The following is a 61904-nucleotide window of genomic DNA, read 5'->3' as shown; positions in this document are numbered from 1 at the left end:
TTAGGGAACGTTTATGATTCTCCATACGCCTCATTCTACATGTTTATCAGTAATTTGACTCGGAATACGCTTAGCCTAGTTTCTTGAATAGTTGTATAACTGCATCTTCTAGGGTTATAGCTTCATAATTCGTTCATGGTGATCACTTTGAATATCATGAACTCAGTCGTAATCATATAGACTGTGTATTGACATCACATGAGTCTCGGTCGTATTTAATCGCTATTTGCTTAAGTTCCATAATCGAAACGATTATCATGCTATCACCATAGCCAATCTCACTCTTGTAAATTGTTTAATGTTGAACACTTGTATCCGTATTTTTGGGCCCTAGGCCACAGTCTATGCATACATATTGCTTAGGCCTAAGGCCATAATTTTCATGCACATTATTTGGGCCCTAGGCCACAGTTATATTTACAGTTTTACAGGTGATTCTTTATTCAGAACAGGAAGTACTTCAGATTCTTGTCTTCCTGTTTAGTTCTTTCGATACTTATATTTCTTCTTTCGGTTGCTTTACATACCCGGTACAATTTAAATGTCCGATGTCCCCTTTATCGGTTGGGGCACCGCATCTCGTAATGCGTGTAACGATATACATGTTGACGATCTAGCTAGCTAGGACTAGCTCGTATCAACTATTGGTGAGCCCCAGTTCCTCCGGGGCGTTATCCTGCTTCAGTCTTCCCAGCATGTAGACAGTTATCTTTAGAGGCTTCATAAATATAGTCTAGTCAGTTAGATATTCGCAAACTTTTATGTTATAGCCTTGTTGGCTATTTATTCAGATATTTCAGACTTAATCCAGTAATTCCGCATTTAATATATTTTCAGTCAGACTTTTTTGTAGATTAACATGTGTTAGTTTTAATTCCTTATTATTTCATGTTTGATATCACATGTTGATTCAGCCAGCCTATGGGTTCGCTCGGTCACATGCAGTTAGGCACCGAGTGCCGTGTTACGCCTAGGCCATGGTTCGGGGCGTGACAATGCTATAAGAACTTTTCGCTTCAATAGCTATGACCCATGAGGGACCCGCAGTGTCTATGTATAAGACACTCCGGAACAGACCTCGAATCGTGACTCTACTACTATACATCCGGTACAGACCTCAGACTATAGCAATAACAATGTTACTTTTCTTTTTCTCTTTCTTTCCATTTTAAAATATGTTCCCATAACTCTTTCATCGTGTATTAATGTATAAATGTAAGAAATGAGGAATCACATGTAACCAATGCCAATTAATATTCGATGGAATTCATAAGCACCACAATGAAAATACAAACCTTGCACGAATTATCAAGACTATCATGGGAACATATCAGATACTCAATCCCAATCACAACAAATAGAACTAGCATAACCCACATAACCACAACCACGTTGTCAAGTACAACACATGTCAATAATTGCATAAATACGGCGGCAAGCCCAAATAATCAGAAATCATACCAAACTAATTGATTTAACACCACAACCATGCTCGAAGGCATATCATGCTTTCCCCATCAATAACTACATAACACATGTGATTCTCTAGTCAAAGTCTAAGAAAGATAAGCCATAATCTACCTTAAAGCCAAACACGAGCCTCGAACTCTCTTCGAGCACGAGCCTTTCCTTCCGATTGCCTCTGAACGCTCAAATTCTAGCAAATAATTGATCTAAGTTAGATTACAAATCTAATGATATACATATTGCTATGCTTTCAAAAAAAAAAAAAACCAAAAATAACCCTAAAAAGTGATCCAGGGCCCACAAGGGTAAAATGGGGAGTTTCAAGTTGAAAAATGTCAACCCTAAGCTCAAGAAGTCCAAATACTAAGCATTAACACCAACTAGTCCCCAATTAGCATTAATTTCATCATTAATTGAAAACCCCCAAATTTAGAGAAAACCCCCAATTTTCCATATTCAACACCCTAGAATTAAGGAGAGATTCAACTTAGTAACTGAAATTCCCCAATGTTTAGAATCTTGAAATCAATAGACGTTCCCACAAAACTCATTATAATTGGAAAAAAAAATCTTAAAACATTTTAGGGTTTTAACCTTTCTTCCCCAACTTAAAAGATGAACGCTATCATGGATTTCAATCTAAGCGAAAAATAAATCACAAGGAAGTACAAAGGAACTTACCCCAAGATGAAATCACCCACAAGCTTTCCGAATTCGTCCACAACACTCTCTATGTTAAGATTTTGATGAGTGGAAAGAATGGGTTTGAAATTGGGAATTAAATGGGAATTCTGCTCAGCGATTTTCGCATCCGCGAACACCTTGTCCGCAGATGCAGACTTGCCTCAGTGAAGTGGCTTTCGCATATGCGGAGCCACTTAACACCTTACCCTTTTGCGTCAGTGGGCTAACTCCTGCGTAGGCGAGCTGGCAGAAGAGAGCGCACACCCACGGAAGCGGGACACCAGAAACCAACAAAATCTGTTTTTTCGCTAAGTCCAGCCTGAAACCCGACATCCATGCGAGACCTCCTGAATACAAACCGAATATGCATATTGACGTAAAAACACACTAAAAACTCACCCGTGCCCTTGGAATTCCCAATAGAGATCATCTTGACCCAGTCAACCCTCACAACCTCAAAAATCAAGTTTCCAACCAAGTGACGAAAATGCTCCCGAGCACCTCGGGAACTAAACTAACCACCCTACCAAGTTATAACCGACTCTCCGGATCTCATGGAACCGATGAAATTCCCAAAATGGTTCGTATACACAAAAGTTAACTTTTGGTCAATCATTTTTCACTATTTCAACTTAAGGGCTTCTAAAATCCCCAATTTTCATTACGACTCTTCCGACTCCCTCGGGAACCGTACCACCCATTCTCGTGGGTCAAAATTATTCTAAGGGAGCTACGGAAAGGGTCAGTAGGGGTAAAAGGGTCAAAAATCCTAAACAACTAAACGAGTCACTACATTAAATACTAATTAAATAATCGTTCGTCCTCGAACGGGAAAGGAATGAAGAGTACGAATATCGACGAGAAACCCAAGAACCTCCATTAAAACCTCATAGAAGCCTCCACAGGCAAGAAGTATGCCGATAGTACTGCTTGTTCACTTTATCAGTCAAACTACCTTTAACTTAGCTCAACGACCCAAATTTCCATTTCTTCGTACCCGACTTTCTTTCACAATTGATCCTTGAGTGTAAGAACTAGCTCCACTTGAATTCCAAATTGATTATAACCATACCTTTATACTTGTTCGATTGAATCCACAATTATCACCTTGATCACCACCATCCCTTAGTTGTAGCCACAAACCACTGTCCAACTGTATCAATAAAATATTCTGATTCTACCAATCCTTCTCTCTCACCATCTCAAGCCGTCCTTCGCACCAAGATTCCTTAAAACCACATAGACACACATCATAAGCCCAAATCATGACTTCCTTTCACCAGAAAAGAATCCTTAGTTTACCAGAGAAAATTCTAAAGCGATTCCATCCAAAAATTGTTCTTATCCAAGGCCGATTGTGCTAATTTCAATTTCGTTAGTTCTGTATCACAAATTTGAAATCACTTAGTCAGAACCCATTGCTCAATTCTTATTAAATCTCCAAATCACCATACTATAAGCATACCTATTGATTACCTTGCGGCCCAAATCAGTAGAAAATCAACTGATCACTCTAAAGAATTCTCGTATCCATTTGTACCTCCTCGAAACATCACCAGTATCCACACAGACTATTTGAAATTCCCGTTAGACTATCATCAACAAAATATTATCAAACCTCTCTTCAAACTCCGATAACACCCGGTAAACCTGCCATAACACTATCCCGAATCGAAATTCGTCAAATCTTAGATATGGGTTACTCAACTAGCCATAAAGTTCCTGGTAATATATCCATAAACTACCTGACATTAATTGCGCAAACCCGATCCATTTTAATGCACCTTTCTCTAAATGTCCACAACAATCACCCGAACTGTTTTGAAATCTTCATAAACTGGACAGTAAGTCTTCCATCAGTCTGTGGTGACCTAGTCTAATCCGTTATTCTTGGATACTCACCCTCGTGCTGTAGTTCCCAACCTTAAAAGTTGGATTTTTCCCGAGTCGTCAACCGAGTACTGATGAACTTTATCTTATGACTTAAAACCTTCATGTTCCTCGACTCGCACTAGCCACCCAATTACTATAAACTCCATGGAATCTAATTACATCGAACTCTCTTCCTTGAACTTTTATTAAACTCATTCGTAACCCCTAACATTCCAATGTAAGGCCTATGGTCCCGAACTTCATCCTTCACAACCATATTATACTTTTAGCAAAATTCAAAATCATCAATTTTTACAGTCCATGTGTCTTACCAAGCCCAATTACTCTCAAGTCATTCGTATTCGAAATACTCAACTATACTATGTAATCGTCATTTCGACACAATCCACTACCACTGACATGGTCCTGCCTCGAATTATACGCTCAACTTTCCATTGTAGAGATTTCTTCTTATCAGTCAACTTTAGCTCATCTATCCAAGGATGCCCTAAAATTACCCATCTTGGTACCGTACAATTCACCTTCTCATCTGCCACACACGTCATCCAAGATATGCATCTCTTCCATAATCGTCTGAAGGTCCTATAGCACTTTCCATATCCCATGTCGAATTGTCCATAGACTTCTTTCCTCAATCATACTTATCACTTTTACACCTTATCTAAAAGATATAATATAACCATAATCAGTACATGATTCAAGTAGTCACGCTGATATAAGTTCGAGTTCTTTCCTTTTCTGAAGATGTACCTTGCTCCCTCCGGTTCAAGATCACCTATGCTTTACCTTAATTCCTCACTTTCCGTATTCCATTTCAAAGTTACAATCACTGTAACCGACTGAACGTCACTCAAACCGACTCAAGAGTGTTTCGCAATATCATAAGTCTTGCAAAATAGCTGAGTCAATCCTGGAGATAGTAGTATGCCACATACCCGAACAACCGAGAGTTCCCTTATCTTACCTAACTTCAAAACTGATTTCTCCTCTAAACTCGTCACACCATATATATAATTCTTCATGAAGCCTCTCTACTAGAAAAATACCAACCAGCTCTAGCTATCCAAACAAGAATCCATCATTGTCGATGCAATACCTCAAACCACTACTGAACTGATCTAAAATCCTTAATTACTGTAGACATAATCCTCTAACGTCCTCATATAGCTTCATCAAAGTACCCTTGCCAAAATCTATTAACTGAAGAACCCTTCTTTTAAATTGGTTCATGAGTTTACAGACCCAACATCGATACCGAACATTCAATAGTGAACTCGCCTTTCCTTGTACCAACCAATACCGCTGATCCTTAACTTAATTTCCGAAATGCTCTTCGCAACTTGAATTTGCTCAAAACCATCATTGATCTATAAAATGTCCTTACTGACCGACTCCTCACTCAAGGGTCCTTGAACGATGCTTGCCCCTTGCCTTACTTTGCTGAACCCGAACACCTCTAACAATAGTGCATTATTCCTCTCATTCGGTCAACTCCACAAAGTCATGACATCAGTAATTGTAGAACTCTTCTTGCATTAACCTTTATATAATATGCCCACAAATCTTATCCAATACTAGATGCAACACCTGGTAATTCCTCAGAAATAAAAACTTTACCCCTGTCTAGCACTCAAGCTCTCCCCATTAGCCTATGACTTAATCGAACATACCATTCATCTATGAACCCTTACATCCACTCTACATCGAAAAACTGCAACAAAATTCTCAAATCAATAAGCTCTTAGTTCAAACGAACCCCTTTTTCTCTAACCTCGAAACACCACGACCATACAAACACACCTTTTATTGAAGAATCACCGCTGTCTATTTCCTTAAGTTTACACGTCATAAGTATCCTTGCAACCTGACCTGAAACGGATAGCCAATTCTTGCAGGAACCCCCAAACCACTAATCATTACTCCACCACTACAATTCTGTCATCACGAAGCCCAACTTAACTTTTCATACGCTTATACGACGTCCACCCTTGCATATCTTGCAACCATATCCTGACAAGAACTTCAGATACCAATTGTTTCCTTCATATTGCGGAGATTGATCTATTCAAGTTCTTTTCCTTGTGCGCCTGTCCCATAGAACAACGAAGTGATCTTACAATTGTACCCCGAGAAATCTTACTTCCTCACGCCTTATCACTCAAGTAGCCTTTCCATTCCTTATCCTCAACTTCTACTCAATGTCTTAACACGGTTACTATCCGTTTGTCAATTCCGATGGTACTCCCCAAGCTTACACTTGTTTCCATATATTAACATCTATACTCTGTCACTACCGAATCATTGACTTGCCATTGATACACTTGTGCCAACAAAACTATCATACTAACCTTGACGATGCTGAACTTCCCCCAACCAATCACAAACAAATCATTCTGGATAAACCATAATTGCACTTCTGCGTCTTCCGAGCAACTAATCGCTGAAGACATAAAGATCATGCGGTCCTCTATATCATCACTCCACTTTCTCATACCGAACCCAAAAGTTTCGATTATAGGTAAAGACTGTACTTGGTCACGCCGCCATATTAGAATAGCACATCTCGAACCATATCGTGCCATGTCATGTCAACCACCCGTTTATGAATTCAAGAACGTGTTCTCACCATCAGTGAGAGAATAGAAAGTGAAGTCAGATACCAATTTGAATCATCTAGATACCAATTTGAATCGTTTAAATACTAATTTGAATCGTCTAGATACCAATTTGATTAAAGTAAAACGAAAAGAGTGAACGAATGAAAGTTTCCTAAATGCCCAATAGCCTCTTGAGGATGAGTTGCGGAGCTTTTCATACCGATTTGCAAGACTCAACTAGACATTGTTCTGCATGGTGAGATCGGTGAACCTAAGGCTCTGATACCAAATTGTCACAACCCAACTCGTGAATCGTGCGGGACCCACTCTAACCCCGCCGGTGGGCGAACCTTTCCCTCATAACCAAACATTAAATCAACGCGGAAGTGAAAATAGAAATATACTAAGTCTCAATAGATATATAAAATAATAATGTAGGTGCGGGATGAGAAATATTACACCCCAAGGATCTAGTCTGAAGCTAGTACAAGAGCTACCAAATAATACATAGTCTGAAAAGAGTACTACAGATCTCATTAGTAAAACTATTGGCTCATGAATATAAAAAGAAGAGACAGATATGTAAAGGAAGAATCTCCAAGATGCAGGTCTAGCAGTAGCTCACCCTGGAGTCTCTATCAAAGGCCTTAGATCGCTAGCGAGGTCTAGAACACAACCTGGATCAAAATCTACGCTCCAAAAGGAGTGTAGCAAGAGTAGTATCAGTACAACACTAGTACTGGTAAGCATCATAGGCCAACTAAGATTAGTTAACACATATGAAACGCATAAATCAACTAGTAGAACAAATGACTCACTCAATAACAATCAACAGTCACAGTATGTCTCAATATTCACCAGTCATAGCCTAGGTTTAAGCTTCTAACCCACAAGTCTGCCAAGTTTCTAATAAAACACTCAATAACACAAGTGCAACATCAATAAGAATCTAATGAGGTAGTATGCGATGCGAAGATAAGAAGTGCAATGCAGATGAGATATAATGATCAGTAGCTCGAACCTGTACACACATGCTAAGTACTTTTCGCTTTAATAGCCATGACCCATGAGGGACCCGCAGTGTCTATGTACGAGCCACTCCGAAACAGACTTCGGATCATGACTCTACTACTATACATCTGGTACAGACCTTAGACTATAGCAATAAGACTGTTACTTTCCTTTTTCTCTTTCTTTCCATTTCAAAATCTGTTCCCAGAACTCTTTCATCATGTATTAATGTATGAATGCAAGAAATGAGAAATCACATGTGACCAATGCCAGTTAATATTAGATGGAATTCATAAGCACCACAATAACAATTCAACCCTTGCAAATAGAACTAGCACAGCCCACATAATTAGACTATCAAGACTATCATGGGAACATATTACTTAATCCCAATCATAACAAATAGAACTAGCACAGCCCACATAACCACAACCACGTTTCAAGTACAACACATGTCAATAATTGCATAAAATACGGCAGCAAGCCCAAATAATTAGAAATCATACCAAACCAAAGGATTTAACACCACAACCATGCTCGAAGGCATATCATGCTTTCCCCGTAATTAACTACATAACACATGTGATTCACTAATCAAAGTCTAAGAAAGGTAAGCCATAACCTACCTCAAAGCCGAACATGAACCTCTAACTCTTCAAACCTGATCCTTTCCCTTCCGAATTGCCTCCAAACGCTCAAAGCCTAACAAATAATTGATCTACATTATATTATGAATCTAATGATATACATATTGCAATGCTTTCGGAAAAACCACAAAAATAACCCTAAAAAGTGACCCTGGGCCCACAAGAGTAAAATGAGAAATTTCAAATTGAAAAAAGTCGACCCTAAGCTCAAGAACTCCAAATACTAATCATCAACACCAACTAGTCCCCCATTAGCATTAATTTCATCATTAATGAAAAACCCCAAATTTAGAGAAAACCCCAATTTTCCATATTCAACACCCTAGAATTAAGGAGAGATTCAACTTAGTAACTAAATTCCCCAATGATTAGAAGCTTGGAATCAATAGACATTCCTACAAAACTCATTAGAATTGAAAACGAATCATAAAACACTTTAGGGTTTTAACGTATCTTCCCTAACTTAAAAGATGAAAGCTATCATGGATTTCAATCTAAGCCATAAACAAATCACAAAGAAGTACAAATGAGCTTACCCAAAGATGAAATCACCCACAAGCTCTCCAAATTCATCCACAACAATCTCTGGGTTAAGATTTTGGTGAATGGAAATAATGGGTTCGAAATTGGGAATTCTGTTTAGCGATTTTTGCATCCACAAACACCTTGTACGCAAATGCGGACTCGCCTACGCGAAGTGGCTCTCGCATATACGGAGCCACTTAACACCTCACCCTCTCGTGTCTTCGGGCCAAGTCCTGTGTAGGTGAGCCCGCATAAGTCCAGCCCGAAACCCAACATCCATCTGAGACTTCCTGAATACAAACTAAATATGCATATCGATGTAAAAAACATGCTACAAAGTCACTCGTGCCCTCGAAATTCCCAACGGAGATCATCTTGACCTGGTTAACCCCCACAATCCTAAAAAATAAGTTTCCAACCAAGTAACTAAAACGCTTCTCTGAACCAACCATCCTACCAAGTTATAATCGACTTTCCAAACCTCATAGAACCGACGAAATTCCCAAAAAGGTTCGTATACACCAAAGTTAACTTTTGTTCAACCATTTATCACTATTTAAACTTAAGGGCTTCTAAAATCCTTAATTTTCAGTACTACTCTTCCGACTTCCTTGGGAATTGTACCACCCATCCCCGCAGGTCAAAATTATTCTAACAAAGCTAGGGAAAGGGTCAACAGGGGTAAAAGGATCAAAAAGCCTAAACGACCAAATGGATCATTACAGACAAGGTGGGAGATGCACAGATGCCCCAGTGCAAAGGTGTGGGAGGTTAGCTATGAATGTTTCAGGACAGACAGGGGTAGGCCGAAGAAGTATTGCGGATAGATGATTAGACAGGACATGGCGTAGGTCCAGCAGCTTACCGAGGATATGACTTTAGATAGGAGGTTATGAAGGACACAGATTAGGGTAGAGCAGTAGCAAGTAGTTGAGTGTTGTCCTACTTATCATTTCATACTAATAGTCATAGTATTATTCTTGTAGTTTCTTGTCGTTTGATTTCTGTTACTATTTGTTATTGCTTGTACTTCGAATAGCATATTATTTTGTGGTAATTACGACTCGTTCAGTCAGCTTTATCTTGCTTCCTATAGTATTTTGTCATGCCTTTTGTACTGCTTTGAATTGTTGGTTCTTGTGCCGAAGGTCTACCGAAATTAGCCTCTCTACCTCCCAAGGTAGAGGTAAGGTCTATGTACACTCAACCCTCATCAGACCCCTCTTTGTGGGACTTCACTGGGTAAGTTGTTTTTGTTTGTTGCAATTAGTGGTGGTAACCTACAATCTATCCTAAAAGAAGGTATGTTGAATTTCACATAATCTCCAAATTTTTTCCTACAATGATACCAAAACGAACTTGCGTGTTTATCTAAGTTATTAAACTCTCTATTGAAGTGAGAGTTAAGTCACATTAAGAGAAGAAAAGTCATAAAACTCTTGAATGAAGTGAAGTTAGAAGTCACATTGTTCACCTATAAAAAGGAGTGACCCAATAACAATCTAGACATCACAAGTAGAGAGTGGAAATCGTTAAGTATAAAAGTGTGTTACAGAAAATTGATAAATTCCACAAATGATCTTGAGAAACCGTGAATGCAACTGGTAATTAATGATAACACACAATCGATCTTAGAAGAAGAAATGTGTAGTTAAGCATGAATCTCCAAGTATTTTATTTTGGTACGAGAGTCAGGTTATATTCTTAGCTGATTATGACTTTCTTGAATGAAGTGGAGCTAAGTCACATTAAAGAAAGAAGAGTTATGAAACTATTGAATCAAGTGATTTTAGAAATCACGTTGTTCACCTGTAATATAAAATAACTTGAGATAATTCTAGATGCTACAAGTTGAGAGTTAATTTTTTTTAGGTTAAATCAAATATTTATAGTGATAGAATCACAGGACTTTATAAGTGATCTTGCAAGAAATTGCTAATGCAATTGGTAGTGGTAAAACACAATGGATCCTACAAGAGTGTATACTTAATTCCACATAAATCTCCATGTTTTTCCTTCATTGATATCAGAGTGAGGGTATGTGTCTATCTAAGTCATGAAATTCTTGAAGGAAAGATGCTCAATATCATTCTATTGAATAGTTGACCCAGGCACCTTTTTATTATTTTTTTTTTTTTTTTTTTTTTTTTTAAGAAACTCTCCACTTCAATTGGCATTTTTTTACAAAAAATTAACAAACATGAGATAAGAAATTGAGTCTCTCACTAAGATTGTGACGGTTCCGAATTCAAGTTGATTCTATTTCGACTCTTCCTCGGAGATGAAGTAGAGTTAGAAGTCACATTGATCACTTATAAAAGGAAGTGAGTTGAGATCATTCTAGACACCACAAGTTGAGAGTGATGGCCTTGAGGTTAAAATAGGTGTTTATTGTGAAAAAATTACAAGACTCCACAAGTAATTTTGTAAGAAATTGTTAATGCAATTGATAATTTTAACACACAATCCGTTAGCATCATCACTTTTCTTCCTCATCATATGTTGAATTACATCACTTCTTTCCTTAATGGGAAAAGGGTCAAATTTACCCTCCAAGTATGGTCTATAGATTAAATTTGCCCTCCATTAGAGTTAGGGGTCAAATTTGCCCCTTCCGTTAATATACTTGTTAAAAGTGCGCTTATTATGGATGCGAGTATGACTAGAACTCCTTATCAGTCTACTTAACCTCCATGTGTGTAAATAAATTTATTTTTCCTTTAAATCTTATTGTAAAAACCATCACTTCCCCTTCTTCTTCTCCGCCACTGTTATCGCCGTCCACCGCCCTCCACCATCACCCGCCGTTGCCGATTAATTTACTAAAAAATAACCCGTTACTTCCCAACTTTTTTACCCCCGCAAAATTGTAAAAACCCCAGCCAATTGGCTCGTCGGTGCTATCAGCAACGAGGACAATATCCCCAGTGATGGGTAGTGGTCTACCAATTACTCTATCAACAGCACCACTGTAAACCGTCGGACTTCCATCCTTAAATAGTTGTGTCTTGCCCTTTTTAAGCACTACTTTTGCAACACCTATTTATTTAATCACATTATTAGAAGCAACAATTGTATAAGTAAGGCACAGGCACATATTGCTCATCTACGGACCTGCAGGGTGGTTAGAGGCAATTGTAGGGCTTGAGGGTGATGACGCAAGAGATAGAGACCTGAGCATGAGGCGGCTACTAAGTACTAACAAGCATCATGCCCGTAGCTCTTCAGTCGAGACTTGAGGACCCTCGCTAGCTGCAGTTGCTATCTCTCTCGCTCTCTTCTCAGGTGTTTTGAGACAAATGGGGGATTTGGGTAAAAAAGTTGGGAAGTAACGGGTTATTTTTTAGTAAATTAATCGGCGGTGGCGGACGACGGTGGAGGGAAGAAGAAGAAGAAGAAGAAGAAGAAGACGAAGAAGGAGGGGAAGTGGTGATTTGATTGAGAAGAATATTAAGTATTGTATTTTTTTATATATAAAAAAAAATACATGATAAAATTTAATTGGTATGATTTTTACACTAAGATTTAAATGAAAAACAAATCTATTTACACACATGCGCGCTTATGGAACCGATCGAAGTCACAGTAATATACTTTCATTCATAATAAGGATAATTTTAATAAGTATATTAACGGCAGGGGCAAATTTGATTCCTAACTCTAACGGAAGGCAAATTTAATCTATAAATCATACTTGGAAGGTAAATTTGGTCATTTTTCCTTCCTTAATTCATTTTTGTTTTTATCCCCTAGACCGGACCGAGGCACTTCCCATAGGTAGATCAATTTAATTTTGCAATGCTCGATGCTATCTACTTCTTTTATCTTTTACATCTTACGCAATTTAATTTAGCATACACTTATTCAGTTGTTTTGTTACAATTTTTGAGCAAGTTGTCAGCCAGTAGAATGTACTAGGTAGAGGAAGGAATGAGGATGATGAATGTTAAAATACCCATAATATTATCCTTTGGTGTAGTTAACTCCGTTAAAATTCTGTCAATAATTTGATTAAAATTACATATTTAGCTTAATTGAAGGTTAAAAGTGTTCAGTTAAATGCATAAAAAGTAAAATCAAAATAAAGCAATAATACAAGGACCGAAACGAGTAATTTCCTTTTTTTTTTTTTTTTAGTTATATCATTTTAGATGGGTACAAATTAATGATCGGTTGTTGCTAGACTTTTCCAATTTATCTACCTCGTGACGCCCTACCAAAAAGAATTACGTCCTATGTACCAAAGGCAACGGTGGAGTTTGAAGTAGAAGTTTAAATGCATATAATTTTGGGTATATGATCGTCTACTAACTTTTCAAAATAAAAATTTGTATATTAAAAAAACAAAATAATAGTACTACACTCGTGGATTAATTTTGAAACATAGTTGTAAAAGAAGTATTTGACTCTACAATAATAATAGTGTCATATAAAATCGGATCTTGAGAGTTAAAAGGTTTTTTTTTTTTTTTTCTTTCCAAAAAACTTCCTAGATTATCAAAGTAGATGCTAAATCTGCGAGATCATTGGAAATAATCAAAACTTGAATAATAGATGTAGATCTATAAGAAAGCACAGAGAAAGAGATAAGATTTTTTATTGATAGTTCATAATATAAGGTTTGGTCCAGGTTAGCCAGTTATGCTTGTCGCAGGCACATGCTAATTTTTTGGTCACAACAATAAAGCACTTTTTGATGATATATATAAAGAAAAATGAATAAAGTAGAATAATTAAAAATAAAAATAAAAAGAATAAACAATTTAGAAAAATATGGACAAATGAGAAAGTCCACATTGAGAAATATTCCAACTTCTCTCCATGCAGGAAGAATAACACTTTGTCTAAGTAGACAGAAATTGACCCAAAGAAACTTCTGTAGGAAAATTGTTCAATAGAAAACTGGAAATTCTGAATAGAAAAAATGATGCTTACATTTTCGAAAATACTAAAGGAGGAGCAGGAATAATGGAATATCAGGAACAAGGAAAAGGAGAAATGTGCATGGGAGAAATCAGAGTAAGGATTGCATTCACTAATAGTACTTCTAATCGGTCGGTTCAGTTCGATTTTATATGCTATCGATTCGATTTATCGGTTACGAATTTGTAAACATGCTAAACCAATAACCATACCAATAAAATATTCATTATTGGTCAAAAAATGTCTTCTAGGGCCAAGCTCTAAGCTAAAACTTATCTGTGTATTTATTTCCTTGTACTCACTATGTCCCAACTTATGTGATACACTTTCCTTTTTAATCTGTCCCAGAAAGAATGATACATTTCTATATTTAGAAATAATTTAACTTGAGACTTCTTCTTTTACTCTTAATGAAATGATTTACCACCACACAAATATCTATGACTTGTTTTAGACCGCAAGTTTAAAAGTCGTCGTTCTTTCTTAAACTGTCTGCATAGTCAAACTATATCACATAAATTGAGCCGGAAAGAGTAACAAATTATAAAATTTCTCTATCTCCAATTAGAAATTCTTCAAAATTTGAGTCTCAAAACTTTGCTCCTACTCTTCAAGTTTCCCTATTTAGGGGTTCTTCTTAGGAGTTTTCTGTTGTACAAGAAAACCATGTAGAGTAAAGAAAAGGTTAATAAACAAATTAATGAATTAGTTAAGGAATATGTATATGGAAAGAAAACAGAGAAAGCATATCAAGAAAGTTCTCTTGAGAATTTTTGTGTGTATATATAAACTACAAACTTAAAAACCTTTCCATCAACAAGAACAAAAGCCTTGAAGCAACAAGATTACACATTAGCAAAAGAAAGAAGAAAAAAATGCAGAAGATGAATTCAAAGGGAGCTGAAGTTGCTACACCCACTCAAATATATGAAGATTTTGTGCCATCTTCAAAGCTGGTTAAGGAAGAACATTCTGACACTCTTCACCTTACTCTTCCAGGTAAGTCATTTTCCATCATTAAATAGATTATATCATATAAATATTGAAGTGACGCGGAGTGGGGATACATATAGCCGACTCCAACTTGCTTGGGAGCCTCGAATTAGCTGCCAAGTTCTTCTATTTGACCCGTCCTCATCAGCCTGCATTCCGTCATGGGAGTCACATACACCCCTGAGATATGCCCTTCCCCGCTGGAGTCCATAAAGGGCAAATATGTGACACTCTAAACAAATCCCACAAGGACATATACGGAAGAGACGCTGTCCCTAGTGATGTGCTTTATAGCTGTGCAGTCCTAGGTCCAAAGCGGACAATATCACTAGTGGGATAGCTGGATGGGCTATTACATATATATGCATTGTATGAGTCCATCTAGTGCATGAGTCCATCTAGTGCATGTGCAACTATTACTTATATAACATTCAACAAAAACATGAAACGTTCATAATCCGATGAGAATGTCACATAATCTCACAATATCTTATTCTCATGCCTTACGTCACCTAAGATATCTGACAAGTCATGTATCCGCTTCATAATTTTCTTACTTTAACCTCAAAGATTGTCTTCTATCTTCAGCAATGTATTGATTTCATATGTACATTGAAATTCCACAGGTTTCAAGACGGAACAGATGAGGGTTCAACTGACCGAAACAGGAATTCTGAAGATCAGTGGACAAAGGCCAATTGGGCAGAATAAATGGCAGAGATTTCAGAAGGAATTTCCAGTTGCAGAAAATTGTGACCAAAGCAAAATCAGTGCAAAGTTTGAAAATGGCACGCTTCATATTAAACAACCAAAACTGATAACTTCATCAGTGAAAAAAGATAAGGAATTGGCAGCCACAGAAGCTGAGAATAGCCCTGCAGCTAAAAGACAGAAGACCTCTTTAAGAGATGAATTTAGTAAGCAGGAAAATGCTGATATTAATACACCTGCTAAAGAAGAATTAAAGAACAGTAGTACTAAAACCAGTGAGCAAACAGAAGCTAAAAATCTTGCAGGAAAAAAATTACCAGCAGATGAAAGTAGTTCAAGTAGTAGTTCTTGCAGTGAATCTGAAAGCGAATCGACTGATGATGAAACGACCGGAAATGCTAGTTGTTTGGCTGCAAGCCTGAAGAAGCCAAGGAAAGTGATGAAAATGACTCTTGTTGCTCTTTCAGTTCTTGGCATTGGGCTCTATGTTGCCAACGTGATGAAGTCTGCAAACGAAGCTGAAAAATGAGAATAGTCTTTCTGTAGACAAAATTGGTTGGGATGGTTTGCATTTCCTCCCAGCTATGATTGTGGATAGAATAACTAGCAAAGGATCCCATTTTCATTTTTAAACTGTAATCAATCAATCTGTTATGAATCTACAAATTTACTATACAAATTCAAGCCATAACATTCTAAGTACTTATTAATATCACTTTCCTGGTCATTTAATTTCCAAATAAAGGAGTTAAACTTCTTCCTGAGTATGGTAATACGATGCTCTATAGTTCCTGAGTGTAATGACAATAACTTGAGGCATGTAGAACTGTAACCAGAAGCTTTAGACCAACCAAATAAGAATAAAATACTTGTCATATGTAGCTGTCCGTATTAATTAGAGAGGTCAAGTACACTCAACTCAAAACAAAAGAAGCAACTGACTTTACATACGCAATGCTGGTAATTTCTTGGTGCTAAAAGTTCATTTCAGCTGGATATCCATGTCAAACCCAAGTTACATTACATTATAAGATTTGGAAAAAGGACAAACTGGTTCTACAAATTCTATTGCTCCTTGAGTATTGTTTTTTCACGCCCCAAATTTTAGGGTGAGGCGTGACACGACATTCGATGCCTCTAACTTTGACTGCATGAACCAATTTAATATAGTTAACCCATGAAAATGCATGTTAAACGTTATGAAAATATTCATGTTTGAAATAACTGTATCATGTAGCTCATTAGCCAAATCATAATCTTATACACTCAAAAGTATGATTCTTACAACATGTGTGCAGAGGTGGAGGTAGAGTAGAAGGTAGGGGTTAAGCAGAACCCTATATTTGTCATAAAGTACAAAATATTAATTTAGTACCCAGTAACTCAAAAGAGCTAGAATCAGAACCCATAAATTTCAAATTCAAGATCTGCCTCCGCATGTGTGCATAATAATAGAAAAACTCACGAACTAGCTAACCTCCCACAATGTATAATAGAATCCTCTAGAGTGGTGGTTGGCTCACCAAGTGTAGACTGGAAATGGGAAGTCACTAAACTCATGGCAACGTCGTCTAATGTGCCTGTAGCTGTAAACTGGCAATATAGCAAAGTAAAGTCTGAGTTCATGGTAGGTACTCAGTGGGCATCATAGACCCCGACTAAAAGGTTGGAATGAGACCTTTTTTTAAAATAATGCAATAATGGTACAAATCATGAAGATCTGTTATGAAAAATCTAACCTTTAAATTAATACTGCAAATGTGCCCTTACGCCTGAAACATAGTATAACTAAACATAGAGTACAGTGAGTGCGGAGTTCCTTTAGACACTAAAATCTTCATCCTCCTCATAACTGGCTCATGTGATGTATCATGACAGACGACCAATACACCCATCGTCAAGGACGTCCCACCACATATAAGAAAATATTTCTTATAGTAGAAAAGCTAAAAATATAAATATTTGGTCTTTTTTTTACCCACGCTCCATAGGAGTGTAAAACACATTTACCATGCCACAAAAGCATAAAAAGGTTATTAATTTTACTTTCAACTGATTTATGGGGATGTTAGGACCCTCCTAAAGTTTCATGTCTTTTTTGGAAGGAAAAAAAAAAAAAAGATCACAGTTCAAAAGGATGCCTATATTTTCTCCCTTCTTTTATATGTTACGTGCATAGAGGGTATCAGATGAGAAAGCATTCACTAGCATAAACAGAGTTCCTTGCCCCGATCCTATATCCCCTCGTTATAAATTATAGACTTTCCATATCCCCAATTAGCAATTCTTGAAAACTTTATTCCTGAACTTCAGGTTTCCTAGTTAGGAGTTCTTCTCATTTACAAGAAAACCCTGAATAGCTGAAAGCAAAGGTTTATAAACAAAGTAATGGAAATTAGTTAAGGAATATGTATCTTGAAAGAAAACAGAGAGAAAGCCTATCAAGAAAGTTCTCTTGAGGATTTTTCTGTGTGTATATAAACTACAAACTTAAATCCTTTATTCCATCAACAAGAAGAAAGCCTAAAATAAAGGATTTCAGATTAGCAAAAGAAAGAAAAGAAACACAGAATATGAATTCAAAGGGAGCTGTAGTTGCTACACCAACTCAAGTATATGAAGATTTTGAGCCACCATCAAAGCTGGTTCATGAGGAAGAACACTCTGACATCCTTCAAATAAATCTTCCAGGTGCTTTGATTCTTCCTGTCATTAATTTTCTGTTATCCTCCTCCTCCCACTAGTGACGGATCTAGACTAAATGCGGATTTGGTAGAATCTGTTGCATCTAACTTGGACTATATATGTGCGTGTGCTAGGAAAAAAATGGCATATATATAAAGATCAGAACCCACCGACTCTAAATCCTGGATTCGCCATTGCCTCTAACCAAAATGGTGCATGCATACACTTGCTTTTTCTGGATGTTAGGATTTAAATGGCAGTGAGCACACCTCTTAATATTTATACTTACCTTTAAAAAACATCTTTAAATGTTATATAAAACATATATTATATAGTATGAGTGCATCTAGTACACATGCAACTAGTGGTTATGTGTTGGATTCTCCACCAGTGATATTAACCTTACAACATGATGAGAAATTACATATTTTCATGCCTTTTGTCACCTGAGATATTTGACAAGTCATGTATCCACACCACGCAGGATTGTTGTTACGTTCATTATAAGTTTCATAGCTAACCTAAAAGATAATCTTCTGTCTTCTGGAACATATTGATTTCATGTACGATTAATTATAAAGAAAATGGATATTGAGCCTAACTCACTACCAAAAAAATTTCTGTTTTCCCACTGAAAAATGTCCAGTGGCCATTTCCCACTAAATGTCAGTGGGAAAAACCTAAACAGTAGAGTTTTCACTCGGAAAAATTAGGAAGTGTCCCAGTGTTTCAATGGGAATCTGTTTACAGCCATGCATTTTTCCATTGAGCTGGTTTGGTGGGAATGAAGTGGAAAAATCATGTTTTATAGCATAAATTTCCCACTGAATGTCGGTGGGAAAAGCCTCTATTTCTAGTAGTGACTCAACCTGAAAAGTTAACTTATGAAATGATACAACTTCTTATTCCCTCAACCGATATGGCACACTCTTAACAATTACATACTAATAAACATTGACAATGCACAGGTTTCAAGAAGGAGCAGCTGAGGGTTCAACTGGCCATAACAGGAATTCTGAAGATCAGCGGACAAAGGCCAATTGGTCAGAATAAGTGGCAGAGGTTTCAGAAGGAATTTCCTGTTGCAGAAAATTGTGACAAAAGCAAAATCACTGCAAAGTTTGAAAATGGAATTCTTCATGTTAAACAACGAAAACTGATAACTTCATCAGTGAAAAAGGATAAGGATTTAGCAGCCACAGGAGCTGATAATAAATCTTCAGCTAAAAGACAGAAGACCACTTTACGAGATGAATTTGCTAAGCAGGATAATACTGAAAATACCGCTGCTAAAAGGCCAGCAAAAGAAGAACCAAAGAACAATAGTCCCAAAATTACCGAGCAAACAGAATCTAAAAGTCCTCCAGAAAAAAAATTACCAGCACATGAACGTAGTTCAAGTAGTAGTTCTGACACTGAATCTGAATGTGAATCGACAGATGACGAGACAGATGATGAAACAGCCGGACATACCAGTTGTTTGGCTGCAAACCTGAAGAAGCCAAAGAAAGTGATGAAAATGAGTCTTGTTGCTCTATTGGTTCTTGGAATCAGCCTTTATGTCGCCAATGTGATGAAGTCCCCCCAGTTATGATTGTCAATAGAATAACTAAAGAACTATCCCTTCATTTCTAAACTGTACTCAGTCAATTTGTTATGAATCTTAAACCATCATTTGAATAAATCAGAAGTGCTAATGAGGTGAAATGGTCTTCATCTAATGGCTCACTAAAGGTCCTCATCATTTGTACGCATTGTCTATAGGCTGCACCGGCCTCTACTTGCACGGTTGAGCAACTACCTACCAGATTATTACTGGTTATCATTTTTCATTGGATTTCTATTCCAAGATTATATGCAAGCATATTATGGAATGATCTACCAGTACGAGTGTAAAGATTAATGACATGAACAAATTTATACTTTTTTCACCTGATCCTGCAGAAAACAGCAACCACAACTAAACAGAATAACAACAACATCTAAGGGCCGGGAAATAGAAAAGAAGAATATGAAGCTAAGTTCATAATAGTACCATTTAACTTCCACAAACACTTTAATGTTTCAGAAAATAAAACATTTATACAAGTACTTTAAATAGATGCTAGCTATAATCATCCTTGATTCAGTTAAGCCTCTGTGTTTAATAGGACGATAAACGTAAGTACTTAACATGCCTCATTAGCCACACTTCTCGTTGGGGAATTCCAAGCTCACAACAGCCCACTTATCTTCAGCAATAGGAAGCACAATAGTACCCCTGGGGAACACCTCATCTGGAATGTATTTGTACACTCTGACCCTGTTGGAAAGGAGGTAACTTTTGGTTTCTGCAGTCGTCCTTGCACTAGAATTTGCATTCGAGAGAGTAGATGATTTGCATGGTGTCATTGCAGCTGATGATATAGTTTTACTACGAAAATTGCGTGATGATTCCACTGAAGAAGATGATTTCTCGTTTACACTGAGCTCTTGCATGCCCAGAGAAATCGAAGATGCATTAACCATATCCTTTTCATCTGCCAAAGCCATGAATACTTAGTTGCATCAGAACTCCAGTAATAATAAGACATTAACAACAGTCTTATAATATGAGACAACCCTCTGAATTTTTCTTGATCAATAGAAATGGACAGTGAATCCATGATAGGTTCAGTTTTGACAATTTCACCTTCAAAGTCCGAGGAAACAGTTGAAGGATTACCAGCAAAGAAGGATTTGCCTGAAATTGAAAAAAAATATAGAAAAGTAAAATTATCATTAATCTTCCAACTGCAATAAAATGTCATTTTTAAGTTGATCTCAAGACAACCAGCTATTAGCCTGAACAAAGTTCACTTATGTCCGATTGGCTCAAGTGCAAAGAAGGCAGAAGAAATACTTGCATTTTGTCAAAGCGGTATAAGCAACCTTGGCAGCATTTTCTTCTGCCTGTTTCTTGGACTTTGCACCATCTCCGCGAAATATTTCTCCTTCAATTTCCACACTTGACAAGAACGTTAAATTGTGAGGCTCACCAACCCCGGTTGTTCTATATTCAGGCAAGCAAATTTCTTCATGTTGTGCCAGTTCTTGCAGGAAACTCTTGTAAATGCTGGCATTACTCTGGGCCAAAAAGAATTTTAAAAAAACAGTAAGGTCACTTATTAGCAGTACAGAAAACATAAGAGTGATGCATGAATGACATTATCAATTGTTAGTTTCCCTGCCAATCACCAAAATGAAACCGAAAACACTAGAAGCAAATAAGACAGGTTGACTACTTAGGTAGAATTTAAGTTACACTGAGAGAGTAAACAATTTTAAACCATTAGCGTAGTTTAACCTATTGTGGTAAGTTAATTACTATTTCTATCAGGTGACCAAGTAATGCTTGTCATAGAGATTTACCATTTACATCAGGTTACTAAGTAATACTTATCATAGAGATTCGCCGTTTCTACCTGGTTACCTTTTCATGCTTATCATAGAGATTTACTTTTAATTACCTTATCAGTGACCTGATTGTGTGAATACTTTTTACATCGTGGAACATAAACTCAGATAGATAACAAGAGGCTATTACCTTTTCAAAGGAAACGGTTAGCAGTGTCATTAATGCAAGCTGTGCAACAGAATCTTCTGCTTCCCCTGCAGACTTGTATGCTCCGGGACTTTTGAACAATTCACCAGCCAGTATCACAGTTGCCTCGAAATAAAGATCTCGAGATGAACTCTTCCTTTTGCTTTGGTACACAGGTACACCAAGATTTTTTCTTTTTGCATAAATCTGCAGCTTTGTCTTGTACTGGTAGTGAGAATCTTCTGTAACAAAAGAACCTTATTTAGACATTCAAGGGGAAGCAGAACTACATGGTATAGAAGATAAAGTTGCAGAAAGTACTTCATACACAACATGGGGGATAACTTTTTACTCAAAAAAAGAATTTGTAAAGTACAACCTTTTGGTTTAAGTAGCAACTAGGAATCTCATATTCTTAACTGTGCTTCAAGTAGTTTAGTTGTAAAAAAAAAAAAAAAAAAGGTGGTGTAACTAGAGATCACAAAAAGTAGAAAAAGCTTTCTGGATACAAGAAAGATCAAACTGCATACATTCAACAAATGCTCAAGCAGCAACAGCATCCACAAGATATTTAAGTGTTTGTTGTTTGCTGATGCTAATACAGAAAATAACAACCGAAGCATCTAGTGCATCAACTGCTTGCAGCAAGGTTTTACAACAGACGAAAAAAAATTATCTTAGAATGAAGGATTCTTAGATGAATAAGAAGAAATAGCAAAGGTAATTACCAAAATCTAAAATAAAAGAAAATTGAAGTGTATTATTTATCAAATGGAATATCAAACCATCTTAACTCTTCACCTTGCTTGATCTCAAAAGGAAATTGGCATGGTTCCTCAGTTTTCGTTATTCCACTACCTTCTACAGTTGGAAGTGAACCACCTACTAAGTAGAGAAAAATATTTACTTAAAATTTTACAAGTTAAGCATCTGGTGCATGAATCTGCTTGCAGCAAGGTTTTACAACAGAAGGGGAAAAAAAGAAAAAAGGATAAAGAAAAATCTTGGATGAATAAGCAGTGTCCACAAAGGTAATAACTAATGACACCAAAAAAAAAAAAAAAAAAAAAAAAAAAAAAAAAAGCTCAGGTATAATCAAATGCAACAGAAAAACCTTCTTAAACTTATCACCTTGCTTGACCTCAGAAGTACTTTTATCCTGCAGACTTAGGCATTCTCCCTCAACTTTTGTCAGTCCAATAGCTTCTGTAGTTGGAATTGAACCACTTACTAATATAAGTAGAGAAACATGTGATTTATGCTTAAAATTTGCTCAAGTACTCCTTGCGAAAAGTTTACTATGCAACTTCAAGCCATATTATTCTACTTATTCCATTTCACTTCTCTGGCCAACTAATTTCAAAAAGAAGTAGTACGAGTAATATATTTTACATATACAATGCTGGTAATTTCTTTTGTTCAATCAATGGCAGAAGCTATTTTTCTATCTAAACATTGGACAAGCTTAAAGCATAAAGCTTGCTATCTATTCTACAACTCCTAAAAATAATGTATCAATAGTCCTAGACAAGCACGAAGAAAGAAACGCAAGGAATGAAATGTTAACGAGCCAATCATTTATTCTTAGTTTATGGACTAGACATTTCAAACACCTGATATTCATACTTAGTTTTACGCGTTAAGAAAGCATCATCATTTTCTTGAAACAATACAAGAAGGGGAAATTCGAGCATATCAAAGCAAACTTCAAGCTAAGTGTCAAATATCAAACAACCAAATCTACTATACCTCAATCATGAACTAATAGGGGTCGATTAATTATATGAATTCTCTGTATCCATTCGGCTCTCCTAATAGATTCAATATTCAAAGGATTCATCATAGTTAAATTATTTTATGTTGAGAACATAACCCCTCTCCTTTATCCGTACTTAGGACCTTCTATGTTTTTAATGCACATACACGGATATAAACATGAAGGGGAGCCTTGGCGTAACAGCTGCCATGTGACCAGGAGGTCACGGGTTCGAGCCGTGGAAATAGCCTCTTGCAGAAATGCAAGGTAAGGCTACGTACAATAGACCCTTGTGGTCCGGCCCTTCCCCGGACCCCGTGCATAGCGGGAGCTTAGTGCACCGGGCTGCCCATACACGGATATAAACAAACTTCAGATGTGAAAATGAGGGAAAAGTAAAAAAGAGCAAAAAATGATTTGTCTATAACAAACTTGAAGAAAAAAAACATCAGACCAGATTTGAGTATTTGAGTTCACAAATTCAAGAAAATAACTCAAGAAGGAAGTCTAAAATCAGAGCTCACATGTGAAACATCATTATATACTACTCATACATAATCAAACAAACACTTCAAAACATGATCATTAAGAGATATATAAAGTTCATGTATACCAGAAGTAAAGTGAAGGAAAGCAAACTTAGCAGCTTCATTATGGGCTTCCTTAGATGATTTGCACAAAGTTGGAGAGTCAAAATTAATGCCATTGACAACCACAGAAGCTTTGAATTTTGGGTCGTGGTCTTCTCCATCTTTCATACAACAGTATTTAGGTAGTGCCCATTTCTTGTTTTGACACACTTCTTGCAGCTTTGACTTGTACATTTTTTTCTCTGCTTTTGGCTACTGTTATTTTCCTCTGATTCAAAAGTATTTTTTTTGTCTTTCCATATATATAGTAGTATTATATTACACAGTCATAAGATGCCCCCCCACCCCACGCCCATACTGCCACACACACAAAATAACAAGTTTCCTTTATGGTTCATGCATTGAGTATATATAGAGTCTTGAACACACCAACCCCACCCCCCCCCCCCCCTTTTCTGCATGTTTCAGTACTACCTACAGAGGCGGAGGAAAAAGTACTATTGCAAAGCTGATATGGTGAATGTACTAGGATGCTTTGTGCTTGTAGCATTTGGCAACATCTTCACTTTTAACATGTGATAATTTCTCGTCTAGTCATTACATTATACACATTGTAATATTAAAGTTCAAAATTATTATTTGTGGCATTAAAGTAATTGAGCTATGTGAAATTGCTCAAAACGTAATATGTCAATAATGTTTGTGTAATATTTCTCATATGTCAATAATGTTTTATGGAGCATCGTCAACGTCGAAGATAGAGTTAATTTTATTATTGTCATCCACTTCTATTTACAGTTTCAAAATCATAAAATTTAATTTTTGTAACGAAACTATAACTAAACTCTACCTATATATCACAAGAAAAACCCGGGGATATGCCAAATTTTGTCTCGAAAACACACATAGGCTGCCACTTTAATACCCGTCTTACATAATATTCATCTTGCAACACTTCAAAAAATAAAATTGAGAAAAAAAATCATTTCTCGACCTACTTAAATAAAACTCATGTTCCACGTGGTAAAAGACATCAGATACTAGAACTTATCAAAAAATGAATTTTGTTTTTTAAGTGATGTCACGTGAATATTATATAAGGTGAGTTGATGATGTGACTATACCTACGTGACAATTTTATATGTGTGGCAACCTAATTTGTTTTCCAAAACGGGATTTAGCATTATACTGATTTATAAGAATAGTTGACTTATTTTCCGTTACCAAAATTTGTTTTGCGACTGTGATATAATAAACTGAAAGTTGGATCATCATCCATCATGCTACCCCAAAGATGTCGTAGCTTTTTGTGTATGTTACCATTTTCAATATGTTTATGCCCAAATTACTTCAAGTGCTTCAATCTGTGTTGTGATTAAATGTATTAACTATTAAAAAGGAATGAAATAAATCAAAAATCATATGAAAAAAAACTTATCTCAAAGTACCTATAATCTCTTGGGATCCCTATAGACTTTAACAAGAAAAGAACAAATAGAAGTCAACGTCCATATAGATCATATAGTTATTTAAGATTAAGGTTTAGTTATTCATTTAATCATTTTACGCTTATATTAGCTCTCGTATTTAATGGAGATTTGGTTGGGAAACTTGTTAGTTTTTACCTCAAGTTTTAGAAATCCATAATTCGAACTGTTCGTATGAAATGAACCACAATAAAAACAGCTCTGAAATAGTTGACTGACTGATCAATAGACAGATCCCAACGTACAAGTTTGACGGGAAAAAGATTAAATATATATTTATGTAAAGTTTTAGGATCGTACAGAAGATTGATAAACAATTTTTCAAAGAACATACAATTTGCCAGAACTCAGAAACCTACCATTTATTTCTTGGAGAAAAGTATTCTCCCTAATTCTTGCATATAAGAGTAAAAAGCCAGGGTATTTTCACATTGGATCGATTATGGTAACTCAAGCTCACTTGGTGCTGGCCAATTGTGTGCGGAGGAGCTTAGCAGCTGCCACCATGTTGCTTAGTGCAGGCTTAACTTCAGGATACTTGCGCGTCTTGAGGCCACAGTCCGGGTTGACCCAGAGGATGTTGGTGTCAAGGACCGCAAGCATCTTGCTGATTCTGTCGGCGATTTCTTCAGTTGACGGAATCCTCGGCGAATGGATGTCGTATACACCAGGGCCAATACCAGCACCATACTTCACTCCCTCACGGAACACAGAAAGAAGCTTCTCATCGGACCTGGAGTTCTCGATGGTGATGACATCAGCATCCATGTCGATGATTGAATGGATGATGTCGTTGAAGTTTGAATAACACATGTGGGTGTGAATCTGTCGCAACAAATGGAAAAGATGATTAGAATTAAAATGGAAAAGATGATTAGAATTATGTAAAAGAAGAAAAAAAAAAATACTACTGTAGTACTTTTTTAGAACCAAGAAATCCTTGAGAGCCAGCTGGAACGCGATGATTTGAAACTCGACGGATAATCCCCTACTCTTCTCCGCTTAAATCCAGACTGAACTAGTGAAGTGTGCCTAACCCATACCTCATGTTTTATACTCTTTACCATTAAACCAAAGCCCCAGGGCAAAGAAGAAGAAAAACTTCCCCAATAACACAAAATGCCTCCCAATTCTACCCAGCTCTTAGATTTACCAGACAATTACTAGAAAGAAAGCACCAATTTCACACATGAAGTTATTATCAAAAGAATTTCACACATATGGAGTTGCTTATGAATCCTTTAATTCCCTTCCGATATGTGGGGAGACTTTTATAATTTTTTTAAGAACCGTCGTGCCTGAATCAACTTGCACCGACTTCGACTAATTCCACGGATACCTGCAACCTCCCACCAACACAAGTAGAGGGTGCATCTATCCACCAAAACTTGGACAGATGAAAAGAAATCACCTAATGTTTTTGGCCTCCGGGGGAATTTGAACCTGAGACCTCATGATTCTCAATCCATTTCATTGACTACTAGACCACACCCTTAGGTGTTGGAGATACATTATGTTCCTTAACCTTTTCTAATTTATATTCTTATCCTTTTCCTCCCTCTTCTGTAAGCGTTTCGGTGCATGAATTTCAAAAGCTAGTTCATTAGAAAAACACATAGACCATCCAAGATAGAATTGATATAGGAAGAAACTTTTGAAGAAGTAGATAAGCCACATGATTATAGTCAGTTGATATAGAGAAGAAAAACTAGACAAATACAGACCTGGGTAGTGTCTTGAACACCACAGCTGGTTATCCTGAATGAATGTACAGACCAGTTCAAGTAGAACGCTTCCTCGGACTTTCTAAGAGGCAAACCCTCTCTTAAAGCAGCTTCATCAATCTGAATGACATTAATGCCAGCCTTCTCGAGATCTTCTACCTCATCCTTAATAGCCAAAGCAATTTGGTAGCAAGTCTCAAATCTAAAAGCAACAATAAATCAGTTAAATCAGATGTGTGTGGAGAAAGAAAAAGGCATAATTACATTTTTGGACCGCTCAAGAGAATAGCCAGCAAATGTATAGGTTTATATTAAGTATTAAATATACATACAATATACATATTGTGTACATATAATATACATAATCAGTGCATAGGTTTTGTATATCTTGGCTAGAGCCGGTAATTAATTTGGGCAGACGGGCCAAAAAATGCCCAAAGAAAAATATGCTACTGTGTTCAAGCTTAAGAGTTCTAACCTCGGTTGGTCATCTCTAACAAAAGACCAGTTTAAAATGGTAACAGGGCCGGTAAGCATTCCCTTCATTGGGCGCTTGCTCATGCTCTGTGCCAGTGAAGACCAGAAGACAGTCATTGGTTTTGGGCGACTGACATCACCATAGATTATTGGTGGCTTAACACAGCGAGATCCATAAGATTGAACCCATCCATTGGCTGTAAAAGCAAAACCAGATAATTGCTCCCCGAAATATTCAACCATATCGTTTCTCTGCATTTTGATGATGAAACGTTAGGGTTCTCGGTTTCTTCGGCATAACCATACAGACAATTAAACTTGACTTATAGATCTCACCTCTGGCTCTCCATGCACAAGAACATCAATGTCTAGGTCTTCCTGGAGTTTGACTACTTTGCTGATTTCTTCCGTAATATACTTGACATATCCTTCCTCCGAGATCCTTCAATAGTCAGGAAAAAAATTAATATGTAGACATAAACCAAAACAACACTAATAGCCTTTGGCGCCAAGCTTTTGGGAAGCCAAAAGTGCTTATTTTAGAAAATTGAGGTGTTTGGCTTTTAGAGAAAAAATAAGTGCTTTTGAGTAGTAGCAGAAGCTATTTTTTAGAAAGTAACTTCTCCCTAGAAGCACTTTTGAAACCTTGGTCAAACAAAAATTACTGCTATAATATTGGTAAAAGTGATTTTCAAATTGACTAGCCAAACAGGAAGCACTACTCTCCAAAAGCACTTTTCCAAAAGGCACTTCTGACAAAAAACAATTTTCAAAATAAGCAGATTTTGGAAGCTTGGTCAAACAGACTATAAAAAGAATAACTGCAGAAGTTGTTAGTTCACTTTTTAGCCTTGAATTCTCGGCGCACTTTTCTTAGCTCCAATGTCTGAGGGAAAGAACCAATTGTTGTGGTTGGAAGAGAAGGAAGATTCAGCTTCTTCTGTTGAGCTTCCAACCTTGCGCTGACAGTTGTAGCTCTGCGATGGTCAGAGTCCTTCAAAGCAGCAGCCTGAACACGAACGGTAGAGTATGAGTTGATAATTCCAAACAGCTAAAACTATAATAAGATGGTTATAAAACACTTTGATATACTTACAGCCTTCTGCACACCCTCGTTAGTCACTCTAGGAGAGGATTTTCTGGAAGTGCGAGCTGCAGCATTAGCAGAAAAGAATGCCTACAGACAGAAAAAGCAGCAGCAGAAGCGAAATTAACCAAGCTTTGACAATAGTGATATGAAGCTTAATTGCTGGTAAAGACATTTATCGAGGTCCACACCGTTATAATGTTCAATAGATCCATTAGCAGCAATAAGATTGTTAGTAATCCAATAAGAATCCATTTATTATGTGGCCAAAAACAGCCTGGGAAGGTAAACTTCATCAAATATGAGCAGTATTACAATTTAAAGATCCAGAATGATGATTCATCTTCCATGTATATTAATAAATTATGTCAAGATACCTCGTCTTTTTGTCCAGCCAATGCCTTTGCCAACACATTGACTTCAACCAATTTTTGTGCAGCAAATGCAAGCCATGACTTAATTTCTTCATCCAACTTAGTTTCATTCACTAAATCAACTGCAGTGTGGAGAAGCGAGCAGGAGGTGGAGACCACAAGCTTGTCTGAAGAAAAGAAATGCCCAATAGTGTCACTCATATGGTTCTAATAATGCACAGCCCTATGTTATTTTCAGTTTTTTTTTTGGGTTTCCCACCCGGTGTCCGATACTATATCTGGATTCACGCCGCGTAGGGCCCCATTCGGGGGAAGCGCTCCCTACCAAGGATTTTTCCATACCCAGGGCTCGAACCCGAGACCTCTGGTTAAGGGAGGAGCAGCCCCATCTGCTGCACCACATCCTTTAGTGGTTATTTTTAACAACTATATAGCTGCAAAAATTTCACTAATTTTATTATATTCCTTAAGAGCAAACTTTACGCGTACATGTCCAAAAACCACATGCAGACTAAAATTTAGGAAGATTTAACGCTGTGTTTAAAGTAATATGCTGATAATAGGGAGTTAAGTGTTTTCCCGGGGGACCTAACAAGGGATAATGGAATAAACAAATAGCCAAAATTCCTAAACTGCAATACTTCAAATTTTAAACAAACCTAATGGTGCCTACTCATCACAGGGTAAGGAAAGCAGCAGATTTTTCTATGCCGTTAAATTCCCTGATGAAAAGCTAGAGAATAGAAAGAAAATTACAACTGTTTTTATAAGTAGAAAGAAAATTATACTTAAATAAATTTCTAGGCTTCATGAGAACATATGCAGACTCAGATTTTTCTATTCAGTGTAATAAAGTGCAGTTACAACCAATTACCTTTTCCGACTAGGTTCTCAAGAGCTAGCAAGGTACTGAGAGAAGAAGCAAGATCATTAGCCCAAATATTCCTCCCATCAACTACTCCGGCAAAGAGATACTTTTCTGAAGGAAACCCACTCTTGATCAAATCGAGACTCTTAGATCCACGAACTAAATCGAACCCAAGTGCAGTAACACCTTTCAAAGCGGTCACTGTTTTGAAAGCTTCAGCAGGAACATCAGCAAAATATGTCTCAATGAGGACGTTTAAACCAGAAAGTGATGACTCTAATTCTGAGTAGGCATGAGAAAATGCTTGCAATTGATGAGAATCAAGATCCTTAACAAGAGTAGGCTCATCAAACTGAATCCAACTAGCACCAGCTGCCTTCAGTTCAGCAATGACTTCCCTGAATGAGCAGAAAGATACAGGGTTAATTACATTTGTTGGACAGCTCAAAGAATAATAGTCAGCAAGTTTATAGGTTTTGTATATTAAGTATAAATTTACAAATAATATACATGTATGCACAAAATATACATATAATATACATATGATATACATAATCAGTGTATAGGTTTAATATATTCCGGCTAGCACCCCTACTTAAGTTTGGCCAACGGACCAAAAATGAAAAAATCCCAAAGATATAAGGCAATTCTAGTGAACATTTTAGATAGAAATATAGGACTGAACTACAGAAATTGGTCTGCTCTTACTTGTAAACCGGAAGAATCTTGTCAATCAATGAGAGGAGAGGAAACGACTTTTCAACACCTTTTGCTGCTTTTGATAACAAGAGGAAGGAAACTGGGCCTACAAGGACTGGGACTGTGTCAATGCCTAGCTGCAAAAACAAAGGTTGAACAATATCAGTACACCAAACAATTCCAAAAGATTCGGTTAAACAGCCAACATGCCGTTACCAGTTATGCTCGCAATACATGTCATGCATGTCAGTCCAGCTTCATACCAAACTCCAGTAGGAGAGACACACAGAACATAAGCTCACAAGTAAAAACAGGTTCAACTAAATCAACCTTTAAATCTAATTGAAACAAAATTCCACACATATTTCATGTGATATTGAGAGTTACAACCTGAAATCAAGCCCTATCATGGAGATTAAATAGGCACTTGGCCATAGATTCCGAATAATTTTTACTTTATTTGGAATTTACGAAATTGGAGTTGAAGATGGAGTTGTGTTTGGTTATACTTTTTGCAAAGGAGAGAAGAGAGCACTTTATTTCAAATTTATGAAGATGGAGTTGGAAAACAAGTTTTTGATGGTAACAATGGAGTTGGAAAACACGTTTGAAGCACTTTTTCAAATTTGGAATCCAACTCCAAGTTGGATTTGGTAATTTTATAACCAAACAATGATTTTGAAATACAACAACAACAACAACGTGCCCAGTAGAATCCCACAATGTGGGGTCGGGGGGGGGGGGGGGTAGAGTGTACGCAGACCTTACCCCCACCTTGAAAGGTAGGGAGGCAATGATTTTGAAATAAAATGAAAAATTATTCCCGAAAAAGGTGAATAATTCTCATGGCCAAACGGCTCCTTAAATCTCTGAAGAAGATATCATATTGACAATAGGGTTGACCACTAAAGGTCTTGATACTCGGAAAATCAGAAAATGAGAGTCAATACCACATCAGGATGGCTCAATCAAGACCATAAAATAGGAGTTACAGATGGCCATAAATTCATGCAATTCTACTATGATACCGATGATACAAAGTGCTCATTAAACCTCTAAGCAGAGTTATCCTTTTCCAATATATCACAATCTTTTTTATTTTCCTCACAATCTTTTTTATTTTCCTATCTTAATATGTAAATAATCATGAAACTTGGAAATGTCACAACTCGCAACACCCATAAAGTGACTTCAATCGAATGACATACTTGATGCATGTAAGACTAAGAGCCCCTTATACAACGTCTTGTACCATTTAAATTGATGAACTTTTAGTATGAGTCATAAACTTACAGATTTAGCCTCCTTGTATTCATTAACTGCCTTTCGTGATGCATAGGAGAACTTAACATCTGGGCCTAATTCAGGAACAATATAGTGGCTGCATCCAAGAACAAGAATCTCATATAAACAGCCCATCACAAAGTAAGTTGTTAAAACATTTGAATGAAATGTCGTGACTTACTAGTTGGTGTCAAACCATTTTGTCATTTCCATGGCAGGTACGGAGGCATTTCCCCTAGCCATCGGGAAGTAGACATCAAAACCAATCTCACCACCACTCCAACCGTATCTTGGTGGGACCGCACCTAGCATAGCAGTTGTATCCAAGACTTGGTCATAATATGAGAAGGTGTTGCTCGGAATATATTTAATGCCAGCATCAGCCATCTGTTTCCAAATGGAAGACCTAAGATCAGCTGCCACTTTCTCCAAATCCTCAGAACTGCTCTTCCCATCCCAAAAAGATTCCAACGCAAACTTAAGCTCTCTCTTGGGCCCCATACGAGGATATCCAACAACGTGAGATGCCATTGGACTGTTTTATTCATTACAAAAAAATGTACCACAAATTAAATTAGAAATTTTAACAGCCTCTAAAGTTTATACTTCCATCTGTATTCTCATGCAAAGGATCGCATAACAATCATTGCATGAACAAGAGTTCCGAAAAAGAAATGACCGAGAACTGCTACACCAACTACAATTAGGAGTTAAGCATGCCCCTATGATCAATCTTTTCCTTCATAAATTTGCAAGAAATTGAGATGTAATGCAGAATTGGCACACTGATCTGATTAACATGATAATAAAATATGAACTCCAATTCAAAAAATCAGAAAACAGAACCTTCAAAGTCATTAGACATTATCCCAACACAACCATACACCTCAAGCAACAACCATTCAACTAAACAATGAGATAAAGGCTATATCAGAGACTCTATCCTGCAACTTATAACATATACATTTCCAGCTTGTTTGGATGGTTGTTACATATCATTTCATAATATATCGTACTGTATTATATTTATTGTACTGAATTGTGTTGATGAATACAATGTTTGGATAGTCGTATCGTTTCCCATCAATTCATAATGCACACACCAGCAATCTGAAGAAAAAGCTTACAGTATTACAAAGAAAAAGTAAGATACAGGGTAGAGTTATTACAAAGGAAAAAAAAAAAAAGTAGGGTAAAGGGTAAACTAGGATTAGTAAATTAAAAAGTACGGCAAGATGAGAGAAAAAAAAATAAGGTAACGACGCAACGTACACCAATCGGTCGTTACATAAAATGGCATTTTTCATGGTTACATCACAATGGATTTAGCAATAAGATACAAGTAACAATCAAACAAACATTGAAGTTAAATAACAATACGATATAGTACAATAGGTGCAACAACCATCCAAACAAGCTGGAAGTGATAAATAAGTTACATTGTGCAAACAGTCTCATATAAACGCTTAACTTGCTACAGAGGAGAGACTTCTCGTTATTTATACTTATTAGGTTTGCAGCAACTTAGGAGATACTTCAAGTTATTTATTTTATAGGTACACATTGGGTGGTGCTACTAGGACTCGAACCCGAACTAAGCATATTATGATAGCACGTTAAAATTATATATACTGCTTCATCACAAACATTAAACTATTAAAACAAACACATGATAAACTGATACAAATAAGCAAGAAAACTTAAAGACCCACAATCCAAAAAGCAAACTTGAAATACTGAAACACAACATACTTCAAATAAATTATACTAGTAAATTCAGGGTATTAACTGATATAGCAAAAAAAACAAGAAATGGGCAGAAACAAACACATGACAAACTGATAGTAACAAGCCAAAAACTTAAATACCCACAATCCAAAATGCAAACTTTGAAATATTGGAACACAACATACTTCAAATAAATTATAGTAACGCTGATTATTATGAGTATTAACTGATATAACAAAAAAAGGGGCAGATAAACACAATGATAAACTGATAGTAATTAGCAAAAAACATAAAGACCAACATTCCAAAATGCAAATTTTAAAATACCGAAACACCTCATTCTTCAAACACCACCGAAACACCTCATTCTTCAAATAAATTTTAGTAACACAGCACTGATTATAATGGACATTAACTAATATAACCAAACAAACAAACAAAAAAAAAACAAAAAAAAAGGAAATGAGCAGAAACAAACACAATGGGCTCTATGACTATTTTTGAAAATATTTACATTTTTTTGTGCGGATTGCCCTTCAAAAGCACTGGTCTTTAATTTTTGCCCCTCAAATTGGCAGTCTTTAATCTTTGCCCTTCGCCTAATACCACAAGGTTCTAGGTTCAAACCCCAGTTCAGTAAAAAAAAAAAAAAAAAAAAAAAAAAAAAGAAGAAGGAATCCGCACAAAACCCCAGCTACAAAACTCTACCTTGCGAATTTTATTTTATTTTTTTGACTGAACCGGGTTCGAACCCCAAACCTCATGATATTAGACGAAGGGCAAAAATTAAAGTCCAGTGCCTTTGAAGGGTAATCGTGCAAATATATTTATGCCACGTAGCCCATATTTTGTGTATAAACACCCAATTTTCAACATTTTTGTGTATACACACCTTTTATACACTATTATACACTTTATACAAGGCTGATACATTATGTATACTGCTTTTCCCCAGGTATAATATTGTATATTGGGATACATGGCGTAAATAATTTCAAAAAATTGTATATTTTCTAAATTACCCCGTAAATGGTAAATTGATACTAATAAGTAAAAAACTCAAAGACCCACACTCCAAAATGCAAACTTTGAAATACTGAAACACAACATTCTGCAAAATAAATTATATAGCAACACTGATTATTATGAGTATTAAGTGGTACAACAAAAAAACCAAGAAATACTTCAAATAAATTAGAGAGAGTAACACTGATTATTATGAGTATTATTAACTATTATAACCAAAGAAATACTTCAAATAAATTACAGTAATACTGATTATTATGAGTATTGACCTAACATGCAAACTTTCCTTTTTAGTCTGTTCCAAAAAAAAAAACACATTTTTATATTTAGAAACTATTTAACTTTATGAGATGATTTACGACCAATTAAATATCTAAACTTATTTTGGACTATAAATTTTTCTTAAATTTAGTGTCTGGTCAAATGGTGTCACATAAATTGAGACGTATGGAGTACAATAAAAGAAATAAAATGGTTCAAATAAATTATAGTAACACTGATTATTAAGCGTATTAACTGATATAACAAAAAAATAAAGAAATGTGCAGAAACAAACCTGAAACGAAAGTTGAAACGCAAGAATTGAGTGCCACGTGTGTTGGTAGAGGGGTTAGTGAAAATAGAAATAGAAGAACCAAATGATAATAAAGTTGATGAAGAAATAATAAAGGGCGAAGAATAAGAAGAAGAAGGTGTGGGGAATAGAGGTGAAATTTGTTTCATATATAATGAACTTAATTTCTTAGCAGTAGTTAACATGTCCACTTTCATATATCTATATTTGTTAGACCTACTACTGCTGTGCTACTGTTTCTTGTTTTCTCCTTTTTTTTTGCTTTTTGGCCCCCCTCTTGTTTTCTGTTTTCATCATTTAGCACCATAATATTTTCCATAACACTCCCTCCACTTCAAAATAAGTGTCTATTAACCGTTGTCACATTCCGTAAGAAAATAATAACTCCTAGGAAAAAAATAGGTATTTTGACTAGACTACCTTTAATAGAAATTAGGAGAGGTAGAGGTAGATCGAAAAAGAACGGGGGAAGTGATTAGACAAGATATGACACAATTCCAGCTTACTGAGAACATGACCCTAGATAGGAAAGTGTGGAGGTCAAGAATTAGTGATAGCCGAGTATTCTCCTTATTAGTTAGTAATCACATAGTTTCTTTTCTTCGAGATGTGCTACTATATGTTTCTTTCTTTGCTTTGTACCTTGCTGCTTTGTTGCCATATTTTTCTTGATATCATGCCTCAAATCATTTTTTTCTCTCGAGCCGAGCTCCGAGGGTCTATTGAAAACAACCTTCCCACCCCACAAAAATAGGTGTAAGGTTTGCGTATATCCTACCCTTTCCAGACCCCACTTATGAGAATACACTAGCTATGTAGTCGTTGTTGTTATAGTAAATAGAGGAAAATCTGAAAAAATAAAGTAATTTCTTCTTGATTATGTAAGTAAACACTTATTTTGAACCAAAAATAAAAGACTAATTGGACACTTATTTTGAACATGCAAGGATGGGGTAGTTTTTTTGGACCAAACTTTCAAAGAGATGGAAAATGATATATCGTCAAATGAACAAAGATATATTGCTTCAGTTCCAAAGGGAGAATATCATTTTTGGTCCCTAAGGCATAGGTATATTATGATTTTGGTCCTTGTGATATTTGAAAAACTACATTTAACCTTCAAATCAATCTAAAATGTATGTCTTTAGTCCTTTTTATCAAGAACTATCTCACATTTGATCTACTTTTAGAATTACATTACCGTTAAACATGGAGTAACAGTACAAGCTTGACATAATACATGGATAATTAAGTGGTAGAACGACTAAATATTATGATAACTTTGTGAATAGTCACTGGTAAAGGGATCAAAAGAGCACGTTTTAATTAATTGAAGGTTAATTGTACTTAGTGAGATATCATAAGAATCAAAATTAAAATTTATCAATAATTGAGGGACAAAAAATGATTTTAACCCTTTTAATTATGATATTTGTCTACCTTCTTCCTAAAAATTCTGATCGGATCTTTAAATCTCAAGGTCAAATTATCTAATTTTCAGTGTAATTTTGAATGACAATTTCTTTTATATAAAATTATTTATTTATTTATTTACACGTATTGTGGAGACTCCCACGGATAGTGTTGAGTGTTGGCAATAAATCTTGATGGTTTTTATTTTTCAATTGGAAATTTTTGACAAATGAAATTCTAAAAAGATCTTTTGAGAAATAGCTTTTAAAAAAGACTTTTTCTTTTGGAATGTCTTTGCACAAGTAGTTGTTCAAAAAATGAAGAAAAAAAATTGTTTTTGTCTTTTTGAAAAAAAAAAATCAAAACTAAATTCAATTGTCAAACCAAATTTTAGTTTTTAAAAAATTAATATAAGCTTTGAAGAAGTCGTGTGCTACTCTTTCTATCATTCAGTCCAGGAAAAAAAAAAAAGTGATACATATGATCTTATAATTAAGTCTCACACTATTTTCTTCTTAATTGATACTATATGGTAAACTTAAAATAGAAATGTAAATTCTTCAAAAAAAGAATTGTCTTGGATTCTTCAATTTCTTGAGAACTTTACTTTAAACTTTCACTAGATTTGATTTAATTTACTACACAAATAACTTGCCCAATTATCTTAGGTTACTTTAAATTTTCACTAGGTTTGATTTAATTTACTACACAAATAACTCGCCCATTTATGTTAGGTTACTTTTCGTTCACATAAAAGGAAAGAAAAAAAGGCACGAGCTTGTAATATTATTTAAAAGTTTTTTTAGGGATTAATTGCAAGAAATTATAATCCGCAATCATAAGAATATTTTTTTTAGTCTAGTTTGTGAATTTTAGATTACATAATTCCGAGAACTTATCATTTGTTTTAACATTAAGCTTAACTAATCGGTCACCGGCTCCCCTGTCATCAGGTCACCAATTTTCTTGACCTTCGGCATTGGGCAGGCGTCATCCCCCATACGTGCTCGTACGACTTTGCGGAGACCTGTGTTTTGGGGGTAAACAGTTGTCCGGGCTTGGGCACTGTGACCACCTTTGTGAGGATGCACCCCTTCTCCCCAAATTACAAGACTATTTTGCCGAGGTTCCTTAGAAGAGTTGTCTCTTAAAAGAACAAAATATTCATTCTTTTTTTTTTTTTTTAACTGTTTGGTATTTTAAAGACTATTAGCCTGATAAATTTGGATTAGCTGGATAAGCTACTAAGGAGGTAAATTTCCCTATCAAATACTTCTTTTTCAAGATTCGAACCAAAAACTTTTAATAAGGGTGGCGGAATATCAAACACACTCAAATCCAAATAAACCAGTTTGAACTTTGAACTTCAAAACAAAAACCACATTATCAAAGGAAATGTGAAATAGGGGTTTGACCAAATACATACCAACCATGTTATGCAACAACCAAGTTAGGTCCTACCTACTTAGATGTTATGGAATAACTAATAGGTATACCTTATTTGGGACACTGACACTTAGCTCATACCTTATTTGGGACACTGACACTTAGCTCCTTTAAGCCAGAAGTTTGGAAAAGCTACCGACCTTTTTTAATATAATGTAAATAATTAATAGAGAAAACTGGAAATAAACTATCCAAATGCTTTTAAAAAACATGCTTTCACTAATTTTGACAAAGAACACATGGACCAAGTACAAGTACAACCACTATCTAATTATTCATATGCTTAAAAGGCCAAAAAATTATGAATTATTAGAAACAATATCAAATATAATACCTAAAATAATGAATCAAATTTACCTTTCCCCAAGAACTTGAATTTTTTAGATAAGTTGGTCACACAATTTAAATAGTAGTAGTTAAAGAGGACAGAAGCCCTAAGTCCAAATCTCAATCATTTTTTTTTTGTGCGGACTGCCCTTAAAATGCACTGGTCTTTAATTTTTGCCCTCAAATTCTTGGTCTTCAATTTTTACCTTCGCCTAAAACTCGCAGGTTCCGGTTCGAACCCCCCCGCTCGATCAAAAAATTTTAAAAAAAATTCTATAGGTAGAACTTGGATTCGCAAGACAGAGTTTTGCCTGCGAAACTCTGCCTTAAGGCAGAATTCTGCCTGAAGGTAAAATTTTGCCTTAAGGAAGAGTTTTGCAGGCAAACTATGCCCGATGGGACAGAGTTTGCAGGTAACCTCTGCCTAGAGAATTTTTTTTTTTTTTTAATTTTCACCTGTGCAGGGATTCGAACCCGAAACCCTTAAGTTTTAGGCGAAGGACAAAAGTTAAATACTTTCATTTTAATGAACAAAAATTAAAGACCACCCCAAAATAAGAGCATTACTACGAATTGCCCGTATCTCATTACGCCTTCTAGTTAAAAACTAAAGGGCAATTTGCGGGGATCGTCTTGAGGTGGTCTTTAATTTTTACCCCTCAAAATGGTGGTCTTTAAATTCTACCCTTCAGGCAGAATTTTTGCTTGCACAGACAGAATTTCAGCCTGCACAGGCAGAATTTTCTACCCGTGCAAATTCTGCCTTAAGGCCTAAATAGGCGAAATTTTGCAACCTCCGCCCTCGCGAAAATTACGCTTCGATTTTTTTTTTTTTGGGATTCGAACCCACAATCTCAAGATGTTAGGCGAGGGGCAATACTTAAAGACCACCAATTTGAAGGGCAAAAATTAAGGACCACCCCAAATGAAGGGCAATCCGCGCAAAAAAAAAGAAAAGAAAAAGAAAGAAAAATGTTCACGGGCTTGCATGACGGTATTCACGGTTGGGCCGCTAGGAAGTGAAACTGAAAAATTACAAGAAATATTTCTCTATTTTTTCGGTCAAAGGTATACATACAAGAAGATACATATCTTAAATAGAATATGATTCTTTATATGAAAAAGCTATAATCTTAAACAAGGCATGTCTTCCTATACCAAAAATCTGCATATATATACATAATAGTGGGACATTGGCCCGGTGACATAGCAGGTTTCACTTGTCGGGAATTGCCTTTATCCTTTTTCACAAGTCTGTACTTTTTATGCTAAAAATAACATAATATTCACAGATTAATGTAGCAAATAGTCTCACGGATGGGTGTCATCGTTTAAAGTTAATATAAGTGATTGCAGCGAGCGCGCTCATATTGTCCATTAAATGAAATTAAGTGCTTTGAATGATGTTTCATTATAATTCTTATTCTGTAAGACTGCATTCCATTCATTTACATGTCCCTACTCATGAAACAAATTAAACAATCCCAACTCCCATGAATAGGCGTAACCGTTCCAGTAATTTATATTCGTTATTTTATTTTTTTCTCATGTTATTTTTCTTTTGTGTGTTCTTATATGAAAAACTCGATCACTCATACAATTTTTTTTAAAGAAAATTCTTTTGGATTAACAAAAAATTTTTTAAGAAGAGCCACAACTGTAAACCATCAACATTGGAGGAAAAGTAGAGTCCTCAAGAGCCAAGAAAAAGAGAGAACAAAAGGTTTGAACTTTGTGCTATTGTAATGAATACTAGTTTTTAGCATGGACAAATAAAACTAGAAAATATTAATTGTTGATTATAAAGATCAACATCCATATTGAGAAAGAAATATTTTTAGAACAAATGTTATGATTGGAGAATACAGAAAAGAAGATCAGTAATACTTTTGCAATCAATAATCATAGGAGTTCTTAAGACATGCTTAATATGTCAAGTCATTTATACTTTATATTTATAATTCAAATAAATATTTTCGAAATACATCATATATATGTATCCATTTCCTTTCACTACTAGGCGCTATATGGTCTTTTCATTTAATTTACAATGAGTATTCTAAATATTTTCAAGATTTTACATGAATTTACTTCTTTATTATTCTAATTAATATTTGGGTGTCAGTGAAAAGAGCATTTCAGAAGTTAATGAGATCTCTCAGAATCATGGGGGGTGGCCGGTGGGGGGAGGGGGCAAATTTTCGAGTATATAAATAATATCAGGAAAATATTCTTACCTCATTAATTATCATTATTTTATATATTAATTCATTAAAAGATATATCATAAAAGAATGGTGCAGAAAAACAAATCCAATTATTATTAAGAAATATATGCAATGTTAATTACGATCTTTACGGATTGGCATTGACGATACAAAGAAACAAAAATAGAAACTCAATTAATATTATGTGTTTTTTTTTTAAATCCTTCTGAAAAAGGAACTAACGTAAATATTTTGACTCTCTAGTCATTTAATATGATTTCTGTCCAACAATATAATGATTTTACCGCTATAAATAAGATCGTGGTGTTGAGACCTAAAATCATATGTTTTTTCTTTCTCAAATCAGAGATTTGTTTAGCCATGGCAAGGCAACAAAAAATCATGGTTAAATTCTTCAAGGAATGTAGAGGGCTACTGGTTTGGGCCAAATGTTGTGGGAAGCTTCAATTGGAGAACTCAACTTTCTTCAACTTCAATAACTGAAGGCGGCGCTAGAAGTCAAAGAGAAAGAAGTAGAAAGAAAAGCGCATCGACAAATGGTGAATGGAATTGCATTACCATTTCGCACCCCTGGAAGTTCCATGGTTCCTTGTGGGGCTAGAGAAAACCGTTTATGTGGTTCCTCCGTTGAACCATCTGGATTCCTTAGCTAGTCTTTCTTGTTTCAAAACAGGACCCTAAGACAACAATAACGATTATTACAATTGAACTACGTAGAAGCTACCGACAAAATAGATCGATTGAACCTATTAGTACCAAATCTGGGTCTTTCTTGTTACAAAACATGACTTGAAGACCTAACTTTGGCACTAATAGGGTCAATTGATCTATTTCATCAATAGTTTCTATGTAGTTCAACTATCATAATCGTTATTGTTGTTTTCGAGTCTTGCTTTAAAATGAGAAAAATCTAGCTACAAGAATTCAGATGGCCTAACATAGGAACCATACGAAGGGCTTTCTCTAGCCCCACAAAGAACCAAGGCACTTCCAAGGGTCAAAAGTGGGAATGCAATTACCATTCACCATTTGTTGGTTTGCCTCTCTTTCAACTTCCTCCTTCAATTGCTAGCAATAATAGCTCAGTGTGAATAAACTATTTACAATTAAGTTCGTAATATCTATGTTTTTCATCTTATTTTTCAGTATGTTTATCATGGAATGAAATGAACATTATTTGTGCCTTTTATCTAATATGTGATGATTAATCATTCATTGACATTTAAATTAATATACAATATGTTGAATTTTTAAAGTGATAAAAGATTAAATTTGAATAAAAAAAATATAAAAATCATGTTATTTAGCTTGGAACTCTGTAAGGTCCCCACAAATTACAATGTATCAAATAAAAATAATCTTTTCCTTATTATTACTTGAAAAGAGCACTTTCCGATCTGTCTTTCTCCAAAATAAACATCACTAGCCTTATTACTAATCATATCAAAACTACCAACAATATAAATTAAAATCCCAATGTGAGCATTCTTGATGGTGACTTGGATTTTTTCCCCTCTTAAAATCCTTAGTTAACCAACCAAAATAATGAGAAAGCATATATTTTTTTGAGTTACGATAAGAGTTGCACATAATAAACCTGATTATTCCTCAAATCATGGACACTAGATGCTATGCGGATAATAGAATTCAACGAGCCCTTCAAATTCCTTATAGCTTTTGTGCCCAAAGAGCCTTCTAAAGTGTGCTCGGGAATAGGAACTCAACAGTGGACCGGATGGACAAACCGATGGTCTCTCTCAGTCCAATACTGAAAGATCTCCCCAACTTGCAAGAGATGATGCTCAAGATCCCCCAACCAAGGAAAGGGAAGGACTTGATGATAGAAACCCCAAAATTGACAACTTTCTGATAAATTACATCATGTGGAATATTAGAGGGAGGAAAAATGCAGAGTTCCTGTAACACTCTGTAAAGCCGGGTTAGGTGTGAAGACGTTAAATGAGTATTAGTGTGATATTTTAGCCATATGAAGTCCCATCGGGATGAGTTTGGGTGTAAATAGTTGTCTCGAAACTAAGACGGATAGTGCGAGGTGCATAAGATTCAATAGAATCGGCTAAGCTTCCGATAGTCTGTCTTCCAGCCTAATTTCATGAAAATCAGTTGGGAATTTGAGAAAACTTAAAACATAAAAGTTGTATCCCTTTGAAGTACCTTTCCAACAATATATGATGGAGCCCAAACAGAGCTTTATATAAAGAGTTATGCCCATTTTATTGAAGCGTGAGATGGGAGCTCGCTGAGCGAGTGCCACAGCGAGGCTTGAGCTCGCCCTGGAGCTCACTCAGCAAGGTCCAGAGCGAGGCGTGAGCTCCTACAACGAGCCAAGGGGTACTTCACCCCAGGCCTATAAAAGCAACCCTCACATGATTTTATGTTATTTTTGACGTTCCAACTTCATTCTAAAGCCCTCGTTGTACCGTTTTTCCTCCTCTCCTCATCCTATAACGTCAAGATAAGATCGCTTTAAAAATTCCTAAGCAATTCTAACATTAACTCTTGATTAGTAACATGATTCTTCAACCAAAACATAGGATTTCCAAGGTAAATCCTTCTAAAGCGATTCAAAGCTAGGGTTTTGTTGTTCTTTCTCGTAGAAGAAATTTAGTTCGTTAGATTGGAGTAATTATAGGTATGTAAGGCTAACTCTCTCTACGTGTGAAAATGTTAATGATTCTCCCTACACCACGTTCGTCAAAGTCACGAATTTCTCATCCTTATGAGTATTAAAGCCTAGTCTCATAAAAGCTTAAATGTCTTATTGTTCAAATAAAAAACTTCGTATTTCGTTCATGTATATCATTTTGAGCATCATGAAGTCATTACGTAATCCATGAATACTCATCCCTTGATTTCCATCAGTTTTCAAGCATGTAACACGAAAATGCATATGAACTATTATTGCTATATTCCATGAATCCTTATGTCTCATGAAAACTATATTATGTATACATGTTATGAACTATATTATAAATTATGTTTTGAAAATCATGGGCTCGAAGACACCTATTATTCATGTTCATGTTTCTTGGAGAGTAGTACAACATTAACGAGAAGGCTCGCATACTCGAAACTACGGATGCCAAAGATAGGAAAAGGATCGCTCCGCCCGCTAGGGACGATTCCTTCACAAGCTTTTACAGATATTTTAGGGATCCATTCATATCATGTTCATGTCTCATACCCTGACAAGGTATGAGATGGCTTAACTAATTGGGCATAGATCAAACTTCACGTGCTCACGTGGTTACATGTTGGTTTTAATAAGGCTCTCCCACAGATATATAAACTTAAAATATTTTACTCAGTTTATAGCTTGATCGTGTAAATCATGGTCATGTCCAGCTGGGCCACATAACTTTCATCGTTTACGCCCTTCCTTAGCGCCTGCGTACGTACCGCCTATAATTTCGCTTTCGTATTACTTTTAATGTATCCATGTTATTGATTTGGGCCGCCCATTCCCCGAGCACCCCACTTACGCTTTTTCCGCTGCTTTACGCGCCTAATTCAAATGTACCGACGTCCCTTTTGCTTCGGGGCCTACATTTCATAACGCAAGCATTGATTTACAAGTGCGACGGATCTCGTTTCGTTAGACTTCACACGTATCGCCTATTAGTAGCCCATTTCATTCAGAGTGTTATCCTTATTTTACTTTCATGTTATGTCATGTAGTAGAGGTATGCCGTGGGCGTTGTCCTGGTGAACAGTTTAGTATTCAGATTCATGTCAGAGGTTTCATAAACTAGTTTAGCATGCCATGTCAAATGCTCGCTGGTGGTTAGCCTTTTCGGCTACATATTTATGATGTTCCGCACTTATGTTTAAAAAGTATTTTCAATATTATTATGATATCAAATGCATTAGACTTTTAATGTTTTAACTTATATTCCACGTCAGTGCATGTCCCACATTGATTCAGCAAAGCATGTGGTTCGTTTGGTCACATACGTAGTCGTGTGCACCGAGCATCGTGTTACGTGTCACGGTTCCTGGGGCGTGGGACAAACCCTAGTATCGAGCTCAGGTTCAAGTTGCCTTAGGGAGTATACGAACCGTGTCCATGGGAGCTTTTTATATACGTGTAAAATGGCCACACATATAAATGGTTAACTACCAAGACATTTAGGATTGTCTCACTTCTTTCTACTCTAGATCGTGCCATGAAGCTTAAAGCAGTAAGCAACTTTTCTTTCTATTGAATTTTGTACGTACCGAATTCACAAGCAATGAGCAAGAAATCTAAGGGCCAAGTGAGGATGATTACTATTAGGGTAAAATTGTGAAGTGTCTGATAGTTACGGATGGGACTTGAGATGATATTGAATGTGGAATAAAGTGCATGTCACCCAAGAAGGGGCAGTTGTATCATGGATGTGAAAGTCGAATAATAACGACGTACTTAAGGAAGGAGAATGAGAAAATTGCAAGAAGAGAAAGATAGAGAAATTAGCAAAAGAGCTAAGTCTACATGAAACGTTAGCCATGGAGGATATCAGGGAGGTAGAGGCAGATGGTTTTTTGACAGGAGGTCATCAGGAGCCACTCCATCTGCAACCAATGCACCAGTCCTGAGGTCTTAAAATGATCAGAAAGGTCTGTTCAACTAGAAATAGAGTTTCAGAGCATAAGACTCTAAGTCACGTCTTTCCGTCAGTGTGGGCCATAGGGTTTTCAGAATCCCATGTGCAACAAATGTGATAGGAGACACCAAGGGGTGTATCGTTCAGGCATGGATATGTGTTTTGGGTGTGGCCAGCAGGATCACTATCTGAGGGACTATCCATCAATGAGACAGGGGCACCAGAGGTAATGTGCTCAGTCCGCAAATTCAGCAGCTCCCCGTAATTCTTAAGCCTAAGTCGGACGTACTGCAGCTAAGTCTGGTCATACAAGTAGAGGTCAGATCCGCTTATATGTTTAAGCAGATCGTCAGGTTTTAGACATATCCCCATATATCGCCACACGTATGATGATAATAGCTCTAATGTAAGACCCCACAGGGAAGCCCGTTATGAATTTAGCTACAGCGGGCATAAGTTGATCACAATGATTTGGAACAGAATAGAGCCTAAGGACCACCTATGATTCAAGAATGTCACGATTTTTCAAAGATGTATATTTTGTCGTACAACCCATGCACATTATTAAGAAGAGATCGTGTACGACATGAGAACCAAGAGCAGGCAATATAGAATTTCAGGTAATAATTTTAATTTGTTCAAGTTTATTGAGATCAGAACTAGAAAGTTCTGCGTTAGTAAGTTACTACAACAAGTAGGTATTACTATGAGATAAAAAGATTTGACGGACAGCTTCCTCTAGGTTATGTGATTAAGTGTTTACCCTGTGTGTGTATAGTTTCACATGATTTTAAAGTGTATAGAGTGTTTTGGGTTAGGTATTTCAATCTTTTATTTAAGAGAGATGTAATTGCCTTAAGTTTGATCCATGTCTATCATTTAGGAAAGATAGTATAAGACCACAGAATAAGGTCCGATAATCAGGGAAGTTAGAAATAACATTATGCTTCACTTTAGTATTCAGAGCAAAATCAGAGAACATGATGCTAGCAGGTGGTTAGTAGAAGAATAGTGAGTATTGAGTAGATACAGTGAATTAGCAATTTCAGCAGCGCTAGTAGATGTTCGATTTGATATCCTTAGTCAGGTTAACATTAGTGAGTGGGAAACAATTTGAATACACTGAATGCGTGTTAGAACCCAATGAGTTTAAGTTAAACCCGAAGTACCATGGAAGTGGAAGAAGAAAATCAGCTAAGCAGTAAGAGAGCAAACAACAGAAGAATTGTCTTTAAGAGTTATAAAAAAGGGATTTTCCCTAAGACTGACAGTAGGAGCAAAGTTAAGTCGTTAAGACGGAATATGTCGGTTAATAATACATTAGTTCCTAGTCCATGTATGTAATTCAATTTTTCCTAGTAAGGGAGGTTTCTCAAAAGTGAGTCGAAAAATGAGTCGTTAGCGCAAAGAATTGTAGAAGATAAGGAAAGTTGGTTGGGTCCCAACAAGAGAGAAGGATTGGCAAGTATAAAACCTTAACAGTTGGTCTAAGGGAGAGATGTATGCATCGTTAGTAAGTCCAATTGAGTATTTGAAAACCAAAGGGTTAGTATGAGTTATACGCTCAAATAAAACATTTTATTAGCGTAAAGCGGACGATGTCAAATATAGTAACCCAACAAGGTAGAGTCGAATCTGCAAGAATATGGTGTGAAAAGGTTACTAAAATCGTAGAATACTTTATTTAGGTCTAATGTCTTATTCCGTTGAATTTGTAGAAAGTTGGTTGTTTATGACCACTTTCTAACTAACTGCTTTGGATTGTAATATATGGTAAAAGGAACAAAGGTTATGTCCCCGTCATATAGAGTGTATCCTATGGTGATTGATCATGATTTACTTCTACTGGATTTCTATCAGAATGCACTTAACCTCTAATTTATCCCTAATGTTTCCCAACAATTAAAGATTTTTTCTCTTTATGATTTTCCCAAATATAAATGAGTGTATGTGAAGAACGGTTAATTGTGTCAAGTAAAATCCTCTTATTCCTAAGTGAATTTATTAAACAAGGGTTAACACCTTGAGTTCTTGTTATTTATCCCAACCAAACCCTTCTCACTTTCCCAAGTTAAGCAAAGTTTATGGCTTTAATCAATGTTTGCAACCATCAATTATGAAGTAAGAACAAAAAAAAAAAACCCTAGCAATCCATTATGCGTATATGAATCCCAATCCCCAATCACAAAACACCCATCCTAGAGTTCACAACCTCAGTAGAGAAAATAGCTACTTATAGTGGAAGAAGAACAAGAAGATATAATAGAAATCATATGCTACACCTCGTAAGTTTTGTACATTAAGATTCGCTAGTAGTTAGTCATTCAATTGTGGACATTCGAGTTACCTTCGACAGAGATATGGGTTACATGTGCTTACACAACATGATTATGAGGTACAATTTTGGCCCAACTTGGAGAAAATATATCTTTTAGTATGTGAGGGAGTTTTTGGGAGCCACAAAAGCCCCTAAAGTGAAGTTCAGGATGTCTAGTTTTCAACACAACAAACCGTGCATCGATCAGACATCTGGATCAAGCGTTATGATGATTTTAAAAACAAAGCCGCCAGATGCAGGATTAACTCCGCGCAAACACGCTTCGGGGGGGGATGGCGCGAACGCGCGTACGAGTGGGCTAGTGGACGATTTCGCCGCGAACGCGCCCGTTCACGCTGAGTAATTTTTAAGTCAGTTTGGACAGACTCTGGAACATTTCAAAAACCCAGAAAATGTATTTCAATAATTGAAAAGGATTTCTTGTCCAATTTTACACATCCTCTTAATTTTGAACAATATGATACACTATCTTGTCTTTCCAAAAACCTCTTTAGTTTGTTTATTCATTAAGACAAGCGCAGTTACTTCCCATTTTAAATTTGTCAAAATCAATATGCCTTTTTCCAGATTTTTTCAAAAGAATTTTTAGGAGCTAGAGTCAATCTAAACGGCATATGCACTATTTTGCCTAAGACGCCTAATTTGCAACGTAAATGATTCCAATAATGTTTGTGGGTTTTTAGAATACAATACAGGAAACAGCTTAGGCAAATAAATAAAAACATAAGTAAATATAAAGAAGGTAAACTGGGGTGTATTTTTACCCATGGTTGGGCCTTCGTGTCATTTTTACCCATGACTGGGCCTTTAATATATTAGCCTCTTTCTTCTCTTTAGACTTAATTAACTTGAAAGAATTTCCCCTCATCGTTTTTAACCTAATAAGGTGTATTTGACCTCGTCCAAATGGCCATGCAGTAGAGATAGGAAAGAAACAAAGACATCGGTTATTTATATTTTTACGTACTTATCATACATATAACTATACACACAGATATACACAATGCTCTATTCATTCACAAGTCCTATTCTGTACACAAGTATACATATGTACAAGCAATATATCCTATTTATTCAAAAGCTCACATAATGTATGTATGCATTTCTATGTCTTTGAACTCAAACCCCGAACTTAGGTGGTGGGAAGGCCAAGTCATCACCCCCCTTATTCCTGATGCCGCACAAGTTCTAAGAGGTTTCATGAACCTCCGGCATGGCTGGTCACCAGGGGAAGGTTCAAACTAAGCCCCCCTCCCACCTAAAACTGCCTCTCTCATCCAACAATAACCATGGAAGACACAGATCCACATACCCACACACGTGGCTTGGAATAAATAGGATAGGTCCAATATACATAGTTATAGAACAATTACAAGTTAACAGAAACAGACGAGAACAAGGGTAGAAGAGGTGGATAGACTCAACAAGCAGGTTACCCTTATGAACCAAGACCAAAACACTAAGTATGACTCAAACATGGAAAAGAAAGTAATCTTCATAGGCATAATATGGTCAAGTCTGAACTAAACCAAGTAATCACAACATAGACAATCACGTAGGAGTTGTGCAGTTCCTAACAATATTGATTCAAGTAGACATGGCAAAGTGTAAAGGCACATGAACATAGGGTAAACGAACGAAGACTTTCAATACAGACAACCTGATAGAGAAGGGTAAGATTTTGACTTTCACGAGTACGGATGGTAGAATTATTTGGATAAAATCTTCAAATGAACCTAGATGTTCTATGCACAGCCCAAGTAAAGGCTCTTGCCATTCTTTAGGAATCATATTTTAAAGTCTAGGTGATTCTCATAGAAAATACAAGAAATAAACCAAGAATCAAAGCTATAATTATAACAGACATGGCATGGACAAATCCAAATAGGTGAAATCAGAGTTCTTTTGTTGAAACAGTCATCTATTAGTGTGTAGAACACAAAGGGAAGCATACTTGATCTCCTTGATTATTATTTATGATACCAACAGGAACAAGAAGCATAAATAGGTCCAACTAGGATAAGGGAGTGCCATAAGAGCCATGACTTCATTAACTTGACTAACACAAGTGTAATGTTGTATTACTCTCAACAGAATCCAGTTTAGAGATTAAGACACGAAAGAAAAAAAAATGAAATCAAGCTAGATTTGTAGGAAAAATGCCAAAAGACTTTCAAGTCCTAATGGTTCTATGTAAAGTATACAACCTAAAGTACAGTAACTACATTACCACACACAACTTAAACAAATAGAAAGGCCAAAAGTCCCATGGATGCACAGAAGATTCATATTTTAAGTTCAAAATTTGAAATTCTTTTAGACCTTTTCTCCTGATCCTATTCTATTCGTTAGAAAGAAACAAGTTGATTTTTAAAGAGGATGCACATGATTTAGACATGTTCACAAAAGTGGCCTACTCCTAGTTTTCATTTCTTAAAACTGGACAAGTATAGCATATCCTTAGCTGATTTCTAATGCTGCACAAAAGGAAAAATACATCTATCCAACATGACCGAGTTTAGTTTTATCTTCTACTTAGACTTTAGACTAATGAATTCAAAATATACATTATACAAAGTGTCACAAAGAAGGGGTCAAATATACCCCTCAGACTGTACTGCCACCTTAAATGGATGCAAACCACTAATTTCCTTACTTTTAAGGTCTTATTATGACTTAGGGAAAAAAAGAGAAAGCAGACCATCTTTCAAACACAAATTGAAACCACATCAATGCACACAGAATTTACACAAAGGTCTTAATTATGAACCCAACCAAACCCAATATCAAGGAATCTGTTATACCTTATCATATTATCTTCAAAAAACTTTTCTTGCCTTATTTTCAAAACAAATAGTATTCCTTTTTTAAAAGCCTTTTCCTCCTTCCAGTTTTACTGCAATCTTTCAAATTACCACACATTATCTAGCCTAGTCAACCCACCTCCCTTAAGACATATCAGAGCAGACCAACAGAATTCATTTAAGTCCAAAAATCACACACCAGAACCAGATTTAACTATCTAAATGAACAGTTATGGATGCACAAGAAATTCATTGTTAGGATCCATTTAACTTAGCAAAATGACAAGGAGGACACTAAATGTGTAAAGGTAGCAGGTTACACCCCATAGACTTATGAAGAATGTCATGACAATCTCTTATTTGGGAATAAAGATACTATGGGTCAAGTAATGCTTGAACCTTTCACAATTTTCTCCTAAGATGTCTTTAAAAGACTTCCCCATTTAGCCAAGTGGTTTTCAACCCCAACATCTACACTCATGATCCCTTTTTATTACCCTTTGGCATGTACCAAAAGAATGACTGGACAGTTTATATATATTGGGGCCCAAAATTTCCTTAAGGTTTCAACTACAGTTTTCCCCCCTTTTTTCTATCCTTTTATCCTCTTCTTTTACTCAGACTAGAACTGTGGGATCTTTCCTACTCATCTTCATATTTTAAACCTAGACAATCAAGTACCATGAGTTATTATCACTATATTCTTCACTTATGCACACAAAAAAGAAAACATAATTCATGTTACTAGCTAATTAGGTGGAAAGCCTCTTCTGTTATCTCTGACTTCTTGTTGTTAGTCCTATCCTCATTGGTTGTCTTATCTAACTAATCAAGTTGCAAATTAATAACCATCTTACTAGCTAATTAGGCTGATTGGATTAATCCTAACTAATCTTCAAATGGGGACTTAATCTTACATTTCCTAGAGTTAATCCTTTCTTTTTCACTTTTCCCTTTTCACCAAACTCTGAACACTTAGGAACAAACCAATTTCAAATGTAAGACTTGTGACATGGACCACACAAGAAAAGCTATGAACATTATATTTTCCAACCAACAAGTACAGACAAGAAACGGAAGCCTTGATCAAGAGAAAGAACAGATTTCATACTTAAAATCTTCAATCGCATTAGTTCTAGGATTGCTACAAATCATGGACAATTAGCACACACTCTGGCCTACACTAAGTGAGAACATGATCACGGATATTTCCGTTAACGGTCTACCAACCCACAAACTCAAACTGAACTTGATTCCCTTTTTTTATCTTATTAATTGATAAAAGAAGTAAAATGTTAACTAATCCAATCTTTACTCTATTTTATGTGAGTAAGATCATTTAAGAAGGAAGGAAAACAAAAACTGGAATAATCTACTATTATATCTTCAGAGAATCAGCAAACAGATTCAACTTTTGCTTAAATATTCATTTTTTTATTATTATTATTATTATTATTTTAGAAGGAGCAAACACATTAGAAATTGCATCCAAAACAATTTGTTAAGTTAAAACATTCTTAGTTAAGATGACTTTGATAAAAGACTTTGCTTCACAAGGGAGGGTAGTTCATGGCTGATTGGCAAAAAGGCATATGATTTCCAATTATAAACACATGCACACATTACAAGTAGTCTATCCATATTCATCTAAACCAGTAGTCTATCCATGTTCATCTAAACCAATATGTAAACTACCTTATCTCCTTTAAACAACACCTAGGAATTGAGTAGAGGAAAATAAGTTGAACTTTATTACATTGGTTCTACTTAGGATTATAGTTAACAAACTAACACGACCTCAAGAAAGAAGGAAAAGGAAAGTGAATTTTCTAAGGTACTTCAACCACACCCCTTCACAGTAGACATGGAACATTAGAATCACATGAACAAACAAGTCAATAGGAAGTCCAAACCTTCACATTGATTCTACTGTGCTTGCCTCAAGGGAACCATAAGTTAAAACACACAACTAAATATGGCATCCTCTAACAATAGAACTATCATTAACAGACTTTTAACCACAAGTAATCTAACTAATACAGTCACTCTTAGGCTAAACCAAATTAAAAAACAAAATGAGAATGAATCAAAGGGTTACCTTTTGTGTGTGCAGCCAAGAAAAGAATGAATTTGGGAGCTTTGTGCTTCCAACCTCAACAACTCAGTCACGCGAAAAAAAAAAAGTAGAGCAAGAAAATATTTTAGAACTGAGAAAACCCCAACTATTTTCAGTCAAGGTATTTAAAAAATTTTACTAAGAAGCTTTTCAAAATCGAAATTTTCCAACTTCTTCAACTTTCGAATTTTCTCTCTATTTTTCTATCTCACTATTTTTCCCTTTTTTTTTCGACCTATGTTTCTGTGAGAGTGGGGTTCTATTTATAGAACCCCAAAAGTTCAACCAAGACCAACAATGAACGATGTGGGATAAACCCTCTTCCAAAGCCAAATACTCAGTTAAAAAAATCAACGACCTAGATCTAAAGCTGTAGCAAAACATGGGGTCAGATCTGACCCTTCTTGGGTCGATCTGTACCAACAACCATGAACCAATAGGAACCTGCGAAAAAATAATAAACAACACAACTTAAAAGCAAAAGAAAATCATGATTTTTACTAAGAAATCTGAAAAAATGAGTAAAATAAAGGTTCATTACCATATTCGGGTAAAAAGAACATGAAATCGGGTGAATCCTTTAATGCTTTCACCATAATGAGCATGAAGTAGTTGTATTTGTCAGCCATGCTCTGTAACCTTGCCATTTTTGGCGAGAGAGGCGATGAAAAGTCATGGCGGCGCAAGGGTTACACTAAAATGGAAGAGAGAGAAGCGGAGGAAGGAGGGCGGGGCTTATTTGCAAAAAAAAAAAATTGAAAATAAAAGGGGGGTATACCCCTCTTATCTGTTTAAGTGAACTGGGTCGGGTCTCAGCCTGGCTTTGGGCTGGACCCGGTCCAAAATCTGAATATATCAAAAGGGGCCCTATTCGTTTATGTATACACTTGGTGTGTGTATATATATATATATATATATATGTTAAAATTTCATCAAATTTAATATTTTTCTAATTTTTTATATATATTGGATATACATATGTATACACCAAGTGTGTATATATAGGAAAAATTAGGACATAATCATTTTATTAAAATAGTTTTAATATATATAGGCCAAATTGTTAATGGGCCTAAAATTACAAATATGGCCTTAATTAATTCTAACCTGGCTGATCATTTCAATTATGGCCTTTTTGACCTAATTAACAAAATTCTGAAATTAAATTGAATTGGTTATTTCAAATAAAACCATTAATACGCAAATTTTTGCAAAACTGACTCCAATTTCTTTAAATCACGAACTGATAATTTTAATTGTGGCCATGGCAGAAATATTTATATATAAAAAGATCAATTTGCAATAATTATCACTTAATTAATTAATTAGCCTAATTAAAATATTTATGGGCAATCATGCATATTTTTTTTTCACAAATCATGCAATATATAAAAATTAGAGATTTAAAGGGTTAAATAGTTAATTGCTCAAATTATTTAAATTACTCAAACTTTCAAAGATTAAAAAGAGCAAAGTATTTTGATTTCTTGACAATTTTATACAATTAAATGAAAGACCTCTCTCTCTCTCTCTCTCTCTCTCTCTCTTTAATTAAATTTAACAAAATCTCATAAAATATCATGAAAGTACTCATTAATTTCCAAATAAATTTATGATGCCATGAGAACCCTTTTTATCAATTTAAGGGAGTGAAATATTGACTTGGACAATTTATAAAAATCATTTAAATCTTTCAAGATGCCCAGCTCATTTTATTTATTATCCGGGGACTCTAAGTGATTAAAATAAATTAAGGGAGGTCAAAAATTAGGTGTCAACACCACCAAAACTTAAACACAAGTTCTACAGAGTGGTGGTTAGACCTACTATGTTGTATAGAGCGGAGTGTTGGCCAGTCAAAAAGCTCACGTTCAAAAGATTGAAGTTGCGGAGATGAGGATGTTGCGCTGGATGTGTGGCCACACGAGGAGAGATAAGATCAAAAACTAAGATATCCGATACAAGGTAGGAGTGACATTGGTAGAGGACAAGATGAGGGAAGCGAGGCTGAGATGGTTCGGCCATGTGAAGAGAAGTTGCGAGGATGCCCCAGTGCGGAGGTATAAGAGGTTGGCTATAGATGAATTTAGGAGAGGTAGAGATTGGCCGAAGAAGTATTAGGGAGAGGTGATAGGACAAGACATGGCACAATTCCAGCTTACCCAGGACAGGACCTTAGATAGGAGGTTGTGGAGGACATGGATTAGGGTAGAAGGCTAGTAAGTAGTAGAGTGTTGTCTCGCTAGTAGTTGTAGTATTACTCATGTAGTTTCTTTCCTTTCGATGTTTGTTATTATCTGTTATTTCTTGTACTGCCTGTAGCTGTTGTTCCTTTTTCATATGCTTTGACATGACTTCTTCACTTCCGTTATTTCTTTTCTGTCTGTTTGGAGTTGCTTTTCTTGAGCCGAGGGTCTATTGAAACAACCGCTATACCTCTCATGCAGGGTAAGTACGTCACAGACACTCTACCCTCACCGACCCCACTTGTGAGACTATACTGGGCATGTTCTTGTTGTTGTTGACATGAAAATTAATATACAATATGTTGAATTTTTTAAGTGATAAAATATTAAATTTGAATAAAACATATAAAAATCATGTCAGTTAGCTTGGAACTCTATAAGATCCCTACAAATTACAATGTATCAAATAAAAATATTCTTTGGCTTATTATCACTATTAAAAAGACACTTTTTTTATCTGCTTTCCTCTAAAATAAACATCATAAGCCTTAATACTAATCATATCAAAACTACCAACATTAGGATTCATATCTCAATGATTTAGGGATCAGTTGCCCCTTTTTCTTCCCCTCAAATCTAATAATGTGAGCATTCTTGATGGTGACTTGGATTGTTTTCCTCTTAAAATCGTTGGTTACCTAACCAAGGTTACCTAACCAAAATATTGAGAAAGCAGAACAGGTAAATTCAAATGTTATACAAAGATAGTGATGAGCCGCGAAAATGAATATTTGTCATTTATTATTCGTGTACTGATAGCAAGACATATTTTATTGATTTACAGTAAGAGTTGCAAATAACAAACCTGATTATTCTTCAAATTATATCATTTTTAGTGTTATACATGACTTATACTGTATTATCATCATATATATCCCTAAATTATTTTTATACCATACATAAAATGATTTTAATTATATATTCTCACTAAATATATGTATTTTATTCTTTTAGAATATACAATTATGGTATATGTACCTAATTTATTCCTAATATTATATAATAATATTAATAGACATAATCTATACTGGATTAAAGAAAGGCGGATTTTCTTAGGCGGATTTTCTTAGACAATTTGTTGGAATGGAATATGTTTTAGCAAGAAAATATGAAGGGCTTCATTTAGATTGGTAAGAAAAGAATAAAAAAGGAGAATATTTACCACCAAAGGATGTGGTGCAGTGGAAATGGACACAAGCTTCTCCTTAAACAAAGATTCTCGATTCAGCCTCCCTGCATTTAAAAATTCGCAGTAGGAAAGCCGCTACCCCCCAAATGCGCCCCTACCCCGCGTATTCGAATTAATGTGACTAACAGGCATGCAACCTGATTTGAAAATTAAAAAAAAAAAAAAAAGAGAATATTTTTTTAGCTAAATATAATAGGAAAGAAATGGGTTGGGTCCAGCTGAAATTGCTTTGTGAAATGTAAAGTTGAGATATTAAAAAAACTATTAAAATTTTATAATGTATTTTTTGAGGTTGTCTAGTTGTAAAAGTTCATGTTTTCAATTTGTGTAATGATAATGTTGACACTTCTCAGATGGCGTTTTGAGCCCATAAAAGATGATCATTAGCCCAATTTACCATATGAATTGTGGACTGAAAATAGTTACATCCAAAACAAGATATTGACCATCACTATCTAGTGGCCCACCACTTCCTGAATTTTCTCATTTGCACGGGTTGACAACTAAGCGTGTTCGAACGACATGAAAGGAAAGTAAGTTAGATCCAAAACAATATATTGACCATCACTATCTAGTGGCCCGTTTAGTCATAAAATTTAAAGTTGAAACTTGATAATTTGAATTTGTAATTTTTGAAATTTAAAGTTGTATTTGGACATATATTTTACTTAAAAGAATTTGAAATTTTGTGAGTGAAAATAAAATTTCTCTAAAAAACTGTCCTGAGCCAGTTTTTGGAATTTGAAAATATTTGAAGTTAAATTTTTAAAGACTTGTCAAATTTCATGGCCAAATAGATATTTGAAGATAAATTTTCAAAATTTGATCCAAAATATATGGTCAATCGCTAGCTAAGATTTGGACAAAAAAAAAAAAAAAACAATAATAAAAAGATTTGAAAGTTAAAATTATATTTAAACATGTATTTTTGATTTTTAAAAAATAAAAGTCTTTGTGAATGGAAAAAGTACTTGAAAAACATATCAAATCACTTTTTAAATTTAAAATTCTTTTTTTCCAACTACACCAACCTATTCAGTGTAATTCACAAGTTTAATTAGACGCTATTTTAAAAATAAAATCATGACCAGATGGAACCTGAAAAGCTTAATGCAATATTTAAAGAAAGAATTATTTTACTCCATAGTTAATGATATTATGGTCATGTCATTAGAACTATTCCTATTAGCCAGCCGCCATGGCCACTTGGACTTGCAAGTGGCATCCAGGAATGCTCCCCCCACATTGAGGTCTCTATCAAATGCCAAAAAAGAATGAAACTTTTTTCACTTTCTACTTTTCTTTCTCTGTTACCTTTTGATAGCCTTTCAAGATAGTGAAAGCAATATTTAACTATAAAGTCTGAACTTTGTAATAGAATTAAATTCATCAGTAATATAAGAATGAGATAATCAAAAGAATTAAGAGTCCGTTTGGATGGATTTATGGCTTTTGACTTATAAGCTGAAAGTCATAAGTTAGGAATTCTAACTTATGACTTTTGACTTATTTTTTTTATTTTGGCTTAAAAACAAGTGCTTAAAAGCACTTTTATATTTTATCTAAACACTATAAAAGTAATTAAAAACTATTTTGACTTAAAAGCACCTAAAATAAGCCAATCCAAACTGGTTCTAAAACGGAATAAGGTAAAGATACACACCTAAACTATGACGAAATTGCTAACTACATATCTATACCATGAGAGGGTCTGAGGGTCCTATAATCCTCCTCAACTTATTATTTCGTATTATTTACTCCCTTAAAATTTTTGTCATACTATTTTCCCCTTCACTAATTATCTAGTAAATAAAATAAGTTAAAGCTCAACATGTGCAAACACACGCTTATTCAAAAATAAAAAATAAAAAATAGATCTTGATGTCCTTTTTTCATTTAATTCTTTCAGACCCAACAATCGAACCCTCATCCTCTCTCAAACCCTTCATCATCCTTTTTTTACTGTTTTGGCAAAACTACAACTGCAAATATAGAACTAAGCTTGAGTACACAAAAGGGTAATGAAGCGCGACAATTTGATCAAATGATTCAGAGGGAAAAAAAAAGATGGAGACCGTAACACTGAAAGAAGGATGACGAAGGGCTTGAAAGGGTATGAGGGTTCGGTCATTTGGGTATGAAAAAATCAAATGGAAAAGCACATCAAGACTCATTTTCTCTAGTTTTGAATAAGTGCGTGTTTGCACATGTTGCATTAACTTATTCTTTTACTAGGTAATTAGTGAAGGGGGTAAATAATACGGGAAAAAAAGAAGTTCGGTGGGGGGAGGGTCATAGGACCTTCGCATAGTTTAACTGTGTAGTTGACAATTGCATAGTTTAAGTATGTTTCTACACTTTATCCGAAGTAAAAATGTGAATTGTTTGAAACTATAGAAATCGAGAATATTATTAATATTCAAAGAACAAATTAACTCGAAAATTCAACGTGAATCCTAAATCGACTTCACAATCTCACGTACAGAGACGAAGAACATTGAAACTAGAATAGAAAAATAGATAAGTTTATCATAAAACAAGAAATCTTAACGACAAATCGAATTATCTTGCGAAGATCAAGAGTTGTTCAATGAGCAGAGAAAAATTTTTGCCTTACTCATTACGATAAATTACCACCAAAAGCTAAGTTCCTAAATCCTAACTAATGAAACATTTCGATTTTAATGTGATTGAAAGTAAGAAAAAGCTTGCACAATTGCCCTTCAAAGGCATTGGTCTTTAATTTTTGCCCTTCGCCTAAAAATTCTTTGATTTCGGGTTCGAATTCCCGCTCAGTCAAAATTTTTTTTAAAAAAAAATCACAAGATAGAGTTTGGATTGGCAAGCAGAGTTTTGCATGCAAATCTTTACCTCAGGCAGAGTTTCAAACTCTACCTTAAGGTAGTGCCTTTAGGCAATTTTTTTTTTTAGTTGGAATTTTACAAACCTCTGTCTTAAAGCTTAACCTTTGCCCGAATAGGCTTAATTTTGGGCAAAAGTTAGGTCTTAAGGCAGAGATTTGCCTTAAGGCCTAATTTTGGATAAAAGTTTGCCGTAAGGCGGATCTCCGCCTTAAGGCCTAACTTTGGCCTGAATAGGCCTCACTTTGCTACAAACATCTGCCTTGCAAAATTCCTATTATTTTTCTTTTTTCGATTTCGTGCTCGAACCCGGTAACCCTGAGACAGGCGAAGGATAAAATTTAAAGACCACCAATTTACGGGGTAAAAATTAAAGAGCAGTGCCTTTGAAGGGCAATCTGCACAAAAAAAAAAATGAAAAATATTCATAAAATAAACGGAAAAGGTCCAGATGTGCCCTTCTACTATATAAAATTGTACGGATATGCCCGTCGTTAAAAAATGGTCTCATATATGCCTTTAACGTTATTTTTTGGATTACTCATGCCCTTGATTTAATGGAAACCCAACAAAAAATATTGGAGAAATGGCGTAGTGGCCGCATAATCACATAGTAGATACTTGATCCACTGAAATTCCTAAATATTATGGCAAAAAACAAAAATATGGCACAAAATATCATTGCATTCCAAAACATAAAAAACATTTGGAATTACAATCCATATCCACCATTACATTACATCTAAATTATACAACTAAAAGATCAAATGCAATTACAACAATTTTTTAAAGATTGTTTTCACAAACAAAAGCACCATTTTCTCTTTTCAAAAGATTTGTTTTACTAATGATAAAATCATTTTAATTTTTCAATTTGTTGATGATCTAGATAGTTTTTTCTGGATATTTTCTTCTCAGTCCCAATATCTACACGATAATGCATGCAACAACTGCCGCACAAAACATAAGCATAAAAAAAAATTCATTAGATATCTGTCACAAAAAAAAAATCACAAGTCTAATGTAAATCATTACAGACCACAAAAAAAATCACAAGGCATTATAGATCTACTAAATTTTTGTTATGTGTGAAATTCGTGAAAGGGCCAGATCACATTGAATTTTATGTAAGACCGTATAAATGCTTAAAATGTAATATTCCCTCTATTATTATAATCAAAGTTTCAACACTGCGGGAGACGTTTTTTCAAGTGTCATAAGTCTATTGTAAGTTCTCTCTTTTTCCTTGTGATTTTTTTTTATGTGGCAAATCTGTAATGAATTTTTTTATGTTTATATTTTGTGCTGCAGTTGTTGCATGCATTGTTGTGTAGACACTGGGATTGGGAAGACGAAAAATATCCAGGTCATTAACAAATTGAAAAATAAAAATGATATCATCATTAGTAAAACTAATCTTTTGAAAAGGGAAAATGATGCTCTTATTTGTGAAAATAATCTTTAAAAGACGGTTGTAGTTGCATTTAATCTTTTAGTTGTATAATTTAGATGTAATATAATGGTGGATGCATGAATTGTAATTGCAAATGTTTTTTATGTTTTAGAATGCAATGATATTTTGTGCCATATTTTTACTTTTTGTCATAATATTTAGAAATTTCAGTGGATCAAATATGCCTCTATACTATGGGAAACTATACAAATCTCCCTCCAATATATTTTGTCGCTCCGTTAAATCGCGTGAAAAGTGAACCCTAAAAGAATGCGCATGTGATACGCAGTATCACCTTTTAACGATCAAGATATCCGTGCAATTTCGTATAATAAAAGGGCAGATCTGGACCTTTTCCGTAAAACAAATACTCCACCTTGAGTTAGCGGACCACAGTGCAATTTTGCATAGCGGCCCGAATTTGTGCCGTAATTTCTCAGTGACTATACATACAAATTTATTTACGGATCTATATGCTTCGATCGGATGTGCGTTGCATCTGGCAGGGAGTTTCCTTTTTGCACAAATTTGCCCCATGATGTGTTTTTCCTTTCCACATTTTATGACTTTTAGTTCATCAACATGGTCCACAATTCCTTTGAATGCTATCGTATCCTCTCGTTTTTATTAACAAAAAAAGAAATATAAAAAGAGTTAAAAAGCAGGAAAGATGAGAAAAATATTCTTTCCTTTTTTCAGTTTTCTTACAAAAACAGAGAAAAAGAATGAAGGCAGGTTTTTTTTTGTAAGATCTGAATCCTACACTTAAAATCTAGGATATAATTATCATTATCTGTTGATGTATATGTTGTACTGTAGATATTTTGAAAGCACTATTTAAAACGTTATTGATTGTGTAATTATAAGGCATTTTGAAAAAAATAAACTTTGTAATAGTGACGCTTATAAGTATTGCTATGGATTCTCCTCTGTTGAAAATTTTTACGTAAAGAGGAAAATATTATATTCTGTAAAGCTTTTAACGTCTAAAAAATATGTATAATTAATGTCTTAAGTAAAATTGATATTTGTCAAATCTCACAAAACAATGAAACTTTAAGAAATATGTCAAATCCTATTGATTATTGTTTGGAATTTCCAATTTTGGTAATATGGAACCCAAATTCAGTAACATTTTAAAATAAGTTATTAGAAAAATATTCTTTTAAATATGCTATCCCAAAGCATTCGATTCCCTTAACTCATAGCAGGAATATTTTTTATTTTTTAATCCAAGATATCCCTTATCTATATTGATCCTACACTAATTTCTTTTCCTAATTTCACACTCAGCCACTATCCATAAATGCAAATCTTTTATATTTGTTTAATCTTGAAAGACATTTACACAAAAACCGAAAGAAAAAAGAAAAAAAAAACAAAGCCTTGAGGTTTATATAATTTAGATTGAAACTGCTCTCAGTCTCAAATATTAGTCCTTGTAAAAAAAATGAATTTTCTACAAAATATTAGATATTACACAAATTAAGACTTTTTTTAATCAA

At 35.3% G+C, this 61904-nt stretch overlaps 4 protein-coding genes across 4 annotated transcripts; 2 read left to right on the top strand and 2 right to left on the bottom strand.

Moving 5' to 3' along the window:
• The first annotated feature begins 14533 nt into the window (after positions 1-14533).
• LOC132032523 (inactive protein RESTRICTED TEV MOVEMENT 2-like) lies at positions 14534-16142 on the top strand. Its single transcript, XM_059422153.1, has 2 exons — positions 14534-14746; positions 15367-16142. The coding sequence occupies exons 1-2, from the start codon at positions 14623-14625 to the stop codon at positions 15978-15980; spliced, it is 738 nt and encodes a 245-aa protein (XP_059278136.1). The 5' UTR covers positions 14534-14622; the 3' UTR covers positions 15981-16142.
• A 1628-nt stretch (positions 16143-17770) lies between these two features.
• Positions 17771-19884, top strand: LOC132032521 (inactive protein RESTRICTED TEV MOVEMENT 2-like). The gene is made up of 2 exons (XM_059422152.1): positions 17771-18142; positions 19105-19884. Exons 1-2 carry the CDS (start codon positions 18025-18027, stop codon positions 19728-19730), a joined length of 744 nt encoding a protein of 247 aa, XP_059278135.1. The 5' UTR covers positions 17771-18024; the 3' UTR covers positions 19731-19884.
• A 264-nt stretch (positions 19885-20148) lies between these two features.
• LOC132034621 (double-stranded RNA-binding protein 1-like) lies at positions 20149-24278 on the bottom strand. The gene is made up of 7 exons (XM_059425008.1): positions 24068-24278; positions 22830-22928; positions 22500-22580; positions 21702-21940; positions 21022-21241; positions 20691-20858; positions 20149-20655 (listed from the first exon to the last, which is right to left on the bottom strand). The coding sequence occupies exons 1-7, from the start codon at positions 24276-24278 to the stop codon at positions 20318-20320; spliced, it is 1356 nt and encodes a 451-aa protein (XP_059280991.1). The 3' UTR covers positions 20149-20317.
• A 1526-nt stretch (positions 24279-25804) lies between these two features.
• On the bottom strand, positions 25805-35584 carry LOC132032520 (5-methyltetrahydropteroyltriglutamate--homocysteine methyltransferase-like). Its single transcript, XM_059422151.1, has 12 exons — positions 35355-35584; positions 32226-32579; positions 32054-32141; positions 30770-30897; positions 30068-30459; positions 29197-29360; positions 28829-28909; positions 28575-28741; positions 28069-28174; positions 27734-27984; positions 27256-27457; positions 25805-26356 (listed from the first exon to the last, which is right to left on the bottom strand). The coding sequence occupies exons 1-12, from the start codon at positions 35567-35569 to the stop codon at positions 25988-25990; spliced, it is 2517 nt and encodes an 838-aa protein (XP_059278134.1). The 5' UTR covers positions 35570-35584; the 3' UTR covers positions 25805-25987.
• Positions 35585-61904: the final 26320 nt, after the last annotated feature.

This window comes from Lycium ferocissimum, chromosome 10 (assembly GCF_029784015.1).
Source record: "Lycium ferocissimum isolate CSIRO_LF1 chromosome 10, AGI_CSIRO_Lferr_CH_V1, whole genome shotgun sequence".
Taxonomy (NCBI): domain Eukaryota; kingdom Viridiplantae; phylum Streptophyta; class Magnoliopsida; order Solanales; family Solanaceae; genus Lycium; species Lycium ferocissimum.
The sequence above is the reverse complement of the archived record's forward strand: the minus strand, read 5'-3'. Positions and strand labels throughout refer to the sequence as shown.

Coding starts and splice junctions, on each gene's coding strand:
- LOC132032523 (XM_059422153.1), top strand. CDS start 14,623: ATGCAGAAGATGAATTCAAAGGGAGCTGAAGTTGCTACACCCACTCAA. Junction 14,747..15,366: donor TCTTCACCTTACTCTTCCAG/GTAAGTCATTTT, acceptor GAAATTCCACAG/GTTTCAAGACGGAACAGATG.
- LOC132032521 (XM_059422152.1), top strand. CDS start 18,025: ATGAATTCAAAGGGAGCTGTAGTTGCTACACCAACTCAAGTATATGAA. Junction 18,143..19,104: donor CCTTCAAATAAATCTTCCAG/GTGCTTTGATTC, acceptor GACAATGCACAG/GTTTCAAGAAGGAGCAGCTG.
- LOC132034621 (XM_059425008.1), bottom strand. CDS start 24,278: ATGTACAAGTCAAAGCTGCAAGAAGTGTGTCAAAACAAGAAATGGGCA. Junction 22,929..24,067: donor TTTCCTTCACTTTACTTCTG/GTATACATGAAC, acceptor TACTTATATTAG/TAAGTGGTTCAATTCCAACT. Junction 21,941..22,499: donor TCCTTTTGAGATCAAGCAAG/GTGAAGAGTTAA, acceptor CTTTTGTTACAG/AAGATTCTCACTACCAGTAC.
- LOC132032520 (XM_059422151.1), bottom strand. CDS start 35,569: ATGAAAGTGGACATGTTAACTACTGCTAAGAAATTAAGTTCATTATAT. Junction 28,910..29,196: donor TGGCTGGACAAAAAGACGAG/GTATCTTGACAT, acceptor TTCTGTCTGTAG/GCATTCTTTTCTGCTAATGC. Junction 28,175..28,574: donor CGAGAATTCAAGGCTAAAAA/GTGAACTAACAA, acceptor TGACTATTGAAG/GATCTCGGAGGAAGGATATG.